This window comes from Macaca mulatta, chromosome 6, assembly GCF_049350105.2.
Source record: "Macaca mulatta isolate MMU2019108-1 chromosome 6, T2T-MMU8v2.0, whole genome shotgun sequence".
NCBI lineage: Eukaryota > Metazoa > Chordata > Mammalia > Primates > Cercopithecidae > Macaca > Macaca mulatta.
Genome location: NC_133411.1, coordinates 175643241 through 175715329, shown reverse-complemented (window position 1 = coordinate 175715329; position 72089 = coordinate 175643241).

The window sequence follows — 72089 nt, the reverse complement described above, 5'->3', positions numbered from 1 at the left end:
CTCTGATTGAGGCTGTATTATCCCTATTTTACAGGTGGACACACAGATTCAGAAATGTTAAATAGCCTAGCAGACTGCAGCCACCAGTGAGCAATGGTACAGGCATCAAACTTATTTTGGAAAAGTCAAAAAACCCAATTCCATGACACACAAGTCCGTTCTCTCTTTGACTTCATGAAAAGTACATTTGGTTTTGAATCTTTTTGGCCATTGAAGAAATTAAAATAAACCAAAGTCTTTAAAAAGTTACAGCATAACTTTTCTCCCCTGCAAACTAGAGTGATCCATTTTATACTTTTGCGTTCTATTTTTAAAGTGATAATGCTGAAATGAGTATATCTAAAAGGACTGCATGCTCTTGGGCACATATAAATGTCCCTGGCATGAATTGCATGTGTAATTGTGGTTGTTTTGGGGAAAAAGAGGAGAGAAAAAAAAAAAAAACCCACAAGTGCAATATAACTGTTGCCATCTGCCTTTAGGTGAAATTCTGTAAGGTTATTTTGAGCTCCCATTGGACGTTGATTTCGATGTGTACTGAGAAAACTGCCGGACCACCTGCCACCCATCCATACTAGAATTGACCATGGTGGCAGATGAAGCTTCAGAGATTGTCCTTTTCCACCACTGTTACTTGACTGGACCTCCACCATGTTACACCCTTCTTTCCCCTAAACAACTCCAGAGGACAACAGGTCTCCAGGTGCAACAGTGTGAGGATTTTATCATAAGAAAGCAAAGACTAGTAATGCATGAATTTCTTAAATACAAGCTGGAGTCCAAAGGGAGATTTCATCCAATAGAAACAAGCCGCCCATGCAAACCATCTGCAGAATAACCTCACAACAGACCCAGTGGTGATTTCATAGTTGCCAATAAAACAAGCTTAGAAGCCTCCCAAGGAGACAAATGCTTCTGAAAAATATCTTCCACCGCTTAGCATATGGGTCTGCGAATGCTGCCCAAACAAAAGAATAAAGCAAGGTAGGACAGAGCTCTGGCTGAAAAATACTTCTCCTCCATTGTTTTGTGATAATAAAGAGAGGCATTTTTTGTCATTAATTTTTTTCCAAGGGTCAGAGCTCATAGAAAGATGCTCAGTTTTTCTGACCAGTGTTGGGGTTTAGCCATTCTTTCCCCTGCTCAGGGGGAATTAGATCTATGCAAGAAGACGCAGCTCTTGGTATTTCCAACCATTTTAAATTTCAGCAGCTTGATACTTTCTCCTGCTGAAGGAGATAGGAGGCCAATAGAGGAGCTGGCAAAAACATTTGTTTCCACTTAAGTCTGTTTCCATTCTTGCCACTCTGCAACTTCATACCAAAGCAGCTTTCCCTCTCCTTCTTGCATGGGCTATGGGATTGTGAGACCAGAAGGTCTAGTCTGCAGGGCAGAGCAGCATCATACATTACCCTGCCGTGCACCCTGTGGCTGATAGGGTAGAAGAGCTTACTAGCTTGGAAGGGCATTTGATTGGAACCTCCTTGGCCAGAGGCACTGAGAAGAAGGGATGTCTCCTGGCAGAAAGTAACAGTGTCATCACACTCTTCCCCCGCTTCACAACCAGCCTTGCCAAATGCTATCCAATACATTACAATTAACTGGGTCCCTAATAAACTCCAGTGGAAAAAAAGCAGCCATCATGTGGTGAATAATTCAGAATCCACGAAATATTCAAAAGGGAACCCAGACACTCAACCTTAAAAGGACATATTCTACTTAAGTATAATGTCGAAGATTTGCATTAAAAATTCAACAAAATAAACTGTTGTGAAAGGTAAAATCTGCCTGTGTTGCCAGAAGCAGTGGGTTCAGCCAGAGCTGGAACAGTGATATTGCAGAAGATAGGCACTGGGAAAAACGGACCAGGTATTACCACCCCCCAGTGGGTACAGAGTATTTCATCATATGGAGGTTTGTACTAAGAGTCAGGATCAGAGTGGGATCCAGGATCAGGAATACTGTAGATCTGGTCTGCTCAAGTGACTGTATCAATCAATAGATAGGCGGGCAAAGTGATGTAGGGTATATTAGAAATAAGCAGAATTCAGAAGAAGCAGTTCTCACCATTCCTCCCTTTACAGGTGATTGCACTCTGGTTCCCAAGACAAGACATATAAATGTGGGATAATTAGAGAATGAAACAATGTCATATACAATAAGGTGCAAAATTATATTAGACATTAGAAAACTGTCATTGATATTAAAAGTGAAGTAAAAAAACACAGCAGGGTCTATAGTTCTTAAGAAAGGCCCCGGAGAGGTGGAATTTAACTAAAATCTGGAAATTCTGACAGCATTTCATTGAAGTAAAGTTAGAGCAAAGATTTTCAGATAAGAGAAAGCTCATAAGCAACGACATTTAAGTGGAAATGAGGAAATTATGAGCAGGGTAGGGTAAAACAGGCAGATGATAAATATTTGACATACAGAGAGGAGAACGTTGAAAGTTTAGGATAGACTGATTGATCAGACAGTTTTAATAACGTTGTGTAATTTGAACTTTGTCCAGTAGGCTCCCTGAAGCTATTTAATAGTAGTAGTAGTAGTACTTTTATTAATAGTTAACTTATTATTATTATGGGGTTGTTTTGTTTTGTTTTGAGACGGAGTCTCACTCTGTCATGCTCAGGCTGGAGTGCAATGGCGTGATCTTGGCTTGCTGCAACCTCTGCCTCCTGGGTTCAAGTGATTCTCCCTTCTTAGTCTCCCACGTAGCTGGCATTACAGGTGCCCATCACCACTCCCAATGAAGTTTTTTAGTAGAGACGAGGTTTCACCATGTTGACCAGGCTGGTCTTGAACTCCCAAGCTCAGGTGATCCACCCACTTCAGCCTCCCAAAGTGCTGGGATTACAGGCGTGAGCCACCGTGCCTGGGCAACTTTTTGTTATTGAGTAATCCTTCAGGAATAGGCACCATCTAAGCATTTTACATGCACTATTTTGTATAACCTTCATGGCAACCTCGTGTGGTAGGAATCACTATTATTCCCATTTTAAGATAAAGTGTTGGCCGGCGCAGTGGCTCATGCCTGTAATCTCAACACCTTGGGAGGCGAGGTCGGTGGATCGGGGGTCAGGAGATCAAGACTATCCTAGCCAACATGGTAAACCCCGTCTGTACTAAAAGAGACGGTGGTGCATGCCTATAATCCCAGCTACTGAGGAGGCTGAGGCAGGAAAAGCGTCTGAAGCTGGGAGGCAGAGCTTGCAGTGAGCCGAGATCGCACCACTGCACTCCAGCCTGGGTGACAGTGAGATTCCGTCTCAAAAAAAAAAAAAAGAAAGAAAGAAAGAAAGAAAAGAAAAGAAAAAATAAAATGTTAAAAAGTCAAAGAATTTTAGAAAATTCCCCAGGTCCATACAATGGTATTGGAATCAGAGATATCTGACCTCAGAACTTTAGTTCTTCACTCTGGTGCCATAGCTCCTTGAGTAAGAGAGTAAAGAGATGAAATCTAGTCTTTTCCAAATTAGCAGTAATTAATGAGTGATTATTAGTTGCTGGTGTTCTTATGGTTACATATGAGAGACATAATATCTGATTTCCCAGAACAAAGGTACGTCATAATTCTGGAGCCCCTACTGGATCAAGGTACCATGCTAGTTGTTCTACTTATGGTAACTTATCAAATGTCACATATCCTGCAACAAGTAGATGGTTTTCTCCACCCCTCCCCCCCGTTTCTGTCTCTCTCTCTCTCTCTCTCTCTCACACACACACACACACACTCTTAAACAATTAAACTAAGGTTCAGCGATGCTAAACAATCTATCACCAAGGTCATCTATAGGACAGAGCTAGGATTCATATCCAAATCAATCTCTTTCCTAAACTAGAGGTTGGCAAATTATAGCCTGCAAGCCAAATCTGGCCGACAACCTGTTTTTGCGTGGCCTGTGAAAAGAATGTTTTTTATATTTTTAAAAGATTGAAATGTTTAAATGAGGAATATTTCATGACACATGAAAATTCTATAATTCCAATTACTGTGTCCCTAAATAAAATTGTATTGGAACACCATGCCCATGTGTTTAGGTATTGTCTATGGCTGTTTTCATACTATAACAGCAGAGTTGAGTAGTTGCAACAGAGACTGTCTGGTGTGCAATGCCTAAAATACTTACTGTCTGGCTCTTTCCAGATAAATTTTTTCCAACCCTGTCCTAAATCGTGATCTTTCTACTATGTCACCCTGCTTATCATTGTGTCATGCTATCCCTAAAACATATCCATTGCACAGAATCGAGAAAGCAGGTCAGCTAGGGTACAAGAATATCACAAAAAAGTGAAGGATATTTCCTCATCACTTTATTATTTATTTTTATTTTATTTATTTATTTTGAGACAGAATCGGGCTCTGTCACCCAGGCTGGAGTGCAATGGTGCGATCTCGGCTCACTGAAACCTCTGCCTCCTGAGTTCAAGTGATTCTCCTGCCTCAGCCTCCTGAGTAGCTGGGATTACAGGCCCAGCTATTTTTTTGTATTTTTTTGTAGAAACGGGATTTCACCATGTTAGCCAGGCTGGTCTCGAACTCCTGACCTCAGGTGATCCACCCGCCTCAACCTCCCAAAGTACTGGGATTACAGCCGTGAGCCACTGTGCCTGGCCTTCCCCATCACTTTAAATTTGAGACTTGTAGTAACCAGTAGAAGGCTATTTATTCCCTCCTAGGCTTCAGACCTGAAATGCAAATGCAGAGTGATGGAAAAAAAAAAATGTGCTATAAGGAGTATTTTAGGAAGATTTCTGGAGAAAAGAAGCAAAGTGGATCAGAAACAAGAAGACCAGTTGGATAATCAGGTGTCGAAGTCTCAAGCTGCTGGAATATTTGTAGAATGATAGTTATTCCCCTAATCTGAGTCTCACAACCAGCTGCTTCTGTAGGAGGATATTTGGGAAAAATAAAAATAAGAAGGCTGGTATTATAATTCAGGTGTTCATTATTACCAGGTTTCAAACAACTGGCCACTTACAAAGATATTTTAACCTGGATATGGCAGCTCTTTAGCTATTCACATTAATCCAGACATCAAGAGGACCATTTTCTGAAATCCTTCAACTTCATGTACTACACCTCTTGTGACAAGTTTGACTAAAAACTATGCACTACAAAACCCTTCATTCAAGCAGTTTATGTCTTGATGTTTGGAGACAATGATAACCTTTGCCAAGATTTCAACCAGCAATGTGGAGACATTGAATACGTTTGTCAGTTTTGTGTCCACTGTGTACCATGGTCTCAAAAAATTAAGGCAGAGACTGGACAAAGTGTATCTCATTGCTGCATGGGGAGCAAAAAGCAAGGTTTTGACATTCAACACACTAATTATCAACCATGAATTATGGAGTGTCAGACTCCAGTCCACAGTCTTTTACAGATAGCAAATCCTAATAACAACAATAACATTTTTAAAGAAAGATACTGCTGCTTGGTTTGGATCTGATTCTGAAAAAACTTTTTTTTTTTTTTTTTTCCTGAGCTAATGTGTCACGTTGTCAAGGTTGTGTCAACCATAAAGGTGATATGTCAAAATGACAATCAGTTTACTATGGTAAAAATAAGTGTATTTTTCCCTAAACTGCAGTTTGCTTAACCTCATTTTAAAAATAAACTGCCCAAAGCAGACAGAAAGAAAACTTGGGCATTATTAGTTGTCCACATTTGAGCGCTGCTATCTAAAAAAGCACACACCAAAAGCTTTTAAGAAGGGGCTGTGCAATGCTTTTTCATTAGGGTCAGTCTGTCAGGTAATTATCCCCTGTGAGTATTTGGACTATAGTCTCTCTTTTTTTTTTTTTTTCTGTGCTAGAGGAAGCCAAAAGAACTGCTCCATGCCCAACCGCACTTTCTGGTTCTAAGTGAAGTTTTTCTAGTGTCAGCTTATGCCCCAGGTTCTTTGTGGGCTTGAGGGCCTAAATGTTCTTCCACATCAGGTCATCTTTTCATTTCAAGATGCCTATTGAGCAGAGTCAAAAGAGCAGCCTCCATAGAGGTTGACAGGAAGAAGTGAAGGGGATTTGAGAAGAAAGGGACACTGGGGTCTTGCATTTATTTGAAAAGGGCCAGGGATAAAATGCTAGGCATAGTCAAACAAATGCACTGTTACAGGACTTCCTCATCTGGCCCACTTATCCCTGGGCCCAGATTGAAAGAGATTGAAAAGTTATTTATACTAGATTTAGACACAAATTCAATAAGCAATATTTCCTATACATAAGCGGAATAGACTTTCCAAGTTATAGGAATGCTTTGATTAATAAAACAGAATTTTATTTAAAGATGACAATTAACTAATACATTTTTACCATTATGTATTTTATTTTAATAAATAGCAACTATTAAAGTACAGCTACCAGCCTTTGGGGGTCTGAGATGATTTTTGACAATTGCAAAAATTGCTCACACTCAACAACTTTGGGAACCACGTGCCTGAGACTTTAGAAAATTAAATATCCAAAAGATCAGAGAAAAAAATATGTATTATTCTACTGTGAATGATGCACAAAGCAGTGGAATTTGTCTAATAAACTAGTTAGCTTTTATGGTAGATTATTAAACAGATGGTATTAGAAAAGAGATGATCACTGTAAGCCAGCATCAATTTACTATGGACAAACAAATCATCGCTAACAAATCTAATTTCCTTTGACAAAAGGGTTACTAGAATGGCCAATAAAGCACTGTAGAGATCCTATATCTGGATTTCTATAAAAGAGATGACAAGGACAGGCACAGTGTCTCACGCCTGTAATCTCAGCACTTTGGGTGGCTTAGGAGAGCAGATTACCTGAGGTCAGGAGTTCAAGACCAGCCTGGCCAACATGGTGAAACCCCGTCTCTACTGAGAACACAAAAATGAGCCGGACATGGTGGGGGGGCCTGTAGTCCCAGCTACTTGGGAGGCTGAGGCAGGAGAATCACTTGAACCTGGGTGGCGGAGATTGCATTGAGCTGGGATCGTACCACTGCACTCCCGCCTGGGCAACAGAGAAGACTGTCTCAAGAAAAAAAAAAAAAAGAAAAAAAAAAGAAAGAAAAGAAAAAAATGGAGAGAGAGAGAGAGATGACAAAGACACCAGTGATATTCTGGTCACCAAAAGGAAAATGTGGACTAAGTAACATGGCATATCAGTTGGGACACTTTTGGCAAATGACAGAAACCTAGTGCTAACTGTCTGAAGCAGAAGAGTTCTTCTTCTGGTTCATGTAACAGAAAAGTCTAGACCTGGCTTTGACTCTAGAATAGCTGGATCTAAAACTTTGGAAGGTGCATTGAGGATCTGGGTTTTTTCTCTTTCTCTTTATCTCTTTGCTCTACTTTGGCCTCTGTCACTTGCAGGCTTAGTGTGGTGACTCTTAACAATTCTAATCTTACTTCTTCCCAGTTTCAATTCCAGTAACAAAGGCTCTCTTCCCAGCACTTCTACAAAGGTCAGGAATTTAAACTCAATAGACTGGCTTATATTATATTTCCAATCTTTTAGCCAGTGGGAGTCGGTATTCTCACTGACCAAGTTTGATTACATGACAGCCTGGGAACCAGGGATAAACTCAGCCCTCAAAATCATACAGAGTGAGAATGCAGAACAGTGGTTCCTCAAGAAAAATATATGGCCAGAGGAAGAAGAAATAGATGTTGGATAGCAAAAACAACAAAAGTCTGCTACATATAGTTAAGTATATGAATCAGTATATCAACTTGAACATGTGTTTGATACACACATTGCAGTCCTACCTTTGGTACTTTCCTGAAGTCACTGAAATAATGTTTATCACATTTTTCACTGACACAAAAGTTTACTAAGTGTTTCAACTGCCTTAATTATGACTCAAAAATGACTTTGACATGTTAGACATTTAGGGCCATAACCAAGATGATGGAATTTTACATGCATATCTATGAGGTTTTGTATTGATGTTCAAAAATTAATTATAAAAGCAGAGAAGAAAGTTAGTATGACAGTAGTTCATTCGAAAAAGACCCAGAGGTTTGAGTTAACCACATGGTCAATATGAACTTGTGAAAGCAATCTTTAGGTTGCAGTATCAAAAATGTAGTATTCAGCTCAAGGTCAATAATAGCTTCTTTATTTTCTGTGCAAGTCTGATCAGATAAAGAATTTTATGTAGCATTCTGGATATTCTATTTGATTTGGGGTAATGTCCTTTTTCACACTTAACACAATTTATAATGGTGTATTTGTGTTGTTCTTTGATACATATTTACCTTGCCCCTCTTGAATATAAATTTCTTGAGGCCAGAGTTCATTGTGTGTGTGTGTGTGTGTGTGTGTATTTCCACTGGATCACTATACAGTAGCATTGATAAATATGATTTATAGAACAAAATAAAAGAAAACTTAAAAGTGCGCTGGACCAGGCATGGTGGCTCATTCCTGTAACCCCAACACTTTGGGAGGCTGAAGTGGGCTGATGGCTTGAGCTCAGGAGTTTGAGACCAGCCTGGGAAATGTGGCAAGACCCCCGTCTCTACAAAAAAATACAAAAATTAGAAGGACTTGGTGGTGCCCACCTGTGGCCCCAGCTACTCAAGAGGCTGAGGTGGGAGGATTGCTTGAGCACAGGAGGCTGAGGCTGCAGTGAGCCAAGATCATGCCAGTGCACTCCAGCCTGGGTGACAAAGCAAGACCCTGTCACAAAACAAAACAAAATAAAACAAAATAAAGCAGTGTTCTGAAGAAGACAAGATAAAGAAGGGAGGTAATCTAAGAGCTCTTTTATGAGAAGAATAGATGAAGGAACATACATGCTTAGCTTAGCAAAGGAAGATATTAAAATAATGTGATGTCTGTCTTCAAATTTTTGAAAGACCAGTAGAATGAGCAAGTAGTGCCCATAGAATAGTGCCGTCTCTTTTTTATTAACCATTCAAACTGAACTTAGGTGAACCACTCTAAATAATATTGTACAAGGGGTTTCAATTGGGTGGGAGGAGAGATGACTAGCTTGCACAGTTCCTTGCAATTTTGATGGAATAAGGTTTGTAGAATAATGTTCTACAAACATTCCAAGCTCTTGGGAAACTTATTGAATGCCTTGGCCAGTCGTGTCAAATTAGTAACATTCTGGAAATAGTGTTGTACTGAGCCATGGGTCCTAGTCCATTTGTTGCTGCTATGACAGAATAACTGAGACTAGGTAGTTTATAGGGAACTGAGATCTATTTCTTACAGTTCTAGTGGCTGGGATATGCAAGGTTGCGGGGCCCACATCTGGCAAGGACTTTCTTGCTACATTATCCATGGTGAAAAAGCAAGAAAGCATAAATGCTAGAAAGAGTGAGACTGAACTTGCAGGCTCAAGTCCTTTTATGATGCCTTTCTGGCATTAGTTCATTCATGAACACTGGGCCCTCATGATCTAAGCACCTCCTATTTGGCCCCACCTTCCAACATTGTTGCATTGGAAATTAAGTTTCTAACACATACTTTTGGGGACACATTCAAACTATAACATTATGCAAAAGTCAAAAACTCATATCTGACTATGCTGAAGGCTAAAATTGATGGTTTGCCCAAATGAGATGCAACAGAATCTCATTCTCTTAAATACATAGGAGTGAGGCAACCACCACTTGGGCACATGTGGGAAAGAAGCATCAGGCTTCAAGTCAAGTTTCTCCATCGTTTTTCCTCTTCTCCCCTCTTCCTTCCCAAGAATAGAGTTTAAAACACTTTTCGAAATAAGCGACCCATTGTCTGGCATTTGGATAACTTTTGTGTATCTGTATATATTTGGAATTTTGTGTGGCTTAAAGTACTTGTTTATATAACTTGTTTTATATTTGCATATAGACTAAAGCATATATAAATATATATGTAAATGTTAAATTATTTATGTTGAGGACAGAAACTAGGCTTTGTATGTTGTATATATTCTAAAGGAGATGGCTGTGATCTTCCATTCAAATACCTCTCCCATCTAAAGGGCTATTCCCTCTCTTCTTTAAAAATCTAGATTACATCCACCCTACTCAAGTCACAACCTACCCTATTTAGAATTTTTATCCAGTTTTACTGTCTTATATTATTAAATTTTGACTATATAAATCCAATTCTCTGGGTAGTATTATGTACCCAACACTGTGCCATAAATGTTGCAACTCGATGGTAGAAATTCCAATTTGACTGTAAGCAATGAGAGGCCGCCAGGGTGCTGTCTTCCTGTATAAAGCCATAAAAAGCCCCACACATTCCTGGGCACATAAAGGTTGTTTAATAATTAAAATCATTTGAGACTAGCCTGGCCAACTTGGTGAAATCCGGTCTCTACTAAAAATACAAAATTTGGCCAGGCGTGGTAGCGCATGCCTGTAATCCCATCTACTTGGGAGGCTGAGGCAGGAGAATTGCTCGAACCCAGGAGGCGGAGGTTGCAGTGAGCCAAGATTGCACCATTGCACTCCAGCCTGGGCAACAGAGCCAGACTCTGTCTCAAAAATAATAATCATAATAAAATAATAATAATTAAAATCAAAGCTTAGGCTTTTTTGGAGAAAAGGATCCTCTTCTCCTGGTACTTTCCATCATTTCTTCAAATGCATCTGTGGAAAACCCTGTGCTTAGATTCTTTTAAAAGTGTTTTTACAAAGAAATTCATCTATAATCAAAGCAGCAATAATGAGTCAACCTAAGAAACATGATAATTTCTCCTAAGGGTTAAATTGTTTCACATCAGGAGTCAAAATTATATTTATACTAATGACAACCTTAAAAATGTAACACAGCATTCAATTTTTGCATTAAAATTACACATTTTAAATACCAAAAGCTTGATGTGAATTTTATACTCTGTTTATGTTAAACCAAAAAAGTGAACTTAAAAGTAATCATGTAAATTGAATGATAATAAGAGTTCTTTTATATTTTTAGACTACTTCAAATGAATAATTTAAAAGGCATCAAGCAAAATATTTTATTAACATAAAGTTAATGGTATATTTTTATAGTACCTGATTTTCAAAAATTTGCTCTAAGACATTATCATAATCAGCTCATGTCAGTTGTGTGCCATTTTACATACACTATTTTTGAATAAAGTTAATGCACTCATTGGCACAGAAGCTCAGTTTAAATCTTATTCCTGAACTATCACTGTTGGCCTTATTAACATACTTTTAATTTGCCAATTTCCACGTAAATCTGAAATGAAGATGGCTTTACTCTTTGAAATGTAATATCTATCAGCAGTGTTTTTGATATAAAAATGTCATATAAAAATTTGGTTGTTTTTGGTAAACTGGGATGAAAATCCTAAGAATCAGCGGGCTACCCACCATGAAATGGAGCAGAAGGTATTTTTACTCAGAAATTGCATCACAATACAAATAAAACTTTATAGCAGTGACTCTCCTGTAAATTAGATATGTATTCCTTTTCCATGAATGTGGCTTTTCTCAATATATTGGCTTTGATTGTAACATAAATCTATAAATCACATGTGCAAAAGAAAATTGGCTTATTCTCAAATATGAATTTTCATATATAGTAATATTATAGCAGAAGATATTTTTGATTAAAAGTCAGGCGATTATTTGTAATTTCTCTCATATATTAAAAATAATGGAATAAATAGCCATTGACACTATAATTTGTCCTGCCCTTTTATATGACATGAGGCCTATAATACTATAATTTTACTAATATTACAGTAAATAAAAAACACTTAACTTACAAAATTAATGTGAAATTTGACTTATGATATCAGCCCCTTTCTCTTTAGTTGGTTCTGCAAGTTTCACCGTCAAACAATCCATTTCCTATGTATTTCTCATTACAAATGCCAGAATCTACGGAAATCCAACTGCCTGAGCATCAAGCCCATTTTCTTGAGTACACAGGGAAAAAAAATACTGTCCTGTTGCAGAATTCTAAACATTCTTAGCATCAATTGGTACCTCATTGTGTGTGTGTGTGTGTGTGTGTGTCTGTGTGTACGCTTTATCTTTCGTTCTTCTACCCAGAATGCCAGAATAAGAGTCATATTCCATCCTTGATTAGGCACAAGTCTCAGTGGTGTTTTGCACTTAAATCAAAGACCCAGAATAGTCCTTTAGAAGTCTTTAAATAAATAAATGGATGTAGGAAAAGATGTATTTTCTTATTTCTCCTGAGAATTGTCTTCAACTCCCATTGGTTGTCCATGAACAAAGAACATTTTTCCTATTTCTCTTGATGTTTTTAACTTTCTGTTTTCTTAGCATCTAGGGTTTTTTTTTCCTCCAGTGTATGTGTTTTAGTCTAATAGAGCTTTTGAGTGCCCAGGTACCGCTGTGATAAGTGCCACAGAAATACTTATGTAGAAAGATAGATTACTCTGAACTGGCTTCCATTCTCTTTTTTCCAAACAAAACTTCCAGTGATAGGAAAATAAAATGCCACTAGTTTATAAAAATCAATGGTGTTTTTGTCTGCATAAGGAGTATGGGATTATGTCAAAAGAAATGATATAATCAATATTGGATTCCTAGAAAATGGAGCCTTCTCCTTAGAAGAAAAACAGTTTTAAAAAATGCCTCAGAAGCATGGCATGTCTTTGAGAATGTCACCCACCTACCCTGTAAGTGATTGGGTTTCCTTTTCTCTAGCTTTGGTGCTAAATTTACGAGAAATTAAAAGTGAGTAAATTTCTCAAGCACCATAAAATTAAAAAACAGAAAGCAGTAAACTAAGCACAGTAATAGAACCAGTGGATGAGTGACTGCAGACTCAGAACTCTAGAAACAAACTTGGCATGTTTAATTACCCTTATAAAAGGACTTGGAACTTTGATAATATAGTATGTAAAATTGTTGCAACATTGGAGAATAGCTTGAATTAAAAATTCCAATTGATGGTGCGTCAAAATAAAATCTAAGAAGACGATGAGGGTGAATGTGGTGTCCTGGGAGTTTCCCTTCAGTACTTCAGTGTGTTTGTAATCACCCAGTAAACATTTGAAGCCCCAACATGTCCAAATGATTAATTTAAAAAAGAAACAAAGCAAGAGGAATTTGGTATGTGCAGTCCAGTGGCGTACTTCAAAGATTCCATGAGAAGAGAGTACTTTGTGATGGAAATACTTTTCCGTTGGGCTTTCCCATTGCCACTCGATATTCAAGATGCTTTTCCCATATTTTCCCTGGCACAGTACAGCCTTTTCCTCTAAAGAAGCCACACAATTCTTGGAAATAAAAGAGGAAGATGATACAAATCATTACAGAGTCAGTTTTACAGAAACTGTATCACCTTGGGGAGCAAACACTATATCAATGCTGGGGTGATACACATGGTGGTACGTTGCTTTGCATAATGTTAATTTGCTCTGAATTCGAAGAGGAGCATTTTAATTAATTTCATGTTCTATTTTGCTCATTCCTGTCAACCATAGCCTATTTATGAAACTATTTAAAAGCCAGCTTATTCTAGGAAGATTTCTAGTCTTCCCAATTGGATTTTAACTTGACCCTGAGCCCCAAACTTACCTCCAAAACTCACGAAGTGTGTTTCTTTGTCACTTCAATATTATTCTGATGTATTCAGATCTTGTAAGAGTTGTTTATTACCTACCCTGTCTCCACTGCTAGATTGTGAGCCTTTAAGAGCTGGAATCTTCTTCCCCTACAAGCCCTGTCACTCTTAACACCCTGCTACTCTCATTGGGTCTGTGCATCAATGATTATTTTCATGACTGTGGGATTGGCAGATACTCTCCTTCTTTCTGAGCTGTATTTTCCTGTCTTGTTCACCTGGAAGTCCCAATTACCTTCGCTGGAATTTTGCCACAGTCCTACTCCACCCCGGCCAAGTAGGATAAATGGTGTCATTGCTTGTGCTGTGCCAGCACTCTGCAGGCACCTTCTATTCAGCACACAACACACAATAGTCTAAATTGCCTTCTCTCCTCCATTCCTTGAGTGTGCTGTTTTCTTTGTCTTTATGACCCAAGGATTTAACAAAGTTTTTGGCATAAGGATAGATATTTGGTAAATGTTTCTCAGTTGCCTTTGCGTCTTACTCATTACCTCACACAATTCCTTGTTCTGAACAAGTACTGAATAACATTGGCTAGAGAAAATGCTATGTTTTCCTAAAATTATCTTCTCAGTTGTAGAATCAACAAGGGAGAATAAACATATTGGGTTGTGTGTCCAGTTTCTAACAATCTTCCTTTTTCTGAGCAGCCATTTTTTAAATTTATTAAAAAACAAAAACAAAAAACGGGATACATGTTACAGAACGTGCACATTTGTTACATAGGTATATGTGTGTTGTGGTGGTTTGCCACATCTATTTATCTATCCTCTAAGTTCTCTCCCATCACCCCCCACCCCAACAGGCCCTGGTGTGTGTTGTTCCCCTTTCTGTGTCCACGTGTTCTCAATGTTCAGCTCCCACTTACTAGTGAGAACATACAGTGTTTGGTTTTCTGTTCTTGTGTTAGCTTCCTGAGAATTATGGCTTCCAGCTTCCTCCATGTCCCTGCAAAGGACATGATCTCTGAGCAGCCACTTTATGTCAAGCATGACCCACCCTTCAACATGTATGATGGATAGGTCCAGGGCAAGGCATCTGACCCAAGCTAGAACAGTGAAAATTTCTCTGCCAAAATTAAGGATGCCAGAAGAGATTGAGAGAGAGAAAGAAAGAGAGAGAGAGAAGTTTCTATTGAGATTCTACCTTTAGGTGGCTTTACTTGTAGCAAGGAACCTTCAGATCTGACAGTTCCTGTGAAAGTGTCAATTGTATTCAGTTGTACAGAGGGAAAACCCTAGGGAAGATAGCCTGGAGAGATATTTTCAGAGAAGCAGAAAGCAAATGTGAAGGGCAAAAGTCTAGACAATCTTCCTGCTCTTGGTTCTGGATCTGTTTTACTGAACTGGCAGCACTGCTCTCCTTGAGTTTCGTGACATCCCTGTATCCTTATAATAAGCTCTCCCTGTTCTATATAGATCAGTTTAGTTTGCTACCTATGATAAAAAATATTCCTGATTGTTTCAGGGGAAAATATATTTAGGTATATAAAATGTCTTAGGAGATATGATTGTCAGCAATGATCTTTTTTACTCTTCTCCTTGTCTTTTTCAGTTGTTTATAGCTGCTGTAACAAATGACCACAAACCTAGTGTCTTAAAACCTCACTGATTTATTATCTTACAGTTGTGGAGGTCAAAAGTATGACATATATCTCAATGGGGTAACATCATGATATCAGCAGAGTAGCTGATATAACAGTATTTCCATTCTGGAGAGTCTAGGGAAAAATCAGTTTCCCTTCTTTTTCTAGCTCCTAGAAGCTGCCCACATTCCTTGGTCCATTTTCCCGCTCCTCTGTCTTCAAAAATAGCAACAGTAGGTTGAGTCTTTACATTGCATCACTGACTTCCTCTTCTACCTCTTTCTTTCATTTTTAAGGACCCCATAACCCAGAATAATATTTTTATCTCAAAGTGCTTATCTTAAGCACATCTGCAGAGATCCCTTTGTTAGGTAAACTAACATATTCACAAGTTCTTGAGAATAGATATGGACATCTTTGGAAGGGATGGGTGGGCATTATCTACCAGCCACTTTCTCTCTTAACTCCCAAAACATAAACTATATTACTGGTTTTATTGTATATCCCAATCCTCTTCCTCAACTCCCCCCAACACACACGTGCACACACAATAGACAGGAGCCTGAAATTTATTTGTTTTATTTATTATTTTTTCCCAGTGCCTACCACAAAGCCTGACACAGTGTAGGTGTTCAATAACTATCAAATAAACATTGAATGTAATCAGTGCCTCCATAAACCCTGCTACTTTTTCTATCTTTTATTAGGAAAGAGTTCAAGCAACAGCACATCCATATACTATTTCTTCTATTTACAGTCTAATCTTGTTAGAGGCTTGTAATGTTTACATGCATAGGCTTTGGGTCAATCAGACCTGGGTTTGACTTTCTCCTTGGAATCACTATTTCCTGGAAAGAGATAGAAAATGAAAAAACAAACAAAAAAACCACTAAGCATAGTTTACCATGTGCCAAACATTTTTCTAAGAACTTTACATGCATGTTCTCATTTTATTATCACAAAGGGAAAGTATATCTGCCCAGTTAAATCATGGAATCACGGGAGTGAATTAGTATGTTAGCAGGGTTTTCTGTCTGTTCTGTAGTAAGAATAACGTCTGATTCCAAATGTGCTCATTTACTAGTCCCCAGAGATGTTTGTGTCTTAATCCTTGGAAACTGTGAATATATTAGGTTACATGGCAAAGAGGAATTAAGGTGCAATTAAGGTTGCTAATCAGCTAACCTTAAAATAGGGAGAGTATCTTAGGTCATGCAGGTGGCCCCAAAGTAATCATAAAGGTGCTTAAAGTTGGAGGAGGGCAGAAGAAGAGAGAATCAGAGGAAGATGTTATTATGAATAAATGATCATAACAATGCAGCACTGCTGGCTTTGAAGATGAAGAAAGGGGGTCATGAGCTGAAAAATGTCGGCAGCCTCTAGAACATGGAAAAAGAAAGGCAATTAATTCATCCTTAGAGCCTCCAGAATGGAATACAGCCTTGAAGACACCTTGGTTTTAACCCAGTAAGACCCATGTTGAGACTTCTGACAATTCTTACTTCTACAAAACTGTAAGGCAATAAATGTGCTGTTTTCATCTACTATGTTCATGGCAATTTATTATGGCAGCAAATAAAAAACTGATACTGAGTCATTTTTTATTAAAACTTAAACATATTTCACTACATCATCCACCTTTAAAAAATTGACTCCTTTCATATTCTCATTTTAAGTGAAATTAAACTTTCTCAAATATAATTTTGTTTGGAACGATCATTGCTGGACTCTCTTTCTCTCATTTCTCTTGTTTCACAAGACAAATAAGAGCAGCATGCACTTTTCTTAAGTGTACTGCCAGTCTTTCCCCTAAGAATTAAAAATCCGTTATCTATTTAACAACTTAGCCTGACAGCCTCTAAAAGAATGTTAATATACAACAGCTCCAATTCCTTTCCTGTTCAGGAACCAACACCAAGGTCTCCATCTGGAATCAGAACCTAAACTACAGTGCAGGAGACATGGGGGAAGGGACATCTAGGTTGTTGACTTGAGGGAGATAAGCTACTCACAGGTCCCCAGCTCATCAGGTCTCTTTCCTAGTAGCAACAATTGCTTGAAAATCAGGTAAAATGGCTGTCTTCTACATACTTAAAATCTCTGTCTACGAATAGTAATGTTTGGCTATTTCATTCATCATTCATCTTCCTTTTTTTTTTTTTTTCTTTTTTTTTTTTTTGAGACAGAGTCTTGCTCTGCTCTGTCGACCATGCTGGAGTGCTGGAGTGCAGTGGCGCTATCTCCACTCACTGCAAGCTCTGCCTCCTGGGTTCAAGCCATTCTTCTGCCTCAGCCTCCTGAGTAGCTGGGACTACAGGCACCCGCCACGCCTGGCTATGGTTTTTTTTTTTTTTTTTTTTTTGTATTTTTGGTAGAGACGGGTTTCACTGTGTTAGCCAGGATGGTCTTGATATCCTGACCTCGTGATCCGCCCACCTTGGCCTCCCAAAGTGCTGAGATTACAGGCATGAACCACCACGCCTGGCTCATTCATCTTCCTTATTTCCCTCAACCTGCTGTCTCTCTTTTTCTGTCATTGACTTCTGCCTTTTCGCAGTTCAGGTTTGAATATCCGAATCCAAGTGATAGGAAAGGACAGCCAAGTCTGAAGGCACACTGATATTTCAGGACCATGGACAGCAGCATAGTTTGCCCAGGGAAAGTACAAATGGTGTACCATTATTTTAAAAGTTATTTTATTTTAAAAATCATTTCTAAATTTGTATATTTTCTTCAAGCCTCTTTCTTAACACATGCCTTGCTCTCCAAAGCCAACCTTCTCTGGCTTCAAATACCCCATCACTAATTGATCAATTGTTCAAAGTCATTTGGTGGGGGCATGGTGGCTCATGCCTGTAATTCCAGGACTTTGGGAGGTCAAGGTGGGCAGATCACGTGGGCAGGAGATTGAGACCATCCTGGTCAACATGGTGAAACCCCACCTCTACTGAAAATACAAAAATTATCTGGACGTGGTGGCATGCACCTGTCTTCCCAGCTACTCAGGAGGCTGAGGCAGGATAATCGCTTGAACACGGGAGGCAGAGGCTGCAGTGAGCCGAGATCGCGCCACTGCACTCCAGCCTGGCGACAGAGAGAGACTCCATAATGAATAAATAAATAAATAAATATAAATAAAAAATCATTGGCACCACAGATTATTTATTTATCCCTTGATATTTTTATTTGTCTCCTTCTCAGGATCACTTCCTGATTTCCTCTTTCTGATTCTTTTCACTGTTTGATCCTCAAATAATTGCAGGGAATATATTTAGACTTCAAATTCATGTTACTCAGTCTCAGTTGAATCCCACTGAGTAATTTATAACATTAGGTTAAACCATATGAAACTTTCACATAACAAAATGTTTTAAAAATACGGATATGGAAGGAAAAAGGTCAAATTATAAGCAATTTTATAAGATTTTACCCAACTAATTTTTTATTACAAATAATATTTTCAGTAGAGTTTTGAAAATCTTTTCAACACTCTCAAATTATCAACTCCTCTTTGAATAAATTATTTTATTTCTATTTCACTGGATAGTTTAGGTGCTCACAAGAAAGAAGCGTACTCTATTTTTATTCTTTAGAATTTGTCTATTTTTTCCTGATGTCTACTTTTTCACTGATTTCAGAAATTCCACCAGCTTCAAATCTAATAACAACCACCACATTTTTTATACTCAAGCCCTAAAATCACATCTGAAATGTGGTTTCTTAATTATCCTTCATATTCACATTCACCGCTTGAGCATGTCCCTGTTTTTTTGCCTTTGCATCTATTCAGATTTTCCTTTCTTAGCTGAAACTGCCCTTAACAATGCAACTGCTTACTGAGTATCAGCCAACTTAAGAAAAAAAAAAAGAAAGAAAGGATATTCTACATTCTCTACCTTTACTTTTCTTAACCCCACCTAATACAGTTTCAGCTCTCACAGCTCAAAGTTCACTGAAGATTCTTTAATTGACAGATTTGGGGATGGTGGTAGATGTGGGGTTCATCAATTAAATATGCCTGGTCAATATTTATACTATATTATTTCCTTGTAGCTTTACTTTGCATATTAAAGGCTCTGAAAAAGCCTTTCAGTTAACAAATATGTTTAACTGTTCAACCCAATGTTTCTAAACTGAATTGACCTCACAACATCCTGTTGAACACACAGGAAAATGTCATCATAACACACAGAAACATTTTCTTCAGAGTCTGACAAACCTATTTAGATCCGGAGTTTGCTACTTATTAGCTCTGTGGGCAAACTACTTAGCCTCTCTGATCTTCTACTTCTTCAGAAATAGTAACAACTACTTTGAAGCCATCTCCTAAGGATTAAAGAGAGTGTAAATAAAATACATCACATGGTATCTATCACACAGTAACTGCATCATAAATGTTGGTGTCAACAAGGTCATTATTATTGTATGAAAATTACACATGTCTCTTACATAGGTGACATTACAGGATTTTTGTAGTCTCTGTGACTCAGATATTTTTGATAGACTGTCTTGTACATTGTTTTACTCAATACAGGGTCGAATGTATGACGTGTATATTAGAGGGATGAGATACAGGATACAGTATATGGAATAATTATTTAAATCATTCTCCATTGTTGTGTCATGTAATGACCCAATCTCAGTTGAAGAGGTAATATTTCTCTACAAATAAATGAAAACTCAGACTTTGCCTGTGTCTAAAAACCGCAAAAGATTTTTCAGAGGAAGAATTCCCACAGTAAAATAGATGGGTTATAAGCACTTTGGAAAACAACTAGGAAATTAAAAGGTATTCTTTTCATCATTAACTGCTGTTTTCAAAATAGTTACTTGAATGAATTCATTTCCCTCTCCTTTATAATATGCTACTATGTTTGGTATTCTTATTAAATCACTATGCGTCCATGACCACAGAATGATGGAGTTTCTAATATACTTTCCAACGACACTTAAGACATTTCAAAAGGATGCCATGTAATTGTTCTGACAGTGCAGTGATGCACACATCTTCAATGCAAACAGAAGTTCTAGGACCTCTTTGGTTTTTGTGTTGATTTGGCTGAGAGAACCTCTATGGTTTAGTTACTTAGGATATAAATTAAAGCCAGAAAATCAGTGACACATTCTGTATAATAAAAGAACAAATTTGTTTTAGAAGCAACCAAATCAAATAAATAAGCTAATAGAAAGCATAATTTACTTTACATCATCAATATCAAAGTTTGAATCCAAAGGGTCCACTTTGTTTAAGCAAAAATGGTCAAACCAGTTTTTCTGAAAATAACTTCGAAAAGTAATTTACACCAGTATATCATTTTTCAATGTGGTTGTAAATTAGCCTCATTATCTTTTTTTTTTTAAATATACTGTATTGAGGGGGTTTACACAGGCTGATTTACACCCAACAAGTTGGTCATGATGACAGCCCAACCAACTTCCCCCTCTCACTAAAACCATTTCACCAACAATATCCAGCTCAAGGAAACCACTGCCTGTGTCAGAGCAAGACTGACTCAAAATTGATTTTACACTTGTTGTTTTTTCTGCTTGGAATGTTCTTTTGTCTCACTATAATGTTTTAAATAAAGCTAAGGTTTAGGTTGCAATTCTGGGCCTAACATTTATAAACTCTGATCTTGAGCAAATGATTTAATCTCTATGTATTTCTGACTTTTGTACTGCAAAGCTTGTTAATAATACTATCCACCTCTGAGAAAGATTCTGAGGATTAAATTAGTTGGTTATGTGATGCACTTAGAGCAATATCTGCACTAATATGTGTCCGTTTCTATCACCATGATCACCAACACCATCACCATCACCACCATCTTCACAAGGTTAGCCCCTTCACATCTTGCAGGTCTGGGTTTGAATATTCCCTCATCAGAGAGTCCGGCACTGGCCAACCTATCTAAAATAATTCCCCAGTCATTTTCTTCCTATCACTAACCCTCTCCAAAGCATCTTATTTATTTTCATTTTTTCCTTCTACTTCCTTCATAGAGTAGGGTCTTCTGCTTTGCTTAATGTTACATCCCCAGGGCATAATGGATGACCTTGCATATAGTATATGCTCAATAAATATTGAGCTGGTGCTCCACGGTATGGTTGGTTTAAAGAACTCTACCTGATAATGTCAAAATCAGTAGAAATGGCTCTTTCCAAGACTTACTCTAAATACTATATATGTACTGGGCATACTGGATGAGTGAAGGGAAATCTCAGTGGGGCATTAACACGAAATCAAGATGTGGCATACTGGATTTCAGGAAGCCTAAGCTTTCAAGTCACAGGAAATTTCCATGTGTACCATACAATAAATCCTCATTTAATTAATTTGGCCTGATTGGGTCTTTATTCCTATCAAATATGCTTAAATAACACAACTGTAAGTTCTTTGTTCCAGAACTCTATTTCAACTCAGACTAAATTATTGTACGCTGAGATAAAATAAAATAAAATGAAATGAAATGCATGCTATGTTCTATTCACTCAAACATGAAAGTTAATTTAGAAAATTGGAAATTTGCAACCAGCATGGATAATCAACTGAAAATGGAAGAGGAGTCAATACTTTTCCATGGTCTCATGGGATCTTATATTTGTTGGTTAATTAAAATGACCTGAAATGTTGAACTTTCTTTCTCTAGAGGATATTCTAAAAATGCCTATATTTCCCACAGGAATAGCCATATTGTTTCACTCTCATTTTTTGATAGGGAAATAAGGACACAAGCAAGCCAATTAGCATTTCTGGATTCAGAGTCATTAGAATTTTAGAGTGGACCTGGCCTCCCACCAACTTTATTTTAAAGGTGAAGAAGATGAGACCAGAGAGAAAAATGCCTTGCTCAAATTTATGCACAATTAATTTAGGTCTTTCTCCTGTAATACGTGGTGCTTTTCCCAGTACAAGATCAAAATGTAAGCTTATGTTAGGGTTCAGCTCAAAGTCATTAACCTAAAATGTTACACCAGTTGGTCAAAACAATAACCAGCAATGGTTGTAATGACCAGTAATTGGGCATTTATTTGGTCCAAGCACTGCCATTAATACTTTGTGTATATTAAACTCAGGGCACCCTGATGGAGTTGTTATCATTATTACCATTTTGCAGATCGGGAAAGAAAGGCCTAGAGGGGTTGCCTTGCCTGGAATCACTCAGCTAAAAATTCTTGAATAGGTGTTTGTTTAACTCCCAATCTGACTGCAAACAAATCCATACTTCTAACCATGAGGCAAACTATTGCCCCAGCAGCCAATTCTGGCTCATCATCTGTTTCTGTATGTTCTAGATAGAGTTAAGAATAGTTTTTACATTTTAAGTGGTTCAAAAAAGAAACAAGAAAAACATTTCATGACATATGAGAATTATATAAAATTTAAATTTCTGCCTCTGTAAATAAAGTTTTATCGAAACACAGCCACACTCATTTATATACATATTGTCTGTGGTTGCTTTCACACTTCCATAGCAGTGCTGAGTAGTTACAACAGAGACCACTTAGACTGCAAAGTCTAAAATACTGTAGTTTCTTATCGGCAGGGGGATATATTCCAAGACCCCAAAGTGGATGCCTGAAAACACGAATAGTAGCAAACCCTACATATACTGCTTTTTTCTGTACATACACACCTATAATAAAGTTTAATATACAAATGAGATACTTTAAGATATTAACAACAATAACTAATAATAAAATAAAACAATTATAACAATATGCCAGCATCACCACTTTTGAGCTTTGAGGCCATTATTAAGTAAAATAAGAGTGACTTGAACACAAGCACTGCAATGCAGCAACAGTCCATCTGATCACCGAGGTAGCTACTCAGTGACTAACAGGTGGGTGGCCTCTATAGGGTGCAGATGCTGGACAAAGGGATGATTCACATCCCAGGTGGATGAAGCAGGACAGCATGGGATTTCATCACAATACTCAGAACAACATACAATTTAAAACGTATGAATTATTTCTAGAACTTTCTGTGTAATATTTCAGACCTCAGTTTACTGCTGATAACTGAAATCCCACAAAGTGAAACTGTGGATTTGGAGGGACAACTATTATATATTTACCATCTGGCCTTTTACAGAAAGAGTTAGCAGTCCCCTGATTTTAACCGTTAGGCTGTATTGTCTCCCAAGGGTTACAATAAAATAATGATGAAACAATTGGGATGAAAAAAAACATCAGCTATACGAAGAGTACAAATGCATATCTCTCCAAACAGGAAAATTCCATTTATGAATGGAGAATAATGTCTAAGAACAACAAGCTGGGGCAAGGAAAATAAGCCTTCACTATATTCTAGCCATGATAACCATATGATCTTAAACTGGTGATAGCCATTCCTGTTAGGAAATGTTTTCTCACACACCTTGCTCAACAAGAGGAAAAACAAAACAAAAAAAAACAAGAAAAAACTTCACTCCTAATTCACAGCAGTGATTCACAAATTGTGCTCAAGATCTAGGGACCTCTGGGAATCCCGGAAACCCTTTCAGGGGTCTGTGAGATCAAAGCCATTTTAATAATGTTACTAAGACATTATTAGCTCTTTTCACTTTCATTCATTTACAAGTGTACAGTGGAGTTTTCTAGAGGCTGCATGGCAAATGATACCACAACAGACAATTCAGACCCAGATATATGTCTCATATTGAGTCAGCTATTAAAGAGAGTTGCGAAAATGTAAGACAATGGCACTCTTTTAACTTATTTCTTTGTTTTAGAAGATATACATACTGAGTCATAAAAATATACCTTTTATGTCAACACATACTGGATTATTATTTACTAATAAATATTTTTTTAAAATCTCAGTTTTACTTTCTAGAGTAGTAAGTAACATTGATAGATATAACTTAGATGTACAAAAGTTCTTCACCAAGTTCAAAGGAGTCTTAGGACCAAGAAATGTGGGAACTGCAAGCCAAGGAGGCAAACCTTAGAAGAAGCCAATCATTTCAACACTTTGATTTAGACCTCTGAGAAAATAAATTTCTATTGTTTAAGCCACCTACTCTGTAGTATTTTGGTATGGCAGCCTTAGCAAACTAATGCAGCCTCCTCCTCTAAAATCCTGCTCTTCTAGTCTATATTCTATTTGTTTGCATGAAGATTTTCACAATCTTTCTTATTGTATTACTTTTTTTTTTTGTCATCTCCCCCACTGTGATATAAGCTCCATGAGGGCTGAGAGCACATGTACTTATCCATCATGGTATTACTGATTCCTAATATAATGCTGCTACATGGTAAACAATGCATAGTTGATGGCTGAATCTATGAATGGATGTTAACATTTACACACTTATTTACTTAGTTACACCACTACTGCTAGCGTGTGTGTCTCCTTTATTCAGGGAAATTGTCAATGTCTGGATTGCAGACACTGTGGCTTCTTTTTCTCTATTTTTAATCTTTGTAGGTTGTACTTTGAAAAAGAAAGCTGCCGAATGAATGACTTGGCATATGGCTGGAGAGCTGATCTGTTTCCAGGGCTAATGATAATAAAGAAAAATGAATGTTTACGATGTTTACTATAAGTACTTAGTGTATAGCTGGTCTACCTGAGTTTAAAAGAATTTAGGTTTACATCAATGCATCTGCTGATGACTAGTCAGTACCACAAGGATCTGTAGTATCTATTTGCATAAGTAGACTTGCCTGAGGTTCTTGGTTTTTGTCTGAATGCTAAATCAGGAAGTTTGTGCATATGTGTGCATGCTCTGGGGATTCCAAGAGACCACTCAAAGGAAAGCAAGAACATCTTTACCTTGCCTAGAATTTTTGAATTGGTTTCAATCCCCATCAAGAATATGGGCTGGAGAGAAAAACTCAGGGGTAATTTTCATAGGACTCTCTGATAATGCTTAGGACCTGAAGCATCATGATAAAGGCCAAATTATACTAGAGAGATGCTCACTGTTTTTGCATGGAACCTGCAATTTCTACAAGACTGGTGGCTGAAGGATCATGTCTAGAGACAATATCCTTGGAAGAAATGCATCTTCAAGGATGTCTATGGATATAGGTCACCAATAAGGAAATCGCTGAGCAAAAGAGGAAGAAAGAGGATTTAGCTCTATCTGATGGCAGGCTCATGAGTTCATATGGGGCATAACTGAGGATTCTCATCAAGGTCAGCTGGGGAGGTGTGACTTCACAGAAGGTCTGGAGGCCCTGTGTTACCCAATGAAAGGAAGAACACAGAAAATGTATGTTCTTAATATGACTATCTGCAGTCTGTGGAGTCCTGGGGACACTTTTTTCTTTGTGATTTACCTGATGTAATTCTCACATCAAGCTTACAGGGTAGATATAATGATCCCATTTTCTGTGCTTGTAAAGTGGAGCTTAGAAAAGTTTAATTACTTGAGAGGTAGCATTGTAACAGAGAGTTATTGGTTATACATTGTGGTTAAGCATGAGGACTGGGGCCGGGCGCGGTGGCTCACGCCTGTAATCCCAGCACTTTGGGAGGCCGAGGCAGGCAGATCACGAGGTCAGGAGATTGAGACCATCCTGGCTAACACGGTGAAACCCCGTCTCTACTAAAAATACAAAACATTAGCCAGGTGTGGTGGTGGGTGTCTGTAATCCCAGCTACTCGGGAGGCTGAGGCAGGAGAATGGCGTGAAACTGGGAGGCAGAGCTTGCAGTGAGCCGAGATAGCACCACTGCACTCCAGCCTGGGTGACAGAGCGACACTCTGTCTCAAAAAAAAAAAAAAAAAAAGAATGAGAACTGGATTAAGTTCAAGCTTGCCACTTATTAGCTGAACATGTCATTTATACTCTCCGTGACTTGTTGCCTCATTTGCAAAATAGGGATTATAATAATAGCAATACTACTACTAGTAATTGTGATAGAATAGTATTTCGTAGAGCTGCAAAGGTTAAATAAATTTACATGGGTAAATCTCTTAAACAGCTCCTGGCACAAAATAAGAATTCAGTAAGAGTTGTTTTTGTTAGGTCACATAACAAGGAAACAGCATAGTCAAAATTCAGAACTCTGATCTATTTGTCTCCAAAGTTTCTGATCCTAAGCACTATATTGTTAAAAACAACACGTTTTTACCCCATCTCCTCCTCTTCCTTCTTCCTCTTCTTCTCCCTCTCCTCCTCTTCCTTCTACTTCCTTTTGTATTCATCCACATAGTGTTTGGTAGAGGACTCAGAGGTCAGTGATGGCAAAGGAATGTTTGGCTGACTGACGATAGACATTTTCCTTCATTTTATTCATTTATTCATTTCTTTGCAAATGCAAGAATACAGCCAGAAATTCTGCTAGGTTTTGAGCTACCAAAATAAATAAGTTGCCATCATTATTTTGGAGCACTGCTAGTGTTTGGAAAACTTTTTTTTACCATACATATGAAGGCAGAAAGGCCTTCCTCCCTCACCCTCTATATCTTCTTTATATCTAATGGGAAGAAGCACTGACAAAATGATTTTCAGGTAATCTCCAGCTTCAATGCAATAAATGTGTAGGTGCTGAACTTGAAAGCTTTTGACATTTGACAGAATATCAATGGAATTGTTATGCACAGCTACGGTTTGGACTGACTATGTAAAATTACATCACAGGAGATGAATGGCACCGTTTCAACAGCTATGAAATGATAACTTTGTTGACTATGTTTAAGTGTGAGAGACACAGAAAATAGAAAATGCCCCATGGAACCACTTGAAAATACAGGCAAGTCATATTTGCAATTGCATGGATGTAACTTCTCATGAAACAGGCTTAAAATATAGCAAGGAAATGAAATTAAATACAAAGTAGCAATAGTTTCTCAAATTGTTAGCTATGCATGATAATCACTTGTTTCTGCTATATTAATTTTATTGTTCCTGCTTATATAATTCATTACTGTAAAAGGGAACCCCTAAATATTGTAGGATCACAATCTCAACGGTGGCACAAATAGAAGTTGTGGATCATGTTTCTTTATTCTTTTTAAGATACCAAAAACAAAAGGCCACTGATATTTTTGATTCTCCAAAGTCAGACCTATTAACACAAATATAACTCCTGAAAACTCTGGAATGCTACTTTGGATTTTGTTAGGTAAGAATCTTTGACTAATCCTAGTTCTTTCTCCTACCACAATTCATCACAGACAGACCATAGTTCTTGCTTTCAATAGTGTCAGAGCAATAGTACTTACCACTAGAAAAGTATGCAAGAAGGCCAACTGTTGTGACTAGAGAGGGCTTTACTGTACACTCTGTGAAAAGTCAGAGTTCACCAAGCATAACTGGCAGTAAGGTCACTCCAAAAGAACACCAACACACAAAGTAATCATTAGGAAGTGAAAAGGTATGTAGGTTCCATGGTTTAATGGTTAGCACTCTGGACTCTGAATCCAGGAAGTGAAAAGGTTACTGGAGGCAGATTGCTCTTGAAACTCGGAAATCTGGGCCAATGAATCCTGCCTTAGACTACAGCACTCCTCTGTCTATGCAAAATTGAGTATATTTATTCAAGTGTGTGTGTGTGTGTGTGTGTGTGCGCATGTGAACATGGGGGTATTTTGTGAATCAAATGACAAAAATAGAGTGGATCATTCATGATTAACTCACCTTGAGAAGTACCTATGAAGTTTATTTGAAAATCGGCTAGGCGTGGTGGCTGACGCTTGTAATCCCAGCACTTTGGGAGGCCGAGGTGGGCCGATTATGAGGTCAGGAGATCGAGACCATGTTGAAAATCCATCTCTACTAAAAATACAAAAAAATTAGCTGGGCGTGGTGGCGGGCATCTGTAGTCCCAGCTATTTGGGAGGCTGAGGCAGGAGAATGGTGCGAACCCTGGAGGTGGAGCTTACAGTGAGCCGAGATCGCGCCACTGCACTCCAGCCTGGGTGACAGAGTGAGACTCCGTCTCAAAAAATATAAATAAATAAAAATAAGTATGGGGGGAGGAACATGCTCTTTTTTTCTGTGCTATTGTGGCCTCTCCCTACCAACAAATTTTTTTGCAAGACAATTTGTAAGAATTACAGAATCATTATTATAACGATTAAACATCTTCAAATGGACAATGGAAAAAGGAATAAACAATGTATCCAGATTTTCTCTGTGTTAAACATGTAACTCACATTTTGTGGGGAGACGTAGGTAGGGGGGATTAAATTTAAAGACTCTTTTTTTCTGGCCAGTGTGGTGGCTCACGCCTGTAATCCCAACACTTTGGGAGGCCAAGACAGTGGGATCACGAGGTCAGGAGATCGAGACCATCCTGGCTAACTAACACTGTGAAAACCCATCTCTACTAAAATTACAAAAAACTAGCCAGGCGAGGTGGCGGGCGCCTGTAGTCCCAGCTACGCGGGAGGCTGAGGCAGGAGAATGGCGTGAACCCGGGAGGCAGAGCTTGCAGTGAGCTGAGATCGTGCCACTGCACTCCAGCCTGGGTAACAGAGCGAGACTCCGTCTCAAAAAAAAAAAAAAAGTTTCTTTTTTCTGAGAATAGACAAGAATTGTGTCATAGGAGATGGTGTATTCTGGTCATTCATGTGTCTACATTTAGGATTTAGGATTTTTAAAATTCAAGTTGCTGAGAATTTTGCAGAAACCAAATGCTACTAATAGACTATTTTACTAAGAAAGCAAAAGTTATATAATTTCCTTACTGCTATTATACTAGAGATCCCAAATGAGTACTTCATAATAACATTTATTTTAGGGTGCTTTATGATTAAATTTTTTGTTTTTTAATTGGTGTTTTGTGGGTTTTTTTGTTTGTTTCGTTTGGTTTGGGATCTTAAGTATCTCACTTCACTGCTGTTAACATGGACTTGTGAGGGATTGTTTATTTCTCTGAGATAAACACTCAGAAATATATCTCTGAGTGACAAAATATTAAGAGACTTGGCTAGGTGCAGTGGCTCACACATACAACCCGAGCACTTTGGGAGGCTGAGGTGAGAGAATTATTTGAGCCCAGAAGTTTCAGACCAGCCTAGGCAACATAGTGAAACCTCAGCTCTAAAAAAAATAAAAGTAAAAAATTGACCAGGCATGGTGGCGTACACTTGCAGTCCTAGCTACTGTAGGGTTAAGGTGAGAGACTTAAGGGCTTGAGTCTAGGAGGTTAAGGCTGCAGTAAGCTGTGATAGTGCCACTGCACTCCAGCCTGGGCAACAGAGCAAGACCCTGTCTAAATAAATAAATAAAAATAAACATACTTACATTCATGAGTTGCTGCCAGCTTCGCCATCAAGAATTTGCTCAAATGCATATGAGACAGGAGGTGAAGTTTCCTGTTTGGCAGTACCCTCTCCAATACTTGATAATGTCCAGATTCCTAATTTTTGCTGATCGGATGAATGTAAAATGATATTTAATTCTTGCTTTAGTTTGCGTCTTCTGGTTAGTAATGATGTTGAAAATTTCTCCACAAATTTGATAATTATTATCTCCCCATTTCTTAATTGCCTCTTTATGTCTTTTATTTGCTATTTAAATTAAAGTTTATTGGGCCGGGCTCAGTGGCTTATGCCTGTAATCTCAGTACTTTGGGAGGCCGAGCCAGGTGGATCACTTGAGGTCAGGAGTTTGAGACCAGCCTGGTCAATATGGTGAAACTCCGTCTCTACTAAAAATACAAAAATTAGCCGGGCATAGTGGTGCATGCCTGTAACCCCAGCTACTGGGTGGCTGAGGCAGGAGAATCACTTGAGCTTGGGAGGCAGAGGTTGCAGTGAGCCCAGACTGTGTCACTGCACTCCAGCTTGGGAGGACAAAGCAAGACCCTGTCTCCAAAAATTAATTATTTAATTAATTAAACTTTAATTATGAAAACAGTAAGTACACCAGATTTGGCCCATGGGTTATAGCTTTACAACACCTGATTTTGACAAAATAAGTTTTTGCTTTGTTTTGTTTTGTTTAATGTGAATTATATACCTGTGTGGTCCAATTTTATATTCTACTTTTCTTTTAGAGTCATGCAGAATATCTTGACTTATATAATCATAAGTGCATTGTCAGCACTTAGTCCACATGAATGTTATCTGGTAACATAAATGGACTCATCCAGACATATATCCCTTTACTTTTGTCTGGTAGTGCCCATGTGGTCACATTGTTATAATTATAACTTAAGGTTCCATTTTATTTCTTATTTCTTATTTTTTTGTAGTTTTTCCCAAAGTCAAAAATTGGTATATTTCATCAATACACAAATATTCACACATTTTAGAGGACGTGACTATTGACTAAGAGTTAAAGTTCTCACTTTCCATGACACAATGACTAGATGTGTATTATAGCTTTATTTTTTCTATAATTATGATTATTGAATTATTTCAAGAATTACATGGTATTTGCTTAGTATTCCTGAGACTAAGATTCTCTGCATTTAAGGGCTCCCAAGTTTATTAAAAATTTAAATCTAGGCTGCTAATAGATATCTTTACATACTTCTTTACATTTATTGGTGAATAATTTATGAAACTAAGTTTATTAACAATTATTTCTAATTATAAATTACTGGATATCTCCATCATTCTTGCAATTGTAAATTATAAGGCATTATGAACCATTATTAAATATTTGAATAAAAGAAAGAAATCCATCCACATTTCCCTTTAGATTCCTTGTTTTAAGTCACTTGTTCATGTCCCTCCTATTAGAGTGTAAAACCTTGAAGCCAAGAGCTTTAATTGACAAGCAATTAGGAAGTCTTCCTTAAAAATTAGAAATGATTGCCTAAAACAAGCAATTTTCATGTGTCTTCGTGTACTGAAATAAAATGATTATGTAAAAATACATTAAGAAGAAATATATAGATATCTATCAACTCTGAGAATGTCCAACTGGGTAAAATAGCTTTTTTTTTTTTTTTTTTTTTTTTTTTTTTTGAGACGCGGAGTCTTGCTCTGTCTCCCAGGCTGGAGTACAGTGGCATGATCTCGGCTCACTGCAAGCTCCACCTCCCAGGTTCATGCCATTCTCCTGCCTCAGCCTCCCGAGTAGCTGGGACTACAGGCGCCCACCACCATGCCAGGCTAATTTTTTTGTATTTTTCGTAGAGACGGTGTTTCACTGTGTTAGCCAGGATGGTCTCGATTTCCTGACCTCGTGATCTGCCTGTCTTGGCCTCCCAACATGCTGGGGTTACAGGCGTGAGCCACCGCGCCTGGCCGAAAATTGCTTTTATACACAATCATCAGTCAAAACGTAAATGCTAAAGAACTGCACATACAATGTCTATCTGATTACATTTATCTTCACTTCAAATAGGATTTGTTTTATAATTTTCCCACGTCATTAAAAAAAAAAAAGTAGGCTAATTTCCTCACTCTAATGAATGTGAACTCTTGTGTTAGTCAAACAATAAAGGTGCTAATGACCATGATATCTGGGCCTCCTCCCTTCAAACTTAAATAACGTCTCTGAGGCTGAGCACAGTGGCTCATGCCTGTAATCTCAACACTTTGGTAGGAGGATCACCAGAGGCCAGAATTTCGAGACCGGCCTGAACAACATCGTAAGATCCTGTCCCTCCAGAAAATTTAAAAATTAAGCAGATATAGTGGTGCATGCCTGTAGGGTAACTACTAAAGAGACTGAGGCGGAAGGATGATTTGAGCCCAGGAGTTTGAGGCTGCAGTGAGCTATGATCGTGCACTGCAGTCTGGGCAACAGTGAGACCCTGTTCCCAAAAAAAGAGAAAGAAAGAAGAAAAAAAAAAAGTATCTGCAATAAAAGCTAAAATTAACTCATTTAAAGCCTGATGGCTGTGAAATTGTTCAAAATCTATACTTTATTAGCTCACACATACTTCATATGTTCATGTATTTCCTAACAGAAGTACTTTACTTTCTATATCAAGCAGTGCCCATGACACAAAGGATCAGTGGTGTCCAAAGCTAAGAGACTTAGACTTATTTTATTTCGAAACAGAGGAAGAGCATCGCTTTTCTACTTTCTGGTCAGAAGATGATAACAATGTAAAAAAAAAAATCAATTTTTGAGGAGTCCACCTGATCCTCTCCACCAGAAGCATAAAAGTTTCAGCTAGAATAAATTAGATGTTGCCCATTAGAACATAAATTCTGTCTCCACAAATTATCATATTCCTGCAACAAACAATAAATGACTGAACTTCTTAAGCAGTAAACAATGGGGAGTTGTCCGTGAGCAAGATCATCTTTACCAAGTAATTTTAAAACTGTGAAAATCATACAAAGTACACCCAGATCTTTAGCTTTATCCGTTGACCTCTCATAAATTTCCTCTTTAGTCTAGGGCTTGAGAAACTTTTTCTGTCAAAGATCAGCTAGTGAATGTGGTAGGCTTTGTAGTTCATAGATCACAATTACTGAACTCTGCAACTATAGCATGAAAGCAGCCACACACAATAAAATATGAATGTGTATCTACGTGCCAATAAAACTTTGTTTATGTGCATGAAAATTTGAGTTTCATAAAATTTTCATTTGTCCATGAAATGTTTTGTAGTTTTTTTGAAACATTAAAAAACGTAAATGTTATTCCTCGCTTACAGGTAGTACAAAATATAGGTGATGGGCCAGATTTGGCTGGTGTGATATAATTTTCCAACCTCTGCTCCAGACCACACATTCTATGTGTCCTACAGTGTGATGCTTTTCTTTTTTCTTTCTTTTCTTTCTTTCTTTTTTTTTTTTTTTTGAGGCGGAGTCTCGCTCTGTCGCCCAGGCTAGATCTCGGCTCACTGCAACCCCCGCCTCCTGGGTTCAAGTGATTCTCCTGCCTCAGCCTCCCGAGTACCTGGGATTGCAGGCATCCACCACCATGCTCAGCTAATTTTTGTACTTTTAATAGAGATAGGGTTTCACCATGTTGGCCAGGATGGTCTCAAACTCCTGACCTCAGGTGATCCGCCCACCTCAGCCTCCTAAAGTGCTAGGATTACAGGCGTGAGCCACTGCACCTGGCCAGTGTGATGCTTTTATTTTAGATGATTGCTGTTGCCATTCTTCATTGTAATCCTGAAGATAATAAACACTTTCTTCTCACCCTTCACCTTCTGTTGGATACTGTGGCAAGAGTAACCTACACCATATTCTGTTGTTCCATTGTATTTTCTTTCCCTGACTCTACAAACGATGTAAAGGCTATTCATTCACTGTCAGAAAATCAAAATTTTGGAGGGAGAAGCCTGGCTTCCAAGCAGTATCTCCAGGAATACAAACCTCCAGGAAAAAAAGACTGTTCTCTCTATGGTGCTTTCTGTTCCTTTGATTTAAAACATCTCCTGCCACAGTAGAGTGGCAATACTTCAAACAGAATCAGCTGGATCCTGGACGCTTTCATATCTAACCCTGCACAGTCCACTTCATGTAGGTTATACCAGCAAGATAGCCTCCTACGTGGGAGAAGATAGGAAAGCTGACTCTGAAAATTATAAAGGATGGCAACTTTCACCTGGAGGGAATTTTTAAAAATCATAATTTGCTCTGAAATTGCCAGCATTTCCATTAGGATGTGATTAATTCCACATACAACAACATGGAAGGGAAAAAGGATGTGGGGAGTGTAGTATTCAGAGGCTAATTACCATCCAGGAAATAGATGCAGCTCAACTCACCAATCTACAGAGAGGAATCCACAGGTATTCCATTTGTATGAAGGAAATAGCTCTCATCAGACACAGATTAAAAGTTGCTTTTTCTTTTCCTTTTTCCCTCACTTACAACTCCTGTGTGGCATTGGAAGCATCTGCCTTACTTAGCAGAAATGGCAAGAATTAGTTAAATTATTAAAAGCTATATATGCTTCATCTTTTGAAATAAAAAGATTTCTATATTAAATATTCAATCTTTTATTAAAATATTTTCTTGACTTACATAGTAACTGGTAAACAAGTTGTCTTCTTTTCCTGCATTATCCCTCTTATCCCATTTCTACTTGAATAATCAGTTTATCTTAAAATATCACACCAAAGCTAATCTTTTTTTCCTTCTCTTTCTTTTTTTTTCGGGGTAGTGGGTGGTGGATATGGGAGATCCTCTATGGTTTTTGCTAATTTCTTAACAAAATTTTTGCATCTTTCTCTAAGCAGTGAGAGTATTTTTGTAACCTCTTTTAGAAAGAGTTTATAACAAATGGTATGTTTTGCGTTTCGATGTTTATGTATCCATCTAAATCTCTGCATCCTCAAAAGTTCAGTGGTTTAAAAGCTGTGCTAACTCTCTGCACAAAGGGTTAAGTTGACAGAAGACATGCATGATACATATATGTTTTCTGGGCTACCTAGCATCTATGTACCCTACTTTAGACAATAATTTTTGATCATCATTAAAAAATCTGCCCATCCAGTACTTTCAGTCTCTACCACTTCTGGGGGACTTTGGAAAAGGTGTATGTGATTTGGGCCTAAACCTGTTAGTGAATTCCATTCCTCTAGTCACAGTTATTGGTTCAGGGATGGGCATGTGACCAAAGCTTTCCAATGAGAGGGAATCTCAAGACATCTGTGCATATCATCAGGAAAGAGACGTGCTTGTTTCTTTTGGACAATAATATTCACGAGATCTGCTAGTAACCATCTGTATCACTGTGAAAGAAAATCGTGTCTAAAAATGAAGTCAAACCATGGAGGAGGGTGAGGCCAAGAGATTAAAAGAAACTAGACCTTCCTAACATGATTGCCTACTGCACTTGAATCCAAATGACCTGCTGAATTTTTCATTTGAGTTAGCCAGTAAATTCTGTTTTTGTTGTTGTTGTTATTGTTGTTGTTGTTGTTTGAGACAGAGTCTCTGTCATCCAGGCTGGAGTGCAGTGGCACGATCTCGGCTCCCTGCAGCCTCCACCTCCTGGGATCAAGTGATTCTCCTGCCTCAGCCTCCCAAGTAGCTGGGACTACTCAGCTAATTTTTGTACTTTTAGTAGAGACGGGTTTTCACTGTGTTGGCCAAGATGGTCTCAATCTCTTGACCTCATGATCTGCCCAGCTTGGCCTACCAAAGTGCTGGGATTACAGGCGTGAGCCACCGCACCTGGCCAGATAATGATTTTTAATCATGATGGTTAATTCATTTCAACGAATGCCTACTATGTTAGTTCATTTAATCCTCACACCACTTTGTGAAATGTGTATTTTTATCATTGAAAAAGATGAGTCTCGCTCTGTCACCCAGGCTGGAATGCAGTGGCGGGATCTCAGCTCACTGCAGCCTCCACCTCCTGGGTTCAAGCGATTCTCCTGCCTCAGCCTCCCGAGTAACAGGGATTACAGGCATGTGCCACCACGCCCAGCTAATTTTGTATTTTTAGTAGAGACGGGGGCTTTACCATGTTGATCAGGCTGTTCTCGAGCTCCTGACCTCAGGTAATCCAGCCGCCTTGGCCTCCCAAAGTACTGTGATTGTAGATGTGAGCCACCACGCCAGGCCTGGTTGTCTTTTTGTTTACATCAACTGAAACATGGTTCTACCTACTTGCAACAAGTATTACTACCACGCTTCATGCCTGTAATCTTTGGTTATGACCTGATATTCATCTACATATTATTTGACCAGATAAGAGTATTTCAGGGCATTTTAAAATCCTTTTAAGAGGGGCATGTGCTGAAGGCCTTGTGGTAGTGTGATTAGTCTGACGGATATGGGCAGGGTGGGAGAGGCCATACTCAGAGAGACAAACCAGAACACAGGGACTCAATGAAGGTCTGTCCTTAGGGGAGAGAGGAGACATGGCTGTTATCCCTCTAAGCTAAGAGAGAGAACGCCAGGAAATCGCCTGAGGACACATAGCAATACAAACCTGAAAAAAGAACACAGAGAAATCCTACTGGTTTCCTTCGTGACCTTCCAGTGTTTTTTTTTTTTTGTGGATAACAAGCATTTATGGAGCACCCCCACTGAGGTCCTAAGGAGTGTGTTTTGCATTAGGAACCATAGGAATTACATTTAAAATGTAATTCAGTTTTCCAAGTTGTATCTTGTCCTTTCTTTCAATTTAATATCTACAACTAATATTCAGAAGGCATAGGGAAACTGGAAAATTATTTCAAATTTTATTCTAAAGATAATCATGTATCCTGACCCAGTTGCATAGTTTACAGGATACTTTCAGGTTCTTTACAGTTGCTAAATTATGAGTTTTCTGTTATTCAATTAGTTCACACTGACTCCTGGAAGCCAGAGTTCAGAGCTGAAAGCATGGTCAAATTCATAAGATATTTACATATATTCATCACAGCACACCCTTTAGAATGACATTAATTAGAGTAAAATATCTGAATCTCACTGTGTTATGATTAGAGATACCACAATAATGTAGACTCTGCCACAAGGGTGGAGATATCCATAGCAAGATAATGTTCTGAGCACTTAGAGGAGGCAATGGTAGGCTTCTTGAGAAGAACATTAAAACACTGATGACTTTTTCTTTTCTCTGAGGCTACAAAGGGGTCATCATCCTTCTTATTAATATTAACTTCAGTGCCCCCAGTGCGGTGCTCAGTGAGAACCCATTGTCTGACTGTCTGAAAAAGATGGAATATAATAATGATCATTCCTGTCCATGCTTGTTTAACTTCCTTATGAGCTCCCCTAGAATTAGGGAAAACTGGAAGAAATACTTCTTAAAATAATGACTCAAGTATATCTTCTGTTTTGCTGCAGAACCGTTTTTAAATAGTGATAATATAAAAGTTCACTCTGCCCTTAAACTTTTCATATAAATGTACAATGTATGACTCTTATTATTTTATTATATAGGTGAAAAACATTAAAGCTCAAAGGAGTTAAGTAGCTTGCCTAAACTCACAGTTACAGGTGGAAGGGCTAGGAATTACCTAAGCAAATCAATGTTGAAGTCCAAACTCTGCCAATGTGTGGAATTAGCCTACAAGGTAAGCCTCAGATGGAACATCTTTAAATGTTGCTCTCATTTCCTCTATGCTGTTCTTCCCTCCCAACAGTAGTTAGACTGGAACCTCTGTGAGGTGTGAGGGCAGGGGCTGTTTCTTAGTCATCCTTTTATTTATTTATTTATTTATTTATTTATTTATTTATTTTCTGAAGCAGAGTCTTGCTCTGTCACGCAGTCTGGACTGCAGTGGCACGATCTCGGCTCACTGCAAACTCCGCCTCCCGGGTTCAAGCAATTCTGTGCTTCAGCCTCCCAAGTAACTGGGACTACAGGCATCTGCCACCACACCCAACGAATTTTTGTATTTTTAGTAGAGATGGGGTTTCACCATCTTGGTCAGGCTGGTCTCCATCCTGACCTCATGATCCACCTGCCTTAGCCTCCCAAAGTGCTGAGATTACAGGCATGAGCCACCACGCCTGGCCAGTCATCCTTTTTGTAACCCACTCCTGGCATGTAGTGAGGGACTGTAGGAAATGAAAAACTAGCAATTAGAGACATGTCACTATATGGCAAGAACATTATCTCACTTATTCTTTACAACTACATTATACAGAAGGCTACTGGTATTCCCATGAAAAACTGACGATCAAAGAGGCTAACATGTTTGCCCATGGTCACAAAGCCAGTGTGTGGCCGAGATGGTGTGGACCCAGAATGGTACCTTCCAAAGCCGAGGTCTTCCACTTCAGCACTTTGGGTGTCTGCTCTACCAACTGCATTTCTGCATGAGTCTACGGCTGAATGACTCTGACTTTTATCACGTAAAACACTTGACTTCCCAAAGTCTGGTTTCTTCGGCTCTTTGTTAGATTTTTACCTCTCTCTAGGGAAGGAGGAGATTATGTCATACATAGACACGCATATACACACATCAAATTTGTGTTTGCTCATTTACACTGCATCACATTTCAAATATAATTCAAATTGGAGGTTAAAATTAGATTATGTATCTAGAGGATCCCTTGCGCTCTTCATATTCCTCAAAATATCTACTTAAGATATTGACAACACTGGTTAGAATCTTTAAAATAGGATCTTATAATTTAAAATTAATTCTATTTGTCTGATATGAAGAAAAGAAGTGAAATAATACTGCATCAGGTAAAATAGAATATTCTGAAGTTAGACTGCCAGGTTTAAATTATACATGATGATTAAGCATATTCCCATTTTGCTGAAATTAAATATTGAAATAAATTGTGGCAGTTGATTTGCCAACTGCATGATGAGTTGTTATAATAAAACAGAGAAATGACAATGATTTGAGTTAACATTTACAGATTCCCTCTATTCTAGACAAATGTTTTCTTATCCTCACCATTCTACACAGTTATTAGTAGCATGCTTATTATACAACGAGGAAGTTGAAGTCGCCAGTGGTGAAGTAACCTACCCAAGCTGAAAAAGCTAGGAAGGGAAAGAGCAGGTAATAGAAGCCCAGATCAGCGTGTGTCCAAAGTCCATTCTTTTATCAATATCTTTCATCAGAGAGTGCATTCTGGTGGACAGGGCAAAAATATTTTCTTCATTCTTCATTTCTTCTAAGGAAAGCAAAACAAAACTACAACAAGAAGCAGTAAGAATGATGAATCAATTCTAATGAAAGAATCTAACTAGAGAATAGGCCAAAATGAGTAGAAAGGACATTGTCCATGTATAATATTGGTATTAATAAAAACAGGCCGGGCACAGTGGCTCACACCTGTAATCCCAGCATTTTGGGAGGCCAAGGTAAGTGGGTTATATGAGGTCAGGAGTTCAAGACCAGCCTGGCCAACATGGTGAAACCCCGTCTCTACTTAAAAAAACAAAAAGAAAAAAAAATTAGCTGGGTGTGATGGCAAGCGCCTGTAATCCCAGCTACCTGGGAGGCTGAGGCAAGAGAATCCCTTGAACCCAGGAGGCAGAGGTTGCAGTGAGCCAAGATCGCACAATTGCACTCCAGTCTGGTCAACAGAGCAAGACTCTGTCTCAAAAAAATAAAAATAAAATAAAATAATAAAAATAAAAACAGTAATCTCTAAAGAAAAAAGACAATATCTTGGGATAGGAGAGAGAAATTAATGACGATACGAGGAGATGAAGGAACAAAAGATGAAATGGACTTCTCCCTGTTACTTGAAAAATAAAGACTAGGTAAAAACAGACAAACAAACAAACAACAACAGCAGCAAAAAACAGGAAAATAGATTTTAGATACGTAAGCAACTAGATGCTATCAAATAGAGTATTGCCTGGAAAATAGAGACTTGATTTAAAAAGAAAATAGATTTTAGAGATGTAAGCAACTAAATACTATCAAATCAGTAAATACTAATAAAGCAACTAATAAATACTAGTAAACCAATAAATAGGAAATCAATATTAAATACCTACAATGTAACAAAATGTATCATTGAGTACTGAAAGGTGTAAATAAGGTAGTTGCCTTCTGAAACAGTAGCAAATGGTAAGAAAGTTAAAGAATCAGGACTAAATTGTTATCTAGCTTATAATAACCTTTGAATAATAAATAACATTTTTATACTGTCAACGTATCTGACTTACGTTAAAAGTTTTCTATTTATTTTCTCATTTAGCTCTCAATACATAGGAGGAGATAATGGTATTTTCCCAATTTTATGAACGGAAACTTCCCCAAGGTCACGAGTTAGTAAGTGGTAGAACTGTGATTGGAACCCACTCACACATTTGCTACCATTGCAATGTATTATCTTTTGTACTCTTTATATGTACAGTAGCTTTTGCCCTTGGATACATTTATAATAAATTTAACAACTTTTCTGGAACCTAGCTTTGGGTCATTGTGTTATGATGATGATCCTCACTTCAAACACAATGCTCTACTTTTTTTGTTGTTGTTCTTATATACTGAGTTTCTTTACACATGAAAAACTTTCTAGCTGTAGATATATTTTCTCAAAGAAGTCTGAAATTGAATGGAATATGTAATTCTTGAGAGTTGCTTACTCATATGAAGGGTGCTTTATACACTTCACAAAACTCTGGCATAGAAGCATAATAAAGAAAATATTTTCATTGAAAATGCTAAGTCTTTGATCTATGATCTAAATCACATTAATTCAGACTCTGCCAATTTGAAATTCATTGACTTATAGAATTTTAGAGATGAGCAAATTAGAAGGATAAGTAGAAGTTCAGTGGGAATATTTATCCTCCTTAGGAAAACACATTTGGGGCACTTAAAAAAATAGAAATCTTGTAGCTGTTTACAAACAGTATGCCAATCTCAAATGATTTTTACATCATTATTAAAAGTAATCTAGTAGTATCTCTTCCTTGTCAATATATTTGGGTCTCATGTGTACCCAAGAATAACAAACAGGCTGGGCGTGGTGGTTCATGCCTGTAATCCCAGAACTTTGGGAGGCCGAGGCGGGCGGATCACCTGAGGTGGGGAGTTTGAGACCAGCCTGAACATCATGGAGAAACCCAGTCTCTACTAAAAATACAAAATCAGCTGGGCATGGTGGCACATGCCTGGAATCCCAGCTACTCAGGAGGCTGAGGTAGGAGAATCGCTTGAACCCTGGAGGCGGAGGTTGCGGTGAGCCAAGATCATACCATTGCCTTCCAGCCTGGGCAACAAGACCAAAACTCAGTCTCAAAAAAAAAAAAAAAAGAGACATATACTTTATGTTTATGATTAGTATACTTTAGCTTAGACTATTTATCTCCATAGATTTGTCTTAAACTGGTGAGTCTGAGATGCATTTAAAATAATCTAAAATAAGCAGCTTAATTATAATCAAAGCACATAAGACTATATAAACCCTATGAAGCACATGTATTATCAATATTTTAGTCCTGAGTAATCTCAGAAAGCTCTGACTTCTTAGAACAGTATTTCTCACACTGTTTTTCTGCAACAAATAAATACATAATGCTTCAGAAAAAGTATGCTGTCATATAAAGTTTGGGAAATATGAGGGTAAAAGAAGCCACACAACTTGCTTTCTCACAGAAGTCCTCAAAGGGTCTAATGGGTTAATGCATGTGATAAATCTCCAAGAAGTAAATTTTTATAGACACTGTTTTCCAAACTTAAATGTCTTTGGACACATCTATTATTATATTCTGAAATTGTTTTCTACAAAACACCATTTTGAAAAAGTTTCTTTTAGGTTAATCATGACTTGGACAGAATCCTGTCTTATCTATAGTTTTCTTTTTCTTTATACTTCTGACAGCTTTCTGGAGAAGCAGGTGTTTCCCCCAACAAATCAGAGTTGCTTGCAATAACTCCATCCCCTAGCAGCTAGCCTGAAGCCTTCATTGATTTTGCAAGAAAAGACAATTAATTACAATATTCATTCAGGCTTTGAAAGCCTTGGTATTTCTTGTTTTATATTCTAGAGTTCTGTAGGTACCTCTAGATTAAGATTTTAATGCTATATTGTTTTTAACATTCCATTGTCAGCCTCCAAGACTTTCCACAATAGGGGTTCTATCTGATTCTACAGGCTCAGTTCTAACTATCTGCTTGCATAAGTGACCGTTCCAGCAAGACTATTTTGTCACTGCATTTTGTTCATTTATTCATTCGTTCCTTGAAAACATTCATCCATGTCTACAATTTTCCAAGCACTGTATTAGACTCTAACAATATGAGGATGAATATGACAGACACAGTCACTTACACTCAAGAGTGTCATATTTGAATGGAAGGAAGCAGACAATTAAAATAAGTCATTTAAATCCAATGAAATTGATACAATGTTAGTGGCAGCATGGATGCAAATAGAAAGGACAGCTAGCTCAGTCTGAGTGATTCAGGGAAGGCTTCCTAGTAAGATTGTCTTCCAAAATTGAACATAAGATGAACACCTGAGTAGGTGATATTTTTTAGTCAAGTAAACGATGTGTATTCTAGAGAGAGAAGAATGATAGGGAAGGGGTGTTCCAGGCATAGGGCAGATAAAATAACAGAAACAGAGGTAAGAGAGAACTTGCCCTATTTAAAGAATTGAAAGACATTCCACAGATGGTGTTCACATCAAGAAGAGAAATGAAAAGAGATGTGTCTGGAGAGATAAAGGTGAACAGATCTTGGGCCAAAATATAAAAATATGTAATCACTACTTCCCTCTTTTTCTCTCTAAATGCCAAGCACATTAAAATTACTTTGCCCATTTTCCAGTTTTCTCTCCCTATGATGCTTTACCTAAAATTTTTTTTTTAAGACTTAGGCAAAAATCACCAACCACACAGTGATCTTGCATTCCACTAAACTACCATAAGAGTTTCTATCATCCCTATCCATTACTAACAATCCCTGACAACTAGAAATATAAAGAACAATGCATACTCTCTCATCCCAGTCAACCCAGAAGGGCTGAGGGAAAGGGATGCATTGTGGAATCTTTGAAAAGGAAAGAGAAAGCCGCCCAAAAAGAGCCATAAATATTCTATAAAAAATGATTAAAAATAGAAGAGAAGGCTGACATATTTGGACATATTTGGGGACAATTTTATATCTTATTCACAAACAGCCATTTTAAGAATGCCTCGAGATTCTAGTAACTTTATCCAAAGAAAATAGCAAGGCCAGTGCACAATGGTGCACAAGGATGTTCATTAAAGCCTGCTTATAATAGCAAAAAGTTGGAAACAATTTCAAGGTTCTTCAAAGGGGAATCGGTGTTAAAAAATGATGGTTTATCCACACAAAGGAGTACCATGCAGCCATTAAAAATAACGATGTAGATCTAACTATGTAGAGATCAAAAGATGTCCATGACTTTTTGTTAAATGATAAAAGCAGGTTGCCAATAAGCCAGTATGGTATGATCTCTATTATGTAAAATATTATAAATACCTAGTCAGAGAGACGTTGAAAATAATAGTCACCAAAAAGATAACAATGGTTAATTCAGGGTGGGGGATTTTCAGCCAACTTTTTGTTTTCTTTTTTCTACTGTGCTGTATTGTTTGACTTATTTTAAATAATGGGCATAGCTTTATAAGGATAAAAATGAACAACATGTATAGTCCAATTTTATTTCGTAACAATTCCATTTTAATGGGCAGAGTAGTCTGCTAGGTTTTTGGCATGTAGCTCATTAGGCAAGCAGTTCTGAAATGTTTTACTCCTCGGATATACCCAACAGCTGCCTCGCTTGAGCCCTTGTAGACACAAGACAGGCTGTGGGTCCTGAGCCATGCCAGAACCGATCGCAGGCATGAACTGCTGTATTAGATGGTTGTTCTGACATGCTCACAGGAAATTAAAGTCTTCCACAAGGTATCTGAGTCCTAGGATTTGGAGACATTCCTAAGAGCCCAGTTGTAAATTTTGATTATTTTAAATTTTGAAATTTTGAGTATTAAAGAGTAGAGTGAGGGGGTATTTTTTCTCCTTCTAGAAACAAGAGCTTAAATCTCATGAGAATTTGGTTACAGAGGTGCTTTAGTAATATTTTCAGGGCTGGGTGCGGTGGCTCATGCCTGTAATTCCAGCACTTTGGGAGGCCGAGATGGGCGGATCACGAGGTCAGGAGATTGAGACCATCCTGGATAACATGGTGAAACCCCATTCTACTGAAAAACACACACACAATAATTAGCCAGGCATGGTGGCGGGTGCCTGTAGTCCCAGCTACTCAGGAGGCTGAGGCAGGAGAATGGCGTGAACCTGGGAGGCAGGGTTTGTAGTGAGCCTAGATCGCACCACTGCATTCCAGCCTGGGCGACAGAGCAAGACTCCATCTCAAAAATATATTTTTTTTTTAATAAAAAATAAATATATGTGTGTGTGTGTATTTATATACACATATATATGATTATATATATATATATATATATATATATATATAATCATACTGATGACAGGGTTGTATACATCAAACTAAGTTCCATGAAGGCAGACCTGAAAAGAACGAAGGAAATATAACTTATTGTCTTATCATTTAAACTGACAGCCTTGGTATGTGTACTTAATTTTCTTCTCTGAGCTATCCCACTTTCCAGGAAATCCATTATCTTCATCTCCTTTGAAACCACCTCTCAAATTTTCTCAATCAGAAAATTTCTCTTCATGATCCTTCTTGGCTTAGTGTGTGCTGTGCCACTACACCTGATCTCCTCAGCACCCCGTCTATTCAGTCTCCTACCTACTCATTTGCACATTCAGTTAATGTTGTTTTGTGGGGCTTCCATGTCTAATTCGTTTCTTGAACACTTGGCTTCTGTGACAGTTACACATTGTAGATTGTCAAATGTATTCTCCGCTTTTTATGTTTTATTTTATTATCAAAATTTTTTTTTTATTATTGGAGACCGAGTCTCACTCTGTCGCCCAGGCTGGAGTGCAGTGACATGATCTCAGCTCACTGCAACCTCTCATCTCCTGGGTTCAAGCGATTCTCCTGCCTCAGCCTCCCGAGTAGCTGGGACTACAGGCGCCCGCTACCACGCCTGGCTAATTTTTTGTATTTTCAGTAGAGACAGGGTTTCACCATGTTGGCCAGGATGGTCTCAATCTTTTGACCTCGTGATCCACCCGCCTCAGCCTCCCAAAGTGCTGGGATTACAGACATGAGCCACTGCGCCCGGCCTGCTTTTTAATCTGGCACTTTTCCCCATCACACTCTTCTAAAATACTTGTCAGTGATTGTTACGGTCCCAATTGTGTGCCTCCCTGACCCTTCCAAAATCGTAAGTTGAAGTCCTAAACACTAGTGCCTCAGAATATGACTGTATGTGGATATAAGACCTTTAAAGAGGTGATTAATTTAAAATGAGGGTATTAGGGTGGGCTGTAATCCAATATGAATGGTGTCCTTATAAGAAAGGAAATTTGGACACAAAGAGATACCATGGTTGCATGAGCACAGAGGAGACAACAAGTGAAGACACAGTGAGAAGGGTGGCCATCTGCAATCCAGTGAGAGGCCTCAGAGGCAATCAAATCTGCCACATCTTCATCTTGGACTTTCAGCCTACAGAACGGTGAGAAGATCAATTTCTGCTATTTAAACTACCTAGTCTGCAGTATTTTGTTATGGCAGCCCTAGCAAACTAATACAGTTTTATTTCAGTTCCACTCCTCCATTAACACTGAACATTGAGCTATAAAGGGGAATAAGTAATATTTTCAAATAAATGGCCTCAAACTTCATTATTAAGAAGTCTATTTTGATTCTTTATAGATTAGGGAGAAATTTGCTTTCTGATGTTTCTTGTAAGTTAAAAAGAAGTGGAAATTGGATTCATAATAGACCAATTATTTCTGTCCTGGTGAAAATAATTACAAGACAGAACCCCGCCCCCCACCCCCAGCCCCCGCCTTAGTCACAGATATTCTTCACCAAATGTTTAGAAAATGTTTGGAAGATAGAACAAAAGAACAGACTCACAATTGTGTAATAAATAGTCATCTGGGGCCAAATTTAATCTGGGAATAAATGTATTTATTCAACAAAAATAAAGGAAAGAAGCAAAAGCCCTTACCCTCATCCCATAGCTGGAATTGTTTCCAGTGGCTCCGGACAGTGTCCCAGTCCTGGGTGGTGGGCTGTAGACAAGGTTCTGAAACTTGCCCAGAGTAACCGAGTGGGCCATCTAGCTCTCAGATTTAGAGCTGTATCAACCATTAAAAACTCTCACATTTGGATTAAAAGGTTGGAAATAGCAGTGGTAAGATCTGACATACCTTAGGCAAATCCTCTGATTGGGAATCACATGTATGTGAAAACTTTTGACAGGTCTCTGATTGTTGGTATTCCAAAACAAACACCTTAAAAGAATCGCAATAGCATCTGGACTACTTTGATAAGCAAAGGTTTCTTAAGTTCATATAAACACTAATTGTTTTATTTATTTATTTATTTCAGACAGAGCCTCAATCTGTCCCCCAGACTGGAGTGCACTGGCACCATCACGGCTCACTGCAACCTCCCCCTCTCGGGTTCAAGCGGTTCTTTTTTTTTTCTTTTTGAGAAGAAGTGTCACTCTGTTGCCCAAGCTGGAGTGCAGTGGTGCGATCTCAGCTCGCTGCAACCTCCAACTCGCAGATTCAAGTGTTTCTCCTGCCTCAGCCTCCCGAGTAGCTGGGACTACAGGCACACACCACCATGCCTGGCTAATTCTGGTATTTTTTAGTAGAGATGGGATTTCACTATGTTGGTCAGGTTGGTCTTGAACTCCTGACCTCGTGATCCACCCTCCTCGGCCTCCCAAAGTGCTGGAATTACAGCCGTGAGCCACCGTACCTGGCCGGTTCAAGCAATTCCTGTGACTCAGCCTCCCAAACAGCTGGGACAACAGGTGCATGCTACCATGCCTGGCTAATTTTTTGTATTTTTAGTAGACACAAGGTTTTGCCATGTTGGTCAGGCTGATCTCGAACTCCTGGCCTCAAGTGATCCACCTACCTTGGCCTCCCAAAGTACCGAAATTACAGGTGTGAGCCACTGTGCCCACCCCTCAAACACTAATTATAAAAGAACATTTCGGTCACATGTGCAGGTCACGACTGTAATCCTAACACTCTGGGAGGCCCAGATGGGAGGATTACTTGAGCCCAGGAGTTTGAGGCTGCACTGAAGTGTGACTGTGCTGCTGCACTCCAGCCTGGGTGACAGAGTGAGACCCTCTCTCTTAAAAAATTATTGGAATTCAATAAAATTAAGAATTTCTTTTCATCAAGAAAAGAGATTAAGAGAGTGAAAAGGCAAGTTGTAAACAGAAGATATTCTCAACTTCATCTGGAATATAAGGAAGCAAATTCTTTTAAAAATTTAACTAAATAACCAATTTGAAAAATGGGCAAGAGACATAAACAGTTATTTTAGAAAGATGAAGACAGAGAGTAAAAAGAGAATATCTCAATGGCCAGTAAGAATATTAAAAAGTGGGCCGGGCGTGATGGCTCATGCCTGTAATCTCAGCACTTTGTGGAGGCTGAGGCGGGCGGATCACGAGGTCAGGAGATCGAGACCTTCCTGGCTAACATGGTGAAAACTTGTCTCTACTAAAAATAGAAAAAATTAGTCGGGCGTGATGGTGGGCACCTGTAGTCCCAGCTACTTGGGAGGCTGAGGCAGGAGAATGGCATGAACCCAGGAGGCGGAGCTTGTAGTGAGCTGAGATTGCACCACTGCACTCCAGCCTGGGCGACAGAGTGAGACTCCATCTCAAAATAAATAAATAAATAAATAAATAAATAAATAAATAAATAAAAAAAAATGTGTGTGTGTGTCAATCATCATTAGACACAGGAGCAAAGCAAATCAAAATCACAAGATACGAATACACCCTCCCTTCCTCAGTGTGTCTAAACTTAAAGACTGCCAATATCAAGTGTTGATACGGATATGAAGCAACTGGAACTCTCAGACTTTGCTTTACCTTGCTTTTCTGTCACAGAAAAAAAATATTTACTGCAAAAAGCCAGATACAAAACAGTCCATAGAGAACAATACATTTATATAAAGGTAACACTACACAAAATTAGTTTATGGTGATTGAAGTCAGTATAATAGTTAATTAGAAGTGGAAGGCAAGGATTGTAGATAGAAGAGTGAAATAAGAAATTTCTAGTGTTTTGGAAATATTCTATATTTTGATTGGTGATGGTCACATGGGTGTATGCATATAAAATCCCATTGAAGGCCGGGTGGGATGGCTCACACCTGTAATCTCAGCACTTTTGGAGGCTGAGGCAGGTGGATCATGGGGTCAGGATTTCAAGACCAGCATGACCAACATGGTGAAACTGCATCTCTACTAAAAATACAAAAATTAGCCAGGCGTGGTGGCACATGCCTGTAAACCCAGCTACCAAGGAGGCTGAGGAAGGAGAATCGTTTGAATCCAGGAGGTGGAGGCTGCAGTGAACTGAGTTTGCACCACTGCACTCCAGCCCGGGCAACAGGAGCGAAACTCAGTCTCAAAAAAAAAAAAAAAAAAAAAAATTGAGCTGTGTACCTAAGGTTGATGCTCTTTTCTCTATGTATACTGTACCATAATCAGCAATATTTATATATATATAAAATTTGGCAGATGTTAACACTCCATATAACAATCTCTTTTGTCATTATTTATAGGTCATCAGTTATTAGCTTGAGACTTTTTTTTTTTTTTTTGGACAGAGTCTCGCTCTGTTACCAGGCTGGAAGTGCAGTAGCGTGATCTCAGCTAACTGCAATCTCCACCTTCCAGGTTCAAAGGATTCTCCTGCCTCAGCCTCCCGAGTAGCTGAGATTACAGGCGCATGCCACCATGCCCAGCTAATTTGTGTATTTTTAGTAGAGATGGGGTTTTATCATGTTGGACAAAATGGTCCCGATCTCCTGACCTTGTGATCTGCCTGCCTCGGTCTCCCAAAGTGCTGGGATTACAGGTGTGAGCCACTGTGCCTGGCCTAAGACATCTTATTACTATATTCCAGAGTTAGGTAGCGATGGATTTGGTATTTGTGTTTTTGCCCAATATATATTTTTTCTGTAACTAGTTATAAACTGTGTAAAGGCAAGCAACATTTTATAAATCTGCTTTTTGGGACTTACTAGAAGCTAGGCATTGTATGCTGATTTCTGAACAAACGTTATTTCCTTTCATCCTCAACCACCCAGGAAATATGTATCATTATTTTATTTTTACAAGTAAGCCTAAAGTCAACCACTTGGTCAATAGAGGTGCACGATTCCAGCCCTGGTATTTCTATTTGCAAGGCAGTACTTTTCAGCAATACGATACTATACTATACTATACTATACTATACTATACTATACTATACTATACTATACTATACTAAATGTCCTATATACTACAGTATATACTATACTAGTACTATATATATACTGTGTATGTTTATATATATTATACACACTATAATACTATAGGAACATCTTCCATTGTTATTTTATAATTTTTCTTTTGTCATCTCTGCTAGAATTTAAGCTCCCAAAGGGCTAAGATTATATCTTCTGTTTCTGTTTTATTGTCTGGCCTTCCTTGAATAGAGAATTAAATGCAATGGGTCCTAAATCAATGATGTAGACAATAATAGAAAATCAGTACCTGAAGGCAGGGGCAGGGCCAGCATCTGCAGTGATGGGAGCTTCTGGATGCATTTCAAAAGTATAGTTCATGACCAAAATCAAAGGCAGACATTCTACAAATATGTGACAAGGCCATTCTCAATGACAAGAGCAGCAAGCTTAGGCAGAACAAAAATGGGCTCTGCAGTGGTACAAACAGAGAATTCTCAATTTCCCCAAACATTTCACAGATTTAAAAGTGCAAAGGTATTTGTGTCTCTAAGAAACAAACATGAGATTGAAGGAGGTGAATGAAAAATAATACTGTATTTCTATGTGTGCAGTTTTAAAACTTCCTGACTGTGCTTCTTATGTTGACTGGAAAAGAGTATTTTTATTATTAATTTATTCATTTTCCCCAAGAACTATTACTTTGAAATACCCCGCCCCCCTTAACTCTTCCTTCACGAGTGCTCATAATGGTCTCTCCTCATCCTTTGTTTCTCAGTATTCTGACCAGTTTTAGCCAAAATGGTGGAATAGGCAGTTTTTGCATCCCTCCCACTTCTCCTTTTATCTTTCCTCCCCCAGATGTTCACATACAACACCCTCCGGTCCTCTCTCTGGTGACACTTGCTGATAACAGTTTTGTTAGGGGCTGTGCATTCCAGGGGGATTTGCATTTTAATAATTTACCTCGGGCCCCTGCACTGGATCACCAGTGAGCAGTCAGATAATATTTAGCCTGCCCAGTGTTTAAAAGACAAGCAATAACTACAAAAACATTCAGACAACATGTAAAAATAAAAAAATACTTTTTTTAAAGTGTCCAGGCTCTTCTGAAATATCAAAGTGTTGGCCACACACGGCTTGCATTCTCAAATGCAATAATCAGCAGGAACTGTGTGAAGTCTGTCTACTCTAGAAGGTGATGGGGTCATCAGGTTGCCACAGTCACCACCACTCCCTGTTGCATCCCTGACAGGGAGTAGTCAGTTGTCTTTCATCAGTGTTGGGGCTTTTGTTTTACTCAGAGCATAGAAATATTTCTCAGTACCTATACATTTATCCAAAGTCAGAAAATAAAAGGTAGGAGGCTTATTTACTTTTCTTTTTTTCGGGGGGGGGATGGAGTCTCACTCTGTCACCCAAGCTGGAGTACAGTGGCGCAATCTCAGCTCACTGCCACCTCCACCTCCCGGGTTCAAGCAATTCTGCCTCAACCTCCTGAGTAGCTGGGATTACAGGCACCTACCACCATGCCCAGCCAATTTTTGTATTTTTAGTAGAGATGGGGTTTCGCCATGTTGGGCAGGCTGGTCTTGAACTCCTGACCTCAGGTGATCTCCCTGCCTCAGCCTCCCAAAGTGCTGGGATTACAGGCATGAGCCACTGGGCCCAGCTGGCTTATTTATTTTTCTTAAACCCAGTGTGATTTACTCATTTATATACCTCAACTGAACCATGTAGACACCAAGTTTGAGCCCAGATTTAATGTCTTGTGATGGATTTTAAGTGTAATAACAGGCAGCAGAAGTGTTCATTCTGGCTATCATTCATTCATTCAGTCAGTCCGTCATCACATATTTTCTTTTTTTTTTTTTTTTTTTTTTTGAGACAGAGTCTTGCTGTGTCACCCAGGCTGGAGTGCAGTGGCGTGATCTCGGCTCACTGCAAGCTCCGCCTCCCGGGTTCATGCCATTCTCCTGCCTCAGTCTCCCAGACAGCTGGGACTACAGGCGCTCGCCACCACGCCTGGCTAATTTTTTTTTTTTAAAGTAGAGGCGGGGTTTCACCGTGTCAGCCAGGATGATCTTGATCTCCTGACCTCGTGATCCGCCCGCCTTGGCTTCCCAAAGTACTGGGATTACAGGCGTGACCCACCATGCCCGACCGTCATCACATATTTCTAAGTATCTGCCATGTGTCAGGCACTGTAATAAGCACCAGAAATAATGATGATGATAGTAATGGTGATGGTAAAAATAATAATTAATATTTATGAAAGGTCAGATACTATTTTATGAATGCTCTCATTTAATCCTCATCCCAAACCTATGTGGTAGATTCTATTATTATCCTCACAGATGAGAACACAGGCATTCAGAGAGGCAAAGTAATTTGCCCAAAATCTGCTAAGAAGTGATCTCGCTATGTTATGAAACCAGCAGTCTAGCTACAGAGTAGCACAGCCTTAGCCTTTATGTAACACAGACAGGGCTGATATCATAGACAGACAGGGCTGGTGCGCCTGGGTCCTGGGCTTTGTAACAGCTCCTTTACAACTTCCTATAAGAGACTACAAATGTAAGGGGACTTCCTGCCTCTCCACGTTTTTAAATTTTGTTTGTTCTCTGCATTTCTCCATGTTTGTTTAAAGTTTTAATCTGGATAATTTACCAAATCCCTCGTTTTCCCATATTTTAATTAATGTATTTTCAGATCAGTCACTGCTGTATCCCTCCTTCTAAGGCTGACTTTATAAATCCCAGTGAGGAAATACAAACAAACAAACAAGAAGAACCCCCTACTAATCCTCTCTGGCAATTCCTGTGTTTTATGTAATGAGCCCTAATGTATTAGGATAAACAACCCTTCCAAACTATTTGGTTGGAATTTAGAGAATCAATTTCTTTAAGCATTTGGATGATTTTCTTTTCTTCAGTCAATTCAGGTCTAAATAAGCTTCAAATACAAACTCAAGGACATTGCCCCTTTTTCTTTTAAAACTATCACTACAGCAGACTTTTTTTGGAAAGTTCTATTGCTAGGGAGTTCATGAGGCTTCATCAGACCACCTCACTTCCTTGGAACAAAAGGTCAAGTAATTATTATGGGCAGGCGTTTTGTTTCTGATTAATGCCAGTGTCGAACCTTAAGCAAATTTAGTATAGTCTGACAGTCATACTGTTCAGTTGATCCAAATTCCGCTTTGTTTTCCAAAAAACTCCAGCTTTCTCAGCCTACTGCTTGCCTCCACACTGACTTCCCTACCTATTTTAGACTTTAACATTATGAGATAATCATAACCTCAATTGCCCATTTTCTCTCTCTTCTATCATTTGAAACCTTGTAAGCAAATGGTATTGTGTTGTTGATCTCTCTACTAGAGTCCTCTCCAATAGCAGCTATCTTAAGAAACAAAATTATTTAAGGAATTACATTAACACTCCATTTTACCCCCCAAAAACCACTGTCTCCTGTTTAATGCTAAACAAAGAGTCACTTATGATGTCAAGGTAAATATAAGAAGAATGGGAAAAGAAGAGATCATATGTGCCTTTATTTATTTATTTATTTATTTATTTATTTATTTATTTAAGACGTAGTCTTGCTCTGTTGCCCAGGCTGGAGTGCAGTGGCACCATCTCAGCTCACTGCAACCTCCGCCTCCCAGGTTCAAGTGATTCTCCTGCCTCAACCTCCCAAGTAGCTGGGACTACAGGGGTGCACCACCACGCCCAGCTAATTTTTGTATTTTTGGTAGAGACAGGGTTTCACCATGTTGGCCAGGATGGTCTCCATCTCTTGACCTCGTGATCCACCAGCCTTGGTCTCCTAAAATATGTGTCCTTATTAACCTTCCTCAGTAGTCACATACAAATGAAGTCAGGTTGAATCACAGGTAGTGACCAAACAACACTTCATTCCAGTCCCATTTAGGTGCCAAATACCAACTAGGCATTCCAGGTAGAAACACAGGGTCCTGTAATCTGTTTGTCTTCCCATATTGAACTTGATCCATATGTCTGTTGCTTCACAGCTCTGCAGCTCCATCACTCAAGGCATCCCTGAATTACATTTACATTTCATTTACATTCATTTCATTTACAAATGAAAGTTAAATTTCTCTACTTCTCTGGTTAGGTATATTTTATGTTTTGTTAAACACGTCTTCCATCTAGTTCAGGTCGATTCTTCTTGATCACATTAACCACTTTTCCTGTTTCTGTTCTTTGATACATCTATATTCTGTTTAAAAAAAAAAGAACTTGGCCACAGGTGGTGGCTCACACCTGTAATCCCAGTACTTTGGGAGGCCGAGGAGGGTGGATTACCTGAGGTCAGGATTTCGAGACCAGCCTGACCCATATGGTGAAACCCCATCTGTACTAAAAATACAAAAATTAGCCTGGCGTGGTGGCATGTGCCTGTCGTCTCAGCTACTCGGGAGGCTGAGACAGAAGAATTGCTTGAATTCACCCAGCCTGGGTGACAGAGCAAGACTCCGTCTCAAAAAAAAAAAAAAAAAGCACTTTTATTTAATAATAAGTATGGTGAAGAAAATAAAAGAGGCTAAGATGATGAAGAATGACTGGAGGAAGGAACTACTTTAGAGCAGGTGACTAGGAAAGGCCTCTCCAGGGAGGTAGAAAATGGAGAGTATGATCTACTTTCTTTTCTTGCAAATCCCATATTCTGCTCAGTTCCCTGAAGAGGTGACTCATTTTCTCATAACTTGGAGCTTCAGAAATTCCATGTTGAAATTCTGTTTCCTTCCCATTTTCACTTCCCAGTTATTTTGCCATTCCTTTCTTCTAACAATTCTAGATCTTTATGAAGCCCACATCATTTAACTTTTTTTCATTTTGGTCACTAAACTTTACGCACTTCCATGGCAATTCCCTAAATTCTTTGACATCTTTATTTCCTGAATCACATATTTCCCACTTGGCATCCAATCTTTCAACTTTTCCTTGGGTGGATACATCATTCGAAAAGATCAAGGAAACAACTTCCTTGTTATCAGTCCTTTGATTTATTTCTACTCCAGTGACCTGCAGCTCTATGCTACTTGGGCAACCCATTTGCACAGCCACCCTTGTTCTTTGTTGGTACTCTATGATAGTAACTTTGAATTTGGACTTTTGATTCACAAGCTTCTATCACTCTACTTCTCGTGTGCCTCCATTCTTCTTTACATGTGGCTCTATAATTATTCATCTTTAAGTCTACTTGTATCTTTCTGATTCACCTCTGAGTGCTGACCCTGTGTGCAACAGATCTGAGTTCAAACCCCATTACCACTAACAGCTCTAAAACATTAGGGAAAAATTACTTAGCCTAAGACTCTCTTTTTTTTTTTTCTGTAAAACACAGATAATATTACATAAGGAATATGTACAAAGACTTTGACATATAGGAAGTGTTTAATGAATGGTTAAGGTTGCTATTGTTATTCCCTTTCTACCTACTCTGTTTTATCTCCTGGGCCTTGACCATTGGTTATTACAATCTTATGCTGCAAAACATTTTGTGAATCATCATCACTGGAAAAAAAATCTCTATTCATTTTTCTCTCTAGTTTCCGAATTACTGAATTTGACAGCAGAATTCCCATAACTGTATTGATGGCTTGTAGTTCAGATTGATGTTATCAAACCTCACAATTGTTATTCACCAAATCTTTTCCTCACTGCTAATTGACTGTGCACCCCATTTATTGGAGTCTCTTTTTCTTTTATATTAACCACAAAAATCCCTAAATGCCCTCGTTCAATTTCAATAAATGATCTAATCTCCCATTTTACTAATGTATCAGGATGTTAAATTCAACTCTTCCTGTTGTCTTGAATTTTTTGCATAGGTCCTTGGCTAAGAATAACACAATAGTTGCCAAATCCTCCCCCATTCTAAAGAGCAATGCTAAACCAGCCACACAGGACTTGTAAAGAATATGGCTCAGAACCAATTTTGCTACATAAGCCCATCACTACCTTTTGAATATATAAGAGATTGAAGCTTAAGAGGCCATGAGAGAATTTCACTGGGGAGAGCAGCTCAAATATTGTGACATCCTGTCCTTGCTCCTCACCTGACACCAAGTGAAAAATGATTCAAAGGGACCCCAAGTAGACCTTAAAATCTAACCCTTGAGTGAGTTTCCAAGATCAGATGAGTTCAGGCATGTTCAGGGTGGTATGGTCATTGATTGTGTCCCTTGCATTAGGGAATGTAAGGTTTAATATATGATTCTTCTTGCTGAGAGAAGTCTGAAGACAAAAGTTGATGCCTAGAGTGATCTGCTTTGCAGCAGAGAGGAGAGAAAAGACTGCATCAGGAGGAAACTGCTCTTCCATCAATAGCTGGAAAGGGTGCAGGTTTTCTGGGAAATAACATGGACCTCAAGGTAGAGTGTTATCCCGGGATCATCTTAAGAACTGCACAGAAGCATGAAGTGACCCAGACAACCAGAAGACAAGAGATGAGGATAAAATTGAGAGCAGCCAAGGCCAGGCGCTGTGGCTCACGCCTGTAATCTCAACACTTTGGGAGGTGGAGGCAGGCGGATCACGAGGTCTGGAGATCGAGACCATCTTGGCCAACATGGTGAAACCCCGTCTCTACTAAAATACAAAAAATTAGCCGGGCATGGAGGCGCGTGCCTGTAATTCCAGCTACTTGGAAGACTGAGGCAGGGGAATCGCTTGAACCCAGGAGGTGGAGGTTGCAGTGAGCTGAGATTGTGCCACTGCACTCCAGCGTGGTGACAGAGCAAGACTCCGTTCCAAAAAAAAAAAAATTGAGAGAAGCCAGCCAGGCTATATTACAGAAGCTGAAATTGGTGTTTCCCTGTGGGAGTACCTTTGAGTACCAAAAAAAGATTGTCAAGAGACATAGAGACTCAAATTGTATCTCTAGCTCAAGAGAATAAGAACAACAGATGACATTATGCCAGCTACATAGACTGGGCAATTTCCCCCTTATTCTACTTTCTACCTACCTAGATCCTGGAGAAGTAAAAAAATAAAAAGGGAGTAGAGAAAGAGGTGAACAAAGGAGACAGAAAAATTAATCCATGTATGTACACCTAAGGTAAGCCTGAACTGGAAAAGTAGAGACTATTTTAAATTGCATGCCTTTGAGATTAAACATTACATTGGTAGGGACTATTCAATTGGTGAAATAAAGCTGGCTTCAGTGGTTCATGCCTGTAATCCTATCACTTTGGGAGGCCGAGGAGGGCGGATCACTAGAGGTCAGGAGTTCATCACCAACCTGGCCAACATCATGAAACCTCATTTCTACTAAAAATACAAGGTGTGGTAGCTCTACGAAAAATAGCCAGGTGTGGTAGCTCATGTCTATAGTCCCAGCTACTCAGGAAGCTGAGGCAGGAGAATCACTTGAACCCGGGAGGCAGAGATTGCAGTGAGCCGAGATGGTACCACTGCACTCCAGCCTGGGCAATAGAGTGGGACTCCATCTCAAAAATAAATAAATAAATAAATAAATAAATAAATAAGTAAAATAAGGCTGATCTCAGAAATTAAAGGGACCAAAAAACCTGTGGTGCCTGGCTGAGATTTCATCTAGATTATGAAAGAATGGGTCGAGGGATCCAGTTTAAAGGACAATAAGAGAAAAAGTAGTGTTACCACCTGACTTTACCCTTGCAAATCAGGTCACTCAATAAAATAGTAACATCAAGACCCTTTTATGCAGACCTTTTCAACTTCTGTCTTATTCTTAAAGGTTTACATTGGTTCATTTCTTCTTTCATTATGTTTCATGACTTAAAAGAAAACTCATTGGCTGGGTAAGTTGGCTCATGCCTGTAATCCCAGCACTTTGGGAGGCCAAGGAGGGTGGATCATGAGGTCAGGAGATCGAGACCATCTTGGCCGACATAGTGAAACACCGTATGTACTAAAAATACAAAAATTAGCTGGGTGTCGTGGCACGTGCCTGTCATCCCAGCTACTCGGGAGGCTGAGAAAGGAGAATCGCTTGAACACAGGAGGCAGAGGTTGCAGTGAGCTGAGATTGCACCACTGCACTCCAGCCTGGGTGACAGAGTGAGAATCCATCTCAAAAAAAAAAAAAGAAAAAAAGAAAAAAGAAAACTCTCCAGTAGGATAAATAATTTTTGCCAACTTCTTCCTTTGGTTATTATTAATCTGCCAATTGATTTTTCTTTTGAATTTGATACTCATTTTCCATGACACTGCACTTTTTTTATTACCCATTGTGATAATTTCTTAGTCTCCTTTGGTATTTTTCTTCTTTTGCCCATTCTTGCTGATTTTTTTATGTTTCCTTTCCTCTCTTTGTAGTCTCTCTGCTCTCTCTATATGGCTTTATATAACACCACTATTCTTATAACTTTCATTGCTACATTTCCAGCCCTGGTGTTTTGTCTAAGTCCAAGATCAAAAGTTTCAAAGGCCTGCAAGATATTTCCATACTTTTATTTCTAGAGTACTTTGCTGTCACTTTGTGTTTCTTTAATTAAATCCTATCCATCTTTTAAGAGCAACTCAAATACCATTCGAATCTTTCTCTTAGAGCAAGAAACAGATCAAATTTCATTCTTCATTGTAATGTATAAAACAACAAATAGCTTTTAATTTTAGCATCCCATGTGCTGGGACCTCTATGGGAATGATTATGTCAATCATTTGCACTTCCAAAACACCTAGCTCAGTCCTCCTACAGTTAGGATATTATTGATCACTACTAAATTGAACTGAAACAAGGGATAAAAAAATGAAGATGATACCTTTGAAAATAATCTATCAAATATTTAAAATGAAAAACATTAAGGGGTATAGACACAATGCATAGAAAGGCTGGCACAGGACCTCAGGGAGCCTAATTAGTCCCTCTATATATCGTAACCTGTTTCTTCAAGCATTTATTTTTGAATAATTTTCTTTTCCTGAAATAAAATGAAAACTTCTTGAGAGTATAGATTTTATCTGTTGAGGAAGTAAAGTTGAATATAAATGATCTTGAGCTGGGTTTTAGTCTCAGTAACCAGGATAGTAGGGAAATTCTAAACTTAGCCAAAGCAGTAAGGGAGTGAGAATGAACCATACCTAAAATGTTTAACTATGTGTAAGATGCACATGGAATCAAATACATACACATGCATTAGTCTGTATTTAGACAGTTGTGGGACCATACTTGCTTAATGAATTTGATTTGGTATCACAAAATGAAAATTTTGATGGACATGTTCCTTCACAAGTGACTTATTATAAAGAAAAAAACAAAACCTTTTGTATTATAAAAATGAGCATGGTCAGCTGCATACATTCTCCTGAGTTCTGATTCCTGATTCTTGATTGCTTCCATGACAACCATGTCATTTCACTGCCAGAATATCTTATAAACAGTTAAGATGAATGGAAATATATGCATGCTCTCCTGAAATTAATTGTTAAGAAATAAAAGAGAACTGAAGTTATTCATTTAGTGAGCTCCATTCTATACGGATGAAGACGACTTTCCTGACTAAGCCCTCTCTACATGGATCACATTTTATATGCTGTTCTTTCTTGCTTAGAGGTTGCCTATTATCATTTTCTAGTTGTTTCACAAATGGATGTCTTGCTTCTTTCAGTAGAATGTGAACCCTTGTAGCTCTTGTCTTGCATTTCTCTTTCTTGTATTGAGTTCTTGCTATATGCCAGACATTGATATTCATGTATGTGTATGTGATATTTTTTAATCTTTACAAAAATCATTTTCAAGACGAAGAAACTGAGGTCCTGTGCAGTTAAGCAATTAATTCACATTTAGGCAGAGAAGAAGATGGGCTTAAAATAAGGTCTAATGACTCTGACCGAGTGCTTGCTCTTCTTTTTGATGCATTTTAAGGAATTTATCTGTGTATCATCTGTTAGTTATGTGATAAATTTTATTATTGTTCTCAATTCATTACATTTCTCTGTATCTATGTCTTTTGTTAGGTGACTTTGCCGTTCCTCCATTAAAGACAGAGTTTATTTTCTCACCCCATTGATGCTGAGTTGGCCATGTGACTCCGTTTCCCAATGGAATGTGTTGCTAGTGTGTCCAGGGCTGAGTCTTAAAAGGCAAAAGGTTTTTACTTCCTCTCTTCTTTCTGCCATCACCATGAGAATAGCATGCTCTGGCTATCACACTGAATCAGGGAGGATGAGAGACACCTGGAGCAGATCTTGACATCACCTACAGTTTTGAAGTGAGCCAAGCAGACAGCAGGCTAGGTCAGACACCTGGCTGAGCAACCCACAGACAAGTAAACAAGAATGAATTATTGTTGTTGTGGGCCACTGAGTTTTGGAGTGGTTTGTTATGCAGAACTATAGTGGCAATAGCTAACTAATACAGGTATCGTAACTCTTTGTGTTCACACCTAATTTCCTTTACCAGATTATATATTCCAGAGTTGTTACAACTCTTTCTTTAAATTTCAATAATCAACACAATGTTTTGCAGGTTGTGAGTGTTCAAACAAGGATGAGTGAATAAATGTGTATCTTTTAATTCCCAAAGTCTGCTGATATATAAGTCTTGGTGCTTTTGTAATAAAAATACATGAATCTCATGTAATCAAAGATTCTGTAAGATAAAATAACTTACACTGTGTTCTCCACTCATGGTATTTGTCTCTGGAGAATCCTGACATGTTCCTGTTTAAAATGCCAATTTTCCAAGAAGTGAACTGTTTCAAAATACTAGCATGATCTCTTTAGAAAGGCAGATTCTTACAGTGAAAAGAACTCATCTTTGGTGCTGTAAGCCCAGTTTTGTTATTTATTAGGAATGTCAACACTGAACATTGGCTTCTCTGAGTCCAAGTTCACCTATGTAAAATAGGGATAACAGTATCATTTTTATGGAATTTTCATGCAGATTAGAATTATTGATGTAGGTAAATACTTATCATTAATAAAAATTACTATTTGTTAAGGACTTACTATGTGTAATAGGTCTTTTACTCAAAACCAGCACAGTATAAGCACAGCACATTGTTACAGAACATTAATGAGACCTGATACTACATAAGGTATAATATTTACAAGTAAAAAGCCTGCAAATAAATTTTGCACATGCTGCTTGATCTGGGGCTAGATTTTTATGCCCCTTTTCTTTCATTAATAGTGCTTTTTGGGTGTATGAGTTTCCTTGGGCCGCTATGACAAAATACCACAGAGGGGTGGCTTAAACAACAGAAATTTATTTTCTCACAGTTCTGTGGGCTGGAATTGTAAGATCCAAGTGTCAGGCAGGTTGGTTTCTGGCAAGGCCTCTCTCTTCAGCTTACAGACAGCACCTTTTCTGTGTCCACACATGGCCTTTCCTTGGTGCTTGTGGGAAGAGAGACAGAGAGAGCTCTGGTGCCTCTTCTGTTTTTTAAATAAGGACACCAGCCTTCACAGATTAGGATTTTACCTTCATGACTTTATTTAACCCTAATTATGTCTTTAGAGGTCCTATCTCCAAATACAGTAACAATGGGGTTCGGCGCCTCAACAGATGAATTGTAGAAGGATGGAATTCATTCCATAAGAATGGAGTAGGGTGGTTTTCCAAATATGTTCAAAAATTATTTGATAATCCTCACTTCAAGAGGAGGAACTTAATTCTCATCCTCTTGAGTGCAGGTTGGACTCAATGACTTACTTCTCATGAGTACACTATGGCAAATTTCACATCAAGATTAGGTTATAAAAAGCCTTCAGCTTCAACTTGTGTGCTCTGTTTTGCTCTCTTACTCTCCTTCACAATTTCTTGAACCATTTGCTCCAGGGGAAGCTTACTGCCATGAAGAGGCACACATGATAAGGAAGAGACGCCTCCAACCAACAGCCAGTGAGGAATTGACATCTGCCAGCAACAAGAAAGTTGTTTTAAGTGCTACTCGATTTCTTTTTTTTTTTTTCCTGATGAGGAGTTTCGCTCTTGTTGCCCAGGGTAGGGTGCAATGGTGTGATCTCAGCTCACTGCAACCTCCACCTTCCAGATTCAAGCAATTCTCCTGCCTCAGCCTCCAGAGTAGCTGGGATTACAGGCATGCTCCACCATGCTTGGCTATTTTTTGTTTGTTTGTTTAGTAGGGATGGGGTTTCACCATGTTGGTCAGGCTGGTCTCGAACTCCTGACCTCAAGTGATCCATCCGTCTCAGCCTCCCAAAGTGCTGGGATGACAGGTGTGAGCCACCACGCCCGGCCAGTGCTACCTAATTTCTTATGGCTGCTTATAGTAAAATGTGGGACAAGAAAAATCAACTAGAGAGACTATGCAACTTGAGGAAACCAGAACTTGTTGGTTTTGAAAATTCTCAGACATTCCCAACAGCAAACAATTCTAAAATTAAGAAATGGGTCCTCAGCAAAGAGCGTATGCAGGATGGTGCCAGGAAAACTAGTCTAAAGATGATGCCAAGAATGTCACTAAAATTATTTCATAAAACCTCAGAAGGATCTATGATGGCACCTCAGCATTCCTTTCAGTGAGACTAGAGACCCACTAAGATATCAATTGTGTGTCCTATAGATTCTCTCAATCAAACAATAGAGGTGCTAGGAATCTCAAGGGTATTGTCCCTTAGTAGTCTCAGCAGAATCCTAAAGTAGGTAAGATTATCTTCAAAAAACTAAAAATTGAGCTACCATATGATCCTGCAAGTCCACTGCTGGGTATATACCCCCAAAAAAGGAAATCAGAATATCAGGTGTCTGCACTCCTATGCTTACTGCAGCACTGTTCACAATAGCTAAGATTTGGAAGCAGCCTAAGTGTCCATCGACAAATGAATGGACAAAGAAAATGTGGTACATAGACACAATGGAGCACTATTCAGCCATAAAAAAAGAACGAGATCCAGCCATTTGCAACAACATGGATGGAACGAAGATCATTACGTTAAGTGAAATAAGCCGAGCACAGAAAGACAAATATCACATGTTCTCACTTATCTGTGGGATCTAGAATTCTAAACAATTGAACTCATGGACATGGAGAGTAGAAGAATGGTTACCAGAGGCTGGCAAGTGTAGTGGGGGGCTGGTGGAGAGGTGGGGATGATTAATGGGTACAAAAAGGTGTAGAAAGAGTGAATAAGATCTACTATTGAGAGCACAATAGGGTGACTTTAGTCAATTATAACTTAATTTTGCATTTTAAAATAAAGAGTGTAACCAGGCCGGGCGCGGTGGCTCAAGCCTGTAATCCCAGCACTTTGGGAGGCCGAGACGGGCGGATCGCGAGGTCAGGAGATCGAGACCATCCTGGCTAACACGGTGAAACCCCGTCTCTACTGAAAAATACGAAAAACTAGCTGGGCGAGGTGGCGGGCGCCTGTAGTCCCAGCTACTCGGGAGGCTGAGGCAGGAGAATGGCGTGAACCCGGGAGGCGGAGCTTGCAGTGAGCTGAGATCCAGTCACTGCACTCTAGCCTGGGCGGCAGAGCAAGACTCCGTCTCAAAAAAAAAAAAAAAAAAAAAGAGTGTAACTGGGTTGTTTGCAACTCAAAGAATAAATGCTTGAGGGGATGGATACCCCATTCTCCATGACGTAATGATTTCACATTACACGCCTATATCAAAACATCTCACGTACCCCGTAAGTATATACAACTGCTATGTACCCACAAAAATTTAAAAAAAATAATTAATTTTTGAAAAGTAGAGAAGCGTGTATCTTTTAAGAAATTGGGGCGGGGCAGAGGCTTTTGTCTAACAGAGTGTTCCACAATAATATTCACAGAAGACCAATATAGTTTTATTCAGTGACATTGTCAAACATTGTCAACTTGAATTCATAAAGACAGAGACAATGCAAAACAAAGAGGCCATGGGGTTTCAAATTCTACGGGTAGAAAGTGGGCTAAGAAAATGACTTAGCTACAAACATGTTCTCCTTGTCATCAAAAAGGAAAAAGAACAACAAACCCAGAGCCCAGATGGTGAAGCTGAGGGCCATGAAGCATTGTTCTCAGGCCGTAAGTCCTAATCAGTGAACATCCAACATTTGTTTAACTGGATTTCACAGCAACTGTGGACCAGTGACACGTTTGTACCTCTGATCTTCTCATTTTCAGGTCAAGGTACCTCTAGTAGTTATCTTAAACATATTCCACCATTATATGCATATATATATGTATATATACACATATATATGTATGTATATGTATGTATATATAACATATATAAATATGTAATGTGTATGCAGGGGGCAGAAAATGTACATCTTTAGTATCATAGGTAGAAAGAAGGAAACGTACTCAAGGGATTCTACCTAAGGGACTAAATCCGAAGAGTCTTGTGTATACCTGGACCCAATTTACATGCCAAGATTCTGGACTTTGAGCTGAGGCTCCAATGGGATGAGATTTTAGTGGCCTTGAGAAGGATGTGTATGTTGTCTGTGAGATGAATGTAAATTGAGGATCTAAGGAAGATTCGGCGATTTTACAAATCTGTCCATGTATCCTTTGATCTTCATTTTTTTAAGAGGCAGAGCTTAATTCTCCTGTCTTCGGGTGTGGTCTTATTAGGCTTCTTGAGTGTCAGTAGATAGTCCTCATAAATAAAATATAGTGAAAGTAATGAGTTGTCACTTCTGACATTAGGTTATAAAAAAGAGTGTGACTTCTGTGTTAGGTGCTGTTTGTTGTTCTTGTACTTTTCTCTCATTCTTTTCTCATCAGGGCACTCATTCTAGGGGAAGCCAGCTGCTATGGAGACAACCAAATGATGAGAGAAAGCAACCTCAGACCAACAACAGCATGGGATTGAAACTTTCCAACAGCCGCGTAAGTGAGCTTGGAAGCAGGTCTACCAGACTCAGTCAAGTCTCTAGATAGATAGAGCTGTGACTGATGTCTGATTGGAAGCTCGTGAAAGTACCCTAAGCTAGAATCACTCAGCCATACAACTCTAGATTCCTGACCCTCCAGAACTATATGAAATAATAAATATTTGTTGTTTAAAACTGCTAAATGTTGGGCATTATTTGTTATGCTATAATAGATGATAATTATAGAGGAAAATCATTAAAAAATAATGTAGAGGTAAACTTATTATCCTCATTCTGTAGCTAAGAAGGCTGAGGTGTAAAATATATATATATTTATATGTATTATATATAATATACATAATATATACATATATATTTATATGTATTTTATATATTATATAATTATATATTATAATATATAATTATAATTCATATATTATAATTATACATATAATATATATATATAAAGGGATTTCTTCCAAACCAAATAGCTAATAAATGGCAGGATAAAGATTTGAATTCACATCTATGTGTCTTAGGGGGGAAAACATACGCTTTATATAAATAAAAATCAAAATATAATGAAGTCACAAACTTTCAGAAAAATAATCTTTGGGCTGACACAGAGAGTCCAATAACGACATACAAAACTACCATCTGCTTTAGGAGTAACTGAGGTGTTGAACGAGCAGCGGAATGTTCAAGAGAAGCTTAAGTCTATATACCGCAGGGGCCAGGAGGTCTGGTAAAGAAGAGGTGAGCTATTCCCTTTCTATTCCAGCTTTTCCAATTATGTTAATTGTAACAGAATTTGGCTTGCTGGCAATGCAGAGCTAGTGAGGCATTTGACACACTGTAGAATTTAAGTTCAAAAGTAAAATTGTTTAATGAATGCACACCCTACTCCTTATTCATTATGCAAAGTCGGGTTGTAGAGTTTTTCAATATGTACTCTAATTCCCTTTAAGAAACGTGATTTCACATTCCTCATATTAGTGGAGAAAAAAAAAAAGAGAGATTCTGCTGCAAGAGGTTTTGGGGTCAGTTAGAAATTCTCTGCTCTGTTTTTTTAAAGGAAGATATAATCCCCTTTTCAAAGCTATTGTGTTTTATTCTGTTGAGGGTTGATGGCTGTAAAACATAGCACCTCCCCTTCGACTTTTCCATATAACTTGATTAGACAGGAATAATCTCTTATGCTTTCATGCACAAATTTCGGAGTGACCCAGAACAAACGAGTTTCCTTCATCACCATAGCAACCAGGACTATGGAAAAATGCCACTCACTAGGCTATGCAAGTCAGATTTCATTCCTTTGATGTTAATTAACAAATTGCTTTCAGAAAATCAATGAGCTCCCCTGCTCCCCTGTAAATGTTTGTGAATATTTTTTAATACTTCCTAAAGTGATGTGGTGGAGGAATGGTTGGGAGAGACTGAACAAAATAGAGCACTACCTTTTCCTGGTATAACTCAGTGGTGATTGGGAATGGGAGAGTGCATTTGGCCAAGGGTTGAACCCACTTGGATTTCTTAGGCATTGAGTCACAAACCTAACTCCATGTTTTCTTAGTCTGTACGTTACTTTTCTCTTAGAAAATGGTGGCTTCTTCCTTTCCAGGAAAAGAAATATAGAAAAGTTAAACAAAAAGGGTTGTCTGGCTGGGCATGGTGGCTCACACCTGTAATCTCAGCACTTTGGGAGGCCAAGAGAGGTGGATCATGAGGTCAGGAGATCAAGAGCAGCCTGGCTTGTCAGTTAGAGACAGTGAAACCCCGTCCCTACTAAAAAAACAAAAAATTAGCCGAGCATGGTGTTGCACACCTGTAGTCCCAGCTACTCCGGAGGCTGAGGCAGGAGAATCGCTTGAACCCAGGAAGCAGAGCTTGCGGTGAGCTGAGATTGCACCACTGCAGTCCCGCCTGGGTGACAGAGCGACACTCTGTCTCAAAAAAAAAAGAAAAAAAAAGGTTGTCACAAAGAAAGATTGTTGTAGAAACCTATAATTAGATTTCCTCTAGTCTCTTAATCTGCTCCTGAGATTAAAATATTTCAAGGGTAATCTGGTAATTTAAAAGTCTTTGAAATGTGTCCACGTTTGCCTCAGAAATTCTGCATCTAGGAATTACTGAAGGAGATGCTCAGAGAGACATACATAGGTAAATATGTATGGATAGTCTTCACAGTGATGTTTATAATACATTTTTAAAGATGGAAACACTCTAAATGGCAATGAGAGATTAAAGTTTTCTAAATGTGTTTTTAGAGAAATCAAAAAGGGTTTATAAAACTTCAGGTGAATAAAAGCAGGTTAAAAACACACTGTTAAGATGATACATTTATAAACAATTTGAAGTCTCCAAGCAAGTTTCAGGAATTTAGCAAAAGAATAAATAGACATCCTGTGAAGGGTTCTCTCTTCTTTTGGGTGAGATCTCCTACTGTTTTACTATGTGTATGTGGTAGGACATCAAACGACCTTGACAGAAAGATATGAAAGACTCAGTTTCATGTAATAGGTCCTCAAACTATGTGTGCATCTATCTTCTTTACTAGAAAACAAAAGTTTACTCAAAGATATATTATAGCTCACGAAGTTTCTCCATTCCGTTCATTGTAATGTGATGTGAGGGAATAATTAGAGAAGGTGTTCTTTGAATTGGCTCAATGAAATTATTGACAAAATCATTAAAAACAGGCATTTTCAAACATACCAAGCCTTACAGAAAACTAATAATTTCTAGATAAAATATAAACATAACAAAAATAAAAAATAATTTCTAGATAAAGTGAAGTAAGGATCAGGAAAAAAAATGCATAAATGTGGTCAGAATATAGTAGTTTCCCCTTATCCAGCATTTTGTTTTCCATGGTTTCAGTTATCTGTGGTCAACTGTGATTTAAAATATTGTATGGAGGCAGGTGCAGTGGCTCACACCTGTAATCTCAGCACTTTGGGAGACAGAGGCAGGTGGATCACTTGAGGCCAGGAGTTTGAGACTAACCTGGCCATCGTGGTAAAACCCTGTCTGTACTAAAAATACAATAATTAACTGGGCATGGCAGCACGTGCCTGTAGTCCCAGCTACTCGGGAGGCTGAGGCAGGAGAATTGCTTAAACCCAGGAGACAGAGGTTGCAGTGAGCTGAGATCGCACAATTGCACTCCAACCTGAGTGACAGAGCAATACCCTGTCTCAAATAAATAAATAAATACAATGAAATATTATGTGGAAAATTCCAGAAGGAGTGTGATGAAATCCTGCACCATTCTTCTCCATCCTGCCCCAGTCATGACCCATCCCTTTATCCTCTTATCTATGCTGTCTGTGCTACCCACTAAGAAGCCTTCTCAGTTATCAGATGGAAAACATATAAAATGTATAGGGTTCAGTGCTATTCACAGTTTCAGGCATCCACTGGGCTCTTGGAATGTATGCCCTGAAGAGAAGAGAAGACTACTGTAGTTTGAAAAACACTGTCGTAGAAGATAGCTTTTAAATTTCCACCCTGTCCATTCTTGCCTTTCTCTTGCAGAGAGTTTTGGACTAGGTGGGGATATCTAGATTCTTGCAACGATAGCAACATGCTTTGCTACGTTGAACAAGGTAATTAAACACTTTGCAACTCACTTTCTTTGGCTATAAAATTAAAGATTGGATTAAATTATCTCTATTGAAGGCGAGCATCTTCTGAAATGGCCCCCAAACCCACTTTTTGGTATTTATGCCCTGTGTATATTCTTCTTCCTTTGAGTGTCAGCTGGACCTAGTAACTAACTTCTAACAAACAGAATAAAACAAAAGTGATCTCATGGTATTTCTGAGATTATAGCACAAAGACCGTGATCTCTCTCTCGCTCTTTCTCTCTCTTGCAAGGAATCTTCCAAGTTGTGAATAGCCCTATTTAGAGCTCCACATGGCAAGAAACTGATTTCTCTAGCTAACAGCCAGCAAGAACGTAAGTCTTGCCAATGGCAATGTGAGTGAGCTTGGAAGTGGATCCTCCCGCAGCCATCTTTAGATGACTGAAGCCCCAGTCAACTATTTGACTGCAGCCCAAATCAAATGGGACAGGAAACCAGAGGACCCTGGTCAGAGCTTCTGGACCCTTGGCCCACAGAAACACCAGGTATTAAATGCTTATTATTTGTTGTCATAAAGATTTGGGATAATTTGGTACATATCACAGATAACTACACAAAACAGATAATTATTCCTTCTACTTCCAAGATACTTTTTTTCCCAAAGGACGGAGTTTTATTTTGTTGCCCAGGCTGGAGTGCAGTGGTGCAATCGTAACTCACTGCAGCCTTGATCTCCTGGGCTCAAGCCATCCTCCCGCCTCAGACTCCAGAGTAGCTGGAACCACAGGTGCACACTAGGCTGCCTAATTTTTTTATTTTTTATGTTTTTGGTAGAAACAGGGTATTGCGATATTGCTTGGGCTTATCTCAATCCCCATCCTCAAGCCTTCCTCCAGCCTCGGCCTCCAAAACTGCTGGGATTACAGGTGTGAGCCACTGTGCCCGGCCTGCTTCTAAAATTCATTTCCTTTAATAGGTGTTCAATGAGCGTTTGTTTATAAACTCAGAGCAAAGCTTGATAGTTTAAGGAAAATTTATACTGATTTTGAACGTTTATCACCTTTTGTGAAACCTAGTTTTCCTGGTTTCATTTCCCATCCTCTTTAGATGTTAGAATGGACAGTAGATACTGAGCCTGCCTCAGAAATTATAGACATTCCCCAGTCATTCTTCTAATCTTTACAGTATCTGTTAGAGAAAACACTGACAGTTCATATTAGGGATTTCATTGTTGCAACTGCTGATAGACAGTTGGATTTATCTTTTAACAGGAATCCATTATTTTCTTTCTATTAATAAAAACATAAGCTCAAAGACCCTTTAAGAGTTAAAGTAAAACTGTTTAGGAAATACTTGACTATGTCAACATTATCTTAAAGATAGGCCATTTTTCGGCCGGGTGCGCGGTGGCTCACTCCTGTAATTCCAGCACTTTGGGAGGCCGAGGCAGGCAGATCACGAAGTCAGGATATCGAGACCATCCTGGCCAACATGGTGAAACTCTATCTCTATTAAAATACAAAAAAATTAGCCGGGCATGGTGGTGAGCACCTGTAGTCCCAGCTACTCGGGAGGCTGAGGCAGGAGAATCACTTGAACCCAGGAGGCGGAGGTTGCAGTGAGCTGAGATCGCGCCACTGCACTCCAGTCTGATGACAGCGAGACTCTGTCTAAAAAAACAAAACAAAACAAACAAACAAAAAGAAGAAGCCATTGTTACCTGCCTACTTGTGTAGCTTAAACTCATAATTTGGGTCTACTTGTCATGACTAATTTGGGTGACTAATTTGGGTCATTGTGAAGTATCAGTCTATAAATAAATTCCAAAGCTATCCTTTATTTTGTATAAAAATCATCTGATTGTTAAAAGATTATGTGGTAATTTGTAGCCTAATAATTTATTATTGTACTCCATTCCTTCAGCCTCAAATGGTATAGTCTCCTTGAAGAAAAATGCAATACTTTATCAATCACAAAGTAACATAATAAGCATCAGGAGCCAGCCGTGATGGCACACACCTGTAATCCCAGTTCTTTGGGAGGCCAAGGTGGTGGACAAAATGAAGTCAAGAGTTCGAGATTGGCCTGACCAACATGGTGAAACCCCGTCCCTACTAAAAATACAAAAATTAGCTTGGTGTGGTGGTGCATGCCTGTAATCTCAGCAAATTGGGAGGCTGAGGCACGAGAACTGCTTGAACCCAGGAAGTGGAGGTTGCAGTGAGCCAAGTTCGCGCCACTGTACTCCAACCTGTGTGACAGAGCCAGACTGTGTCGCAAACGAACAAACAAACAAACAAACAAACAGCATCAAGAGACGTTTGAAATGCAAATGCTATCCAAAATAATGGGATTACTATTTTGTATATTTCTTAGTGCCAATTTCTTTTTTCTTTTTTTTTTCCTTGAGACGGAGTCTCGCTCTGTCACTCAGGCTGGAGTGCAGTGGCATGATCTTGGCTCACTGCAACCTCTGTCTCCTGGGTTCAAGCAGTTCTCGTGCCTCAGCCTCCCGAGTAGCTAGGATTACAGGCGTGTGCCACCACACCCGGCAGTTAGTGCCAATTTCTATGTTACTCTTAGAGGCACTGCATTATTATTTGTTGAGTAAAATAACATTCTAAGCTAAAACATAGCAGATGATTTCCTCCTCCAGAATTTGTAGTTTCGCCCTCACCTACAAACAGAGTATAACTGTTTTCACTAAAATTTTGGCTTTAGGTAGAAATCCTAGGTAGAACACCCAACCTTATCATGTAAGAACAACTTGAGAACATGGAGAAATTTCCTTTTTTTAAAAAAAGAAATTAAATGGTCAATGCCAATTTAGTCACCAAAAAAAGGGAAATATCCAGCTTTCTTTCCTAAGGTCGTCAAGTGTGCCTCTGAACACTTCTTCCTGGGATCATACGTTGTTCTGCCTGTCCACTTTAGTATTCACACTTGAGGAAGAGCGAAAATTTCCCCTATGTGGTTCAACGTGGAATTGGAGATGCCTCTGCAAAGGTGATTGTCTTGAAGCCACCATGGCTACATTTGATCTGTAAGTATGTAAAACATTTGACAATGTTATGGCCTCTGGCTGATAGGCCTGTTCTTTGGGAAAACTGCATGGCAGAAGAGAATTATGAGGAGTCTTGACATTGTATGATGGTGTCAAGAAAAACAGAAGCCAAATTAGCATGTGATTATGCTGACCATCAACCAGAGTAACCTAGTGCATATTTCTGATGAGAGATTAAATGGTGAAATTGGTAGACTCAAGATGAATTATGAAGTTGTGGATTAGAGCAGCACCACATATGAGCAAAGCTAGCATGAATCTTCCCTTTTGGTGGAGTATATTAGGGAAGCTTACTCTTTCTAAAGCTGAAAAACCCAAATAGACTAGCAAAGCTTCTTTATTATGATAACTCTTTTCTCTTATAAAAGGAAACTTTAGCATTTTCAAGAGTAGATACTTAATGAAACAACACATCTTAATGCCAAATATAAAATAGGATTTAGGCTTGGCGCGGTGGCTCACGCCTGTAATCCCAGCACTTTGGGAGGCCTAGGAGCCGGGCAGATCATGAGGTCAGATTGAGACCATCCTAAAACAGTGAAACCCCATCTCTACTAATGTAAAATATTAGCCGGGTATGGTGGTATGTGTCTGTAGTCCCAGCTACTCAGGAGGCTGAGGCAGGAGAATTGCTTGAACTGGGGAGGCGGAGGTTGCAGTGAGCCGAGATCGTGCCACTGCACTCCGGCCTGGGTGACAGAGGGAGACTTCATTTCAGAAAGAAAGAAAGAAAAGAAAGGAAGGAAGGAAGGAAGGAAGGAAGGAAGGAAGGAAGGAAGGAAGGAAGGAGGGAGGGAGGGAGGGAGGGAGGGAGGGAGGGAGAGAGGGAGGGAGGGAGAAGGAAGGCAGGGAGGGAGGGAGGGAGGAAGGAAGGAAGGAAGGAAGGAAGGAAGGAAGGAAGGAAGGAAGGAAGGAAGGAGGGAGGGAGGGAGGGAGGGAGGGAGGGAGGGAGGGAGAGAAGGAAGGCAGGGAGGGAGGGAGGGAGGGAGGAAGGAAGGAAGGAAGGAAGGAAGGAAGGAAGGAAGGAAAGAAAGGAAGAAACAGGCCTGGCACAGTGGCTCACACCTGTAATCCCAGCACTCTGGGAGGCTGAGTTGGGCAGATCACGAGGTCAGGAGATCGAAACCATCCTGGCCAACATGGCAAAACCCCATCTCTACTAAAAATACAAAAATTAGCTGGACGTGGTGGCATGTGCCTCTAATCCCAGCTACTCGGGAGGCTGAGGCAGGAGAATCACCTGAACCAGGGAGTTGGAGGTTGCAGTGATTGCGCCACTGCACTCCAACCTGGTGGCAGAAGGAGACTCCTTCTCAAACAAAAAAAAAAAGAAAAAAGAAAAGAAAGAAACAATTTAGATTATTATTTAATTTTCCTTACTTTGGGATGGGGCTTTTTAAAGATAATTCTTAAACTGTAAGCTAAGTTTCTAACAGTTATTCACAAATCATTTATCTTACATATAAAACCAAATATTAAAATGTGTCCTAAAACAGCAGTTCTGGTCTCTGCTGCACATTAATTACCTGGGAAGATTTTTCAAACTAGGAATTGTTCCGACCATATTGTATGAGAAACTCTAGGGTCTGGAGCCAGAAATATGTATTTTTAAAAGTTAAATAATGCATTAAAATATATTCCTGCACACCTTGAGAGAAGAAAGAGAGAATTTGGTGCATAGATTCAAAATCTATGCTTCTATTTAGAAAAACTCAGCATCACTTTGCTGCCTCCTCTAAAGCCAGCAGTTGTTCTTTTCCTAAGCCACGTTTCCATCTTATGCCATACGCTTCTCCATCCTCAATTTCTTGAGCATACCATGCTCAAGATGCTGATGCTTCTTTCTCAGCAGTGAAAAAACTCAGGTTTCCCCAGGAAAGAAATCCAGCTAAGTCACA